This window comes from Trachemys scripta, chromosome 1 (genome assembly GCF_013100865.1).
Source record: "Trachemys scripta elegans isolate TJP31775 chromosome 1, CAS_Tse_1.0, whole genome shotgun sequence".
NCBI lineage: Eukaryota > Metazoa > Chordata > Testudines > Emydidae > Trachemys > Trachemys scripta.
In genome coordinates this window covers 91,609,035-91,677,942 of record NC_048298.1, presented here as the reverse complement: position 1 = coordinate 91,677,942, position 68,908 = coordinate 91,609,035, and the positions used below count along the sequence as shown (strand labels likewise).

The window sequence follows — 68,908 nt, the reverse complement described above, 5'->3', positions numbered from 1 at the left end:
AGGTAAACAGACTGGAAGGAATTCAGTCCTCAAACTTGTAGCAGGCTGACCACCCTAGGCTGGGGGGAGTGGATGTCTATGATATTATCAGATCTCAGAAGCATCAGACCTAATCAGTACTTGAACCATGACCCCCAACAAAAACTAGAGACTGTAGGAATGAGTGAGGAAGTGGTGCACTTCCTTCTGAGTCAGTTCAGAAACAATTCCCTAGCATAGTGTTAATGGGCACTGTGCTGCCATAGGTACCATCTTTCACATGAGACATAAAAGTGAATCGCTGACTATTTGTGGTCTTTAAGGAACCTCTGGCATTCTGCGAGAATAGGATTGTTACACTGCACCTGGCCAAATTCTAGCTTGTGGGAATGGTTAATAATATCCGACATGGAGGCTTCTCTCCAGATAAACCCCTTCTCCATTTGTATGTATTTTTTAATTTGCTCAGCGTTTGGAGATGTTTTCTCGGTCATTGGTGTACGGGAACCACAGCCAGCTGCCAGTGAAGCCTTTGTGAAATTTGCAGATGCCCATCGCAGCATCGAGAAATTTGGGATCCGCCTACTGAAAACTATCAAACCGGTAAAGAATCAAAGCACAGGAGAGGGGATTGGCATCAGCGTATAGGAGAAAGGGGGGAATGGTGGGAGAGGAGCCCAGAAATGGAGGAGTCTGTCTTTGAGGGTATGGTCTTAAAAATTGTGATGGGAAGAATTAGAAATAACACTGTAGAAACTTTCTTTAAAGGAACTGTCTAAACAGTTAAGACAGAGTAGCTGTTGTAAATGTATCTATAGTTTGCAGAGTTATTTGAACATGTTTGTGCAAACTTCCCCCTCTGGCCACCCGCCAACTAGACTGTCACACTTGCACGCACACTCTCCAGTATGCCTGTTCTCCTTTTGGAGGCTCCACATCTGTTGATAATATATTTACATCTACATAGTCCCTTCCATCCTTGAGCTCTCTGCTAAGACTGTCCACGAAAGGGAACAAATCGTACCATTCATGCTGGTGACTTCTGTGACATGGACACCTGCCTCGCTGTGAATGAGATTGAGGGTGCCCTAGCTCATAGCAGCAGGCCATCAAGTCCTTTTAGCTCCCTTTTAATGCTCCTTTTCCTCCTTAGCCCTGTAACTTTACTAACATGTTTTCTCTGAAGATGCTGACTGACCTGAACACATACCTGAACAAAGCCATTCCCGACACAAGACTGACCATCAAAAAATACCTGGATGTCAAGTTTGAGTACTTGGTGAGCTGTTCTCTCTCTCTTTTTTTTTTTCAATTAACATCTGGGAGAGATTGGGTTTCATAGAATCATAGCACATGGGCACAGAGAAGACCTATTCATTCACATGTACTCTATTTCCTGGTCAAGAGTATTCCATACCTTATCTTATCTAGCACTTTCTCCAGTCTCCAGGACCCAAGAAACATGCTTCAGCTACTTCCCTTGAGAGACTATTCTGTAACCTAATAGACCTCACAATTAAGATACATTTCCTGATATCCACATGACATATTGGTTCGTTAAATGTAACCTCCTTATTTGTAAGGGAGCTCCTACACAATTTACCATCTTGGAATCTCCTGAACGCTTCCTCTCTCTCCCCAGCATTAATACCCTTCAGATATTTGAGTTGGCCATTATTTAGCCAAGCTAGACAATCTTTCCTCTTAAATCAATCCTTCCAGCCCTTTAATCATTTCATCGCTTTCTTATTTATTCCTGGTGACTTTTTGCTATGGTAGTGCCCCAAACCATACACAGCACAGAGCTTTTTAGTAAACTGTAAGTTCTTTAGGGAGGGACAGAATCTTCCTGTATGTCTGTCCAGGGTTCAGGATGTTTTGGGTGCTACTGTAGTATAAATAACAAGCCCCTTCCCCTGCTTGCCTGCCTGCTTCCTAGGAGGGGTGTGCTTACCCTGCTTCCCCTTTCTCCAAACGGGGTTCATTCTCCTTCTGAGATATTGCATCTGGTCCATCTGGGCTTCTCCCAGTGTCCATGGCCACACCATTTGAGAAGGTCTTGAGAAGCAGGGACAACCCCCTACATGTCTGATTGCCTGGAAACTTGGTCACACAATACTTTGTGTGGTGATGTGTTGTTGTTGTTTTTTAACCCTTGGTGTTTTCTGTTCTTTAACCCTTCCTTTGTAGTCTTACTGCCTGAAAGTGAAGGAGATGGATGATGAGGAATACAGCTGCATTGTGAGTACAGATTTCAGGTTGTATTTCTATAGCATTTTGTCCTCCCTCACATGCAACCCACAGAAACACAGATGTGCCTGCATACAGCCATACATTAGCCCTGCTAATAATACATTAAAATTGTTAGTTTTCAAACCTGAAAGTCTTTGAATGCTATGCAGAAAATATAACTGATACCGTTTATGAAACACATCCCATCATCACAAATCATTGGGACCAGTCATCATCTCTATTGCATGCTCATTGGATTGTGTGTCCTACTCTTCTAGTAATACTAGTATGTGTTAAGGATTACTATACAGTGTTATCCTAATGGATTCCACTTGAGTATAATGTGCAGTTTATCTTAAGTCCTGTATTAGATAGTCTGGAACCCACAGGAATGCAAATGTCTTCGTTATTTACAATTGTAGTTGTTTAAGGAAAATTTCAGGAGAATCTCTCCTAGTGACAATGTACTTAAATATTTATAATTATAATTGGAAGACTTCCAAAAATCCAGTAAAATCCTCAAACTGGCATGGAAAATAATTCCTAGCATTGAATATAGCCTTGTGAATCTTCAAAGTGCTGTACAAATCTTAATCCTTACCAACAACTTATAAGGTAAATAAAGATGCCTTGTGTATGCCTCAGTTTCCCCAACTATACAAGGGGGGTGTGGACTTGTCCAAGGTCAGAGATGGACTCAGTATCAGAGCTGAGATTAGAACTCCGCATTCCTTGGTGCCCACTTCTTTGCTCAGAGGACCAGACAATGGTGCCTCCTTAGTAACTAGTAAAACTTGAGTAACCCAACACCTAATGATGATGATCTACATCCTGCTAAATGGGAGAAGAAAATCTCTCCCCCTGGGCCAGCAGGGTGCCATTGTTGGGCTTTGGCACACATGAATGAAGGGTACATTCCAGACCCACAGGCAGAAGCAAGTATGTGTGTAGGGAGGCAGCACGGTCTGCTGTCCCCTGTGCTGACAGACCCCATCGCTTTTCTCTCAAACATGTGCTGTTGGACAATTAGTAGTTCCACCCTTACTGACTTCCAGTGCCATGACTAGAGGTAGGCAACATACGGATGCCTGGATAGAGTTGCCCTCTACAGGGCTTTGGAGCTGTGTTCGGCTCCGCTCCAGCTCCAGGCAAAAACCTGCAGCTCCACTGCTCCGGAGCTGCTCTGTGCTCCAGCTCTGGGCTCCGCTCCAAAGCCCTGTCAAGGGTTTTATATATTTGAAAAGAAACCTTGCTGCTTGCTTGTGAGGCAACATGCAAGTGGTGAAGCTTGCAGGAAGGCAGCTGTCACAAACTGGCATAAGTTTACCTATCCCACCTGCATTTTCTCAAGCACCTGCTTGCATGTACAATAGTCTTGTTGGGTACTGGTGCCTCTCTCAATAACTCAGCTAAGAAATCCAGTACCAGCTGGCCATCTGTTCTCACCTTTCCAGGTTGAAAGGTACTATAAGTCCCATTCCCTTGTGTCATAGTAATGCTCATTTCTTCATCCCTGCTATTATGTGTTTGGCCTTTGAAGTGGCCGTTTTAACAGTAGATTTAGAGGCTCTGGGCTCCAGCTCGTAGCTTGCCTAGGACTAGCTCCGTGTTCCTAGTCATCAGTGGTTCCTGTGCTGTGTTTCAATGGTCCCAAGAAGGCTGCAGTAGGATCACATGGTGACCTGAGGTTCATGGGATCACATCAGTAAGCCTCTGGCACGGTGGACTTTTTGGGAGTCTTTAAAATGGTGTGGTGTTCTTGGCAGGCACTGGGCGAGCCCCTCTACAGGGTCAGCACTGGGAACTATGAGTATCGCTTAGTCCTACGCTGCCGCCAGGAGGCACGCACACGTTTTGCCAGGATGAGGAAGGATGTGCTGGAGAAGATTGAACTGCTGGACCAGAAACATGGTGAGTGTCACTGCCCTCCTTCATGGCCCCTATGGGCTTCATCCAGACAGGGGTTCTTTGCCTTTGTGGTCCCTCCTCATCTTAGCCCAGAAACCCTTGCTGCCAGCATCTCACTGACCTCATCCAGTCTGGGTCCCTTGTCCTCATGGATCCTTCTGTTAGAGTGCTTGGGAGACAGCTGTGCACAGAGCATGAATGTGCCTGCTGCATAGAAATATTTGGCTAATCTCAGGGAGGGAGGCTTGGTCACAGCCTTGGGGGTGAGGGGAGAGATATTCCTGTGGGTTCTGAAAACCCTGGGGAACAGATTAGTTGCAATTAGCTTGATGACATTCTGTGGTACACACACCCCTCAAATCCAGGGTAACGGGGTGTGGACATGGTGGTTGGTCACTGAAAAAGCAAGAGTGCATGTGAGAGGGAGAACACTATCTGCTATATTCCCCACTGACACACTCCCAACCCATCCCCTCTGCAGTGCAGGACATCGTGTTCCAGCTCCAGCGCTTTGTCTCCACCATGTCCAAGTACAATGATGACTGCTACGCCGTGCTCCGGGACGCAGATGTCTTTCCCATCGAAGTGGACCTAGCACGCACCACCCTGAGCTATGGTCAGAAGGACGTCTTCTCAGATGGGGCAGAGGAGGAAGAGGAAGCAGGAGAGCGAGAGGCCAGGAGGAAGGAGGAAGCAAATGGCGAAAAGCTTATTGATGATGCCTGAATATGCTGACACAGCGGGTGGGAAAGACATTAGAGACTGATAAAATCTGTTTCACATGGTGATTCGTCCTCAGTGATTTTCTGTATAAGCTCAGCCAGGGATTCCTCCTCTGCTTCGGATGGGGGCAGTTGGGATGACTTGGGCGCAAAGTCCGCACTCTTTCCAGCCTCCACTTTCTCCTTCCCTCCCTCTTTGCCTGGATGGCTTTCCCCAGTGTTCCATTGCCCAACTCAGAGGCTGAGGTAGGGGGTTACTGTGGGGAACCCTTTGAGGAATTCCCTCCCTGCACCATATGATTCCACCTGTGGAGGGGACCTTTCTGAGTGTGAAGAGCACATCCCTCCTCTTCTGCTGCCTGCGTCTGCTTAAAAAAAGCACCTCAAGAGGGATAACTATGGACAGCAAGAACAGCTCCTCCTGATCTGCCCTCACTAGATGGAAAAATGCTGAAGTCAGCAGGACCACTCGCTCCACTGCTGACTACCCTGGGACCAGAGGGTTTTGCCTCTCTACTCTCCCACTTCAAATGTTGTTTACAATTCTACTGCCCCTGCTGGCTCTAGGTAGGTGTGAGGATGCTAGAGGAATCTGCCCCCTCTCCACCTGCTTTGGCTACTGTTTCCTAGGGAAGAGAAGGAGAACCCAGGCAAGCTGAGGTGTAGAACTAGTGGTAGATGTAAACAGGGCATCAACCAACAAGGGACTGATGAAATCCTTTAAGGAAAGGGCTGCCTGGAGCCCTTCCCATGTGTAGCATCACCCTCCCCAAAGAAAGAGAAGGGAACTGGCCTTTATCAGAGAGGAACCATCTTCATCAGTACATGGGCAACAGGTGAACCTTCTACTAGTCAAAGAGAGGAGATTTGTGAAATTCACACTGGCTCAGGGGACTCTGGTCCATGTGTTTCCTCGGTCATTTCCCCTCTCACATTTTGCTCCTGGTTGGCCTTAACCAGATTTGCTCCTTGAGGATGCACAGCTTGTCATGTGCACCCCTCCCTGTGCATAGGTGCCAAGAGGTGTGATCATTATAAAACTGGGGAGGAGTTGCTACGGCCTTATATCAGAGAGTGTGTTGAACAACACACAGTCTTATGGGGAGGGGAAAACAGTGCCTGCAGATGGAGATTATTTTAGACACATGATGTAAGGAGCATGGAGTATTAAATCACCCACACCCACCCTACAGCTTGCCCTGTTGCTACATGACCATTCAGTTTCCCATTCTGTGCTGCCTTCGGGCCAGAAAGCCCAGCTGAAACTCATAGCTAAGGCTCCTCACCCCCAACACAAGGCAAGGGGAAAAGGAAAAAGTCAGGGGAAGTAAGGATTCCTCCCAACCCTCCTTCCCTTTCTCTCTCCTTATATGGCTTTCTGTTTGTGGCAGTGATCTGTTGGGGGTGAAGGTTTTGACTTCTCCCCACTCCCTAAGGATGACATGTACCAGCTGGCAGTGAGCAAGGCTATTAAGGGCATTAATTTATGATTTATATGTTTTTTACTTGTTTTGTTGCTGGACTCTGTTGTCATCTCCGTGGGTGCCTCAAGAAGGCCAGCTAGGGCTAGGCTGCTCTGAAAGACTTGAATGGACTTTAATATGCTGATGGATGCCTCTAATAAAGAAAAACATAACATTTCTATTTTCCTTCCCCTTTTCACTGGCTTTTTCGTGATCTGTTCGCTTCTCCTCATCTCTCTATTTTGGACCTGAGGTGGGACATGAAGGTTGTGCATAAGGCTATGTTCCTTTTGTCTTAAGGGGGATATTAACTCCTTGAACAGAATTATGGTGGCCATCACTGCACCTTGCTTTGCAGATGAAAAGTGTGATGTACATGCTCCATAAGGCTATACATGGGGTGTGCTATGGCTCAGCTTAGAGGGCAAATATAGCCTTGCAGAACACAGTAGTCTACCTCAATCCTGTCCCGCGGCATCCCTTGCTATTCCAGTGCTAGGTTCTAACCACAAACTCAGCTGCCACACCTCAAGCCTGAGCTGACAGTAAGTCCTGACCTTGTGAGCAGAGGCTGCCAGCTGTGTTTGACACAGAGGTAGCTTATAGGAATGGAAAATGTCAGTGATGGAGCTTGATGGAGCTCCAGCAAACCACATTTCACCAGCTCTGGCCACAGCCTCTCTCCCTAAGCTCTGAATTCTGACTGGCAGAGATCACCGGGCAGGCTGCTTAGCATCCCATTTGGAGTGTTATAGTGCAATACGATGGTACCAACTTTTCTTTTAAAAAGCACTCCTCATGCTTTGTCCTGCTGAGGGGTTTGGGAGTCCAGGCTGACACTGTTTGAATGGGAGTTGGACAAGAGCAACCACAGTAAGCGAACAACTGGAGGGACCAAATGTATATAGGAAAACTGTTGGAGAAGGAGTATCAAGTGCAGTCCAGGTCCTGAGCTATGGTAAGCCATGTTCAGTGCAACTTGGAAGGGGAAGTGGCAAAGGTGGCTCTATACCATCTTCATGGCCCCTGGGCAGGTGGGGGAAACTGGTCTGGTCCTGGATATCCTGGGATCTTGCTCCTCAGCAGCCCATATCCCCCTAGAGGTGCTCTAGCGATAACCTTTCCCTGGCTTGGCCCCTATGCTGAGGCCAGTGTGGAGTAGCTATTCCTTCTGCTGAGTTCCCATGACAAAAAAGGAATTCCCAGCTACTGCTTGGTGCTGCCTATGTTGGGAGACAGACTCTGACCACAAGGTTGTATAACTAGACTTCATGATACGAAACTGAATAAAGGAAAATGTTGCCTGGATAGTGGGAATCCTTTGCTACCAGTGAGGTCCATGTAGACTGGATTAGTTTCCCAGAAGATGTGGTGGAGGCTTCTTCTCTTGAGTCACTTAAAAGTGCAAGATTGAACAGAGCCACACAGAATATACTCTAAGGAATTAACTAATCTTGATGCTCCAACAATGGTCAGATTTGTTTGGGAGTTTAGATAAATTTTAATGTGAATACAATGCTAGTTGCAAGTTACAAGCTGAGCCTCTTACACAGACAGAGGGGGGTAGCTACAGTGCTCTTTGCCCCCCCCCCCCCCCCCCCATCTGTCTCACATCTTGGTTGCAAGCCCCCTGGCTCATTGAGGTCTTGTCTCTCCTTGAAAACTGTCCTTATTGCAGCAAATCAGTACTGCTTGCGTAGTAGCAGCTGGAGTGCAATCTTCTCTCTCTCCCCCACCAAATTCAGTTTAGCTGGGCTATCAGTTGGTAATGTCTGTGACCAATCCCTAGTTCATATTCAAGCCAGTGACCTGAAGTGAAATGCCTGTTCTGCAGCCCTTGAGATCCCTGCTGTACAGCCCTGTGGCTTCTGATCCCTTGGTGTTGTAATAGGGCCCTTGAGGTGTTGGCACGGGGTGTTTGAGGTAAAGTAATTCAGGAAACTGGAAGGAAGGGCTTTGGCTAGGAGTGTCATAGTAGACCCAGTTCTAAAGCGGATTAAGTGTGGTTTAAGTATGCGAGTGAAGGTTGTTCTTTTAGAATCCAGAAATCCATCTCTTAAGCCTGATTTACTACTTGCTCAAACCCTCTCATTCATTGCATCCTCTGGCTGCTGCTTGTTCTTCTGCCTGAACATTGATTCCTTTATATAAGGGGTTTTCTTTTAGTTAAAAAACACACATCCACCCCTCCCCCTTGTACCATTGCTGCCACAGGGATAATCCCTCGGGACATGGTGTGTTTTTTACCTGGGCTCTGGGAAGAGAAACTCTTCCTGCTCAGCGTTGTTCCCCCTCACATGTCATCTACTCTTGCCGTGCAGATTCAGCCTATGGGGAAGGGTCCTTGCTAGTATTCCTATCTGTAAAACTTTTTAGTGTCAGGGCAGTGTTAGCTAATGGCATTTAGTTTGACTGTTTCCTTGCTTGGTGCCCTTAACTAGATCTTTTCCCCCAGTTCCTCTTCCTTGCCCATGAAGCATCACAACCACTTCTTTTGGCCTGCCACCTCATCAGATAATTTCAAGCTGGGGTCAGAATGAAGTCCCTTCCCCTCACTTTTAGTATTGCCTAGGAAGGGGAAGGCTATACTTTTCTCTAAGGCATTGGTTGTGGTTGGAGGCAAGGTCAGAGAGATTATTGACATGAAGTATGGCAATTCCTGTAGCTGCCCTCTAGCTTTTTTTCCCCTACACCATCAGCTGCTTCCATGACAGCCTAAACCAACCTCCCTCCCGCCAAGTTCATAGTGTGGCCTCTTCTGCAGTCTATGAAGTGGGGTCTGTCCTGACAGCAGTAGCAGATTAGGAGAGGCATTGAAGACTGAGTAAATCAGATATGATCATAGAGAGCCCCTAACTCTGTCTTAGGGTGATAGTGTAGAGGGAAAAGTAAAGTTCTCTGGCTGCCTCTGCTGCTGTTTAAAAATATTTCCCAGGGACAGTTTGTAGGGGAGGCTGGTTTTCAGGGTCTTTGCGCCTGTGTTGAATACATCAGTGTATTTGCAGTATACCGTTACACAGACATTATATATATATAAAAATTCTGCTATTCGTGGAATCGGTCTCTTGTTCCTTGCAGCTCCCCCTTCTTCCCCAGCACACTCTCCCCTTCCAACCCATATTCCTTCCCCCATATACTTGTCTCCAAACCAGGCCAGTCACACACTTTAGCATTGTCTCTTAGTCCTGGCTTTTCACTTGCTAAAATCTCTCTCTCTCCACTGTCTGACCAGAGTTGCATTCACCTGGGACTGGCACTGCCCCCTCATCCGCAGGCTGCTCCACCCCATCTGCACTATGGTCCTCTGCTACGTGGTTCACCGCATCGCTGTCCATGACGACAGCAGTGTTGGTGCTGTGGGACAGGTGGTGGTTGTCACCAGCATGATCCTCCACTTCCTGCGCATCTGACTCTGCCTCTTCGGTATCACTGCCACCCCCTACCGAAGGGGTCTTCTCTGGCTGGGGTGTCTTCTTCCCCTGATTCAGGCAGCAGTAGGTGGCCATGGCCAGGAAGAGGGAGGAGAGTACAACTTCTGAGCCAGCCAGGTAGAAGATGATTGCGTAGTTCTTGAATGCATCCACCAAGCGTCCTGATAGTCAAATGAGAAATAATTAGTGTTAGACTATCAGTAAGTCTTTTCCAATGACATGGAAGTCGCTGAGATCAGCACCTCAATGAGCTCTCTGTGGCTGGGGAATAATTTCCTAAGGAAAGAGACTGAAGCCTTATTGGGATATTCAGAATTACACTTGCCAAAACCCTGGACAATATACAACAGAAAGCCATTCTGTGTTGGCTGAGAAAAACAGACAGGATGTGCTCCAAGAGGTGAGTCTGTGACACTGCTTGTAGCTACTAATTTGCCTTTGTTCTGTACGTGTTAAATAATCATGAGACCGTGCTGATGTGGTCTGACACTGCTCCAGTCCATCTTCCCATCATCATAGTATGACGACTCAGAAGAGGCAATGGAATCACATGCAATGCTGTGGCATAATGCTTGAAACCAATATTGGGGGAGCTTTGAATTGTCCCACAAGTTAGGGCTCATGGGATAACTCTGTGAAAGTCAGGATTGTCCTGTGTGTGTGGTGGGACCCTATATGTGACTCCAGGCTGGGTAAAGAGTAGGGAATAGTAGGGGGCAAATCTTAACACACAGCAAGCCCTGTCATCCCCTCGAACCTGCAGACCAAGTAGCGGCTAAGTAGGGTTATGCAAGCAAAGTGACACTTACTTTCTTCCCACTTTGGTTCTGCTCCCTTAAGTCAGATCAACTGCGTTTACCAAAAGACTCAAGCTTCCCCCACCATCAGGCCCTACAACTGCCAGGCATCATGGGCTAGATTCTGTTCTGCTTGGCATAGGCTGAACACATAAGCTTAGCCACTGTTCCATTCTGCCACGGTGACAGCTATTCCCTGGTTATCCTATTTTACAAACAAACTGCTCTCAACCTATAAAGATGGTCCCAACTTCATTGCTGCAGTACCCTAGGTCCCTCTCTCATCCCACTATTGTCCTTGTCCCTCTCCACCATTCTGTATTGACTTACCCAAATAACCGTAACCCTCTTCAAATCACGACTGGATGCCTTTCTGGAAGATGTGTTTGACTAAAGCATACGTTATTGGTCTCAGTGCAGGGGTAACTGGGTGAGGATCTCAGGCCAGCGTTATACAGGGGGTCAGATTAGACCTGTCCCTTCTGGCCTTAAATTCTGTGCATAAATGGAGAGGAGACAAAGCATCTCCCCCTCTCCAGGCAGTTCAGATCCCCTCGTGGTCTCTTCCTTCCCTTTTCTTTCTATTGCCATTTCTCCCATGTTCCTTCCTTGAAAGGAGCTGCTCCGGTGCTGCACACAATGTTCAATAAAGGCCTGTTTCTCCCCCCTTTGTGTTTTTGGCTGTCATATCACCAAGCTCTGGATACTGACAGGCCCACCAGCAATGCTGAGCTAATGTCCCCTTCCCCTGCCACCACAGCTGCTTCATTAAGCCCCATGAATCATTACCTCTGTCTCACAATCTATTTCAGAAATCTCCCTGAAGTGGGCCAGTGTCCACCTGCTTGGGCCTGCTACTCCCCGTGGGAAATAAGCGTGTTCCTGTTTGGATCAGAGAAGAGGAGCCAGGTACTGTTGTTGTTAGTGAGGGTTCTCACAGTGACCCAAATTAAGCCATAGGTCTGGTCCTTTCCTCCCCACAATCAGTGTAGGACTGGAAGGAACCACAAGAGGTCATCAAGTCCAGTCCCCTGCTCTGAGGCAGGACTAAGTATTATCTAGACCATCCCTGACAGGTGTTTGTCCAACCTGCTCTTAAAAACCTCCAGTGACAGAGATTCCACAGCCTCTCTAGGTAATTTGATCCAGTGCTTAACCTCCCTGACAGAAAGATTTTCCTAATGTCTAACCTAAACCTCCCTTGTTTTTGCCTTCAGAGGCTCTAGTGCAGTGGTTCCCAAACGACTCCTTTGGCATCTTACTAAGGGTCCCGGACCCCTATCATTTCTGGTGTGACTGGAACACCCCGGCCAGTGTGAGCTCTCACTCATGTGTGGTGTGTGAGAGGTCACGCTGTGCGGAGGATACCATCTGGAGAACAAAATGGTGTCCTCCATGCAGCAAAAATGCGGGAATGCTGTTCTGGCACATTCTGACCCTGTCTCAAGAGATGGATCCCCATGTAATCTACAGGGGCTGGGAACTCCACTTTGGGAGCCTCTGTGCTAGTGGAAGGTTTACTATGGACAAGAAGCTGGATAGGAGTCAGCAGTGTGCCCTTGTTGCCAAGAAGGCCAATGGCATATTGGGCTGCATTAGTAGGATCATTGCCAGCAGATCGAGGGAAGTTACTGTTCCCCTCTATTCGTTACTGGTGAGGCCACACCTCGAGTATTGCATCCAGTTTTGGTCCCCCACTACTGAAGGGATGAGGACAAATTGGAGAGAGTCCAGCAGGCAGCAGAGGCCAACAGAAATGATTAGGGGGCTAGGATACATGACTTACGAAGAGAGGCTGAGGGAACTGGGCTTATTTAGTCTGCAGAAGAGAAGAGTGAGGGGGGATTTGATAGCAGCCTTCAACTACCTGAAGAGGGGTTCCAAAGAGGATGGAGCTCGGCTGTTCTCAGTGGTGGCAGATGACAGAACAAGGATGCAATGGTCTTAAGTTGCAGTGTGGGAGGTCTAGCTTGGACAAGTGGACTGTAGCCCATGAAAGCTTATGCTCAAATTTGTTAGTTTCTAAGGTGCCACAAGTACTCCTGTACTATTTCACTAGGAGGGTGGTGAAGCACTGGAATGGGTTACCTAGGGAGGTGGTGGAATCTCCATCCTTACAGGTTTTTAAGGCCCAGCTTGACAAAGCCCTGGCTGGGATGATTTAGTTGGGAATTGGTCCTGCTTTGAGCAGGGGGTTGGACTAGATGACCTCCTGAGGTCCCTTCCAACCCTGCTATTCTATGATTCTATGGTTGGCACAGCATGGGGAGGAGCTCATTCATGCTGTGTTTCATGCACTGCCATGTCATGGCTGGAGATATGGGTTCAAATTTTGGCTTAAGGAAAGGAGCAGGGGGAGGGGGATGTCAGTCTGGGCCCTGGTAGGCATTTGCCTACAATACACCAGAGATGCCTCAGGGAATAAATTATTCATAAGTTTGCCCTGGTTTTCCTGTTTGCACGTTATCCACTAATAGACTTTGAGAAGGACTGATCACGTTCTTCAGACACTTTATGCAAGCTACTCCCTCCCAAGGGAACAACTATTCACTAGTAGTTACATATTATTGCCACTCCATAGGTGCTGGAACTAGGGGTGCTGCCGCACCCCCTGGCTTGAAGTGGTTTCCATCATATCCAGGGTTTAAGTTTGGTTCAATGGCTCTCAGCACCCCCACTATACAAATTGTTCTAGCACCCCTGCACCACTCCCTTATTGAAGGAAAGACTTTGAATCTTCTCTCTAAAAAAAGATTTGGAGATAGTCCTGTGCACAATTCTGGCAGGGATGTATTGCTACAAACATTCATGAGACTCGTGCTTTCTGCAAACAAAAATAGTCACGCTCATGAATATGCACAGCAACAAAGCAGAAGGGCTGTGAATACTAATGAGAAGCTGCTGGTTTTAGTCACGTTAATGTTCACAAATGGTTTTTGCCAGGCTTTAACAACAACATAACCTTCTCTTCTTACCCATGCAAAGCAATAGCAGGGGGTGCTGTTGGTCAGGATTAAGGGACGCTGGGGGTAGATCCCACTATAGGTAGCCCTAACTAAATGCTTGTAGCTGCTAATTTTTTATGAGCAAAACTACTAGAATTCACAAGAAGAATCTCTCAGCACACCGTTTATATCAGTTTTGTGGTGAACAGGGACAGCTTTAGGCCAATTCCACCAATTCCCCCGAATTGGGCCCCGCGCCTAAGAGGGTCCCACACCCAGTGGCAGGGCCACCCAGAGTGGGGGACAAGTGGCCGAGAATCCCTTCCCTGGCTAGAGGCGCCTTTTTAATTTTTACTCACCCGACGGTGCTCTGGGTCTTTGACGGCACTTTGGCGGCGGGTCCTTCACTCACTCCGGGTCTTTAGTGCTGCCGAAGACCTGGAGCGAGTGAAGGATCTGCCGCCAAAAACTAGGAGCGCGGCCCGGTGAGTACAAGCCCCACGTGTTTTTTTTACGTTTTTTTTTTTTTAGTCATCCCTGTTGGGGCCCCGTCAAAACTGTTGGAATCGGGCCCCGCACTTCCTAAAGCCCTGGTGATGAATTGGGTTGTACTCAGATTCTTCATTTCAGATTGTCTTTTTTTTATAGAGACAATTAAAATGAAAAACCAGCTCAGTGTTTTGTATACTTTGTGAAAAACTGATTAAAAAAAAAAAAAAAAAAAAAGAGAGAAGTGTGTATTACCCCCCCCACACACACACACACACATAATAAAGCAGGGGTACCTTTCCCTCCCACTTGTGCAAACAGAGGCAATGAAATAGTCCCTCATTCATTCCTCTCTAAAAATAGGGGTTGAACTGTTCAACTCCTTTCAGTTCTTCAGTTATCTGCTTAGATGTCCTCTCCCTCAAGGCATGAAAGAGGTGCAGCCTCATGAACCCTTCAGATGCCAGGTACTGATCCCACCCCACCCTGATATCTAGGATGCCATTGGATGACTACGGATACCATTCCGCCAGTCAAAAGTTAGAGCTAGAAATATGCAGTTAAAATGTCTGGATGCCTCCAAATTCTTGAGAGGACTTAACCATTAGTGTTACCCTGTTGGTCAAGAGTCCCAGTGTCAGGCCGGGAGGGCAGCTGGGTGACCGACAGCTCTCTCAAGCACAAACATACCTGCTGAGGGTGGCCCAATGAGCACAGCAATGGCTTCGATGAGCAGGACCAGCCCAATGGCACTGGAGAACTTCTGGGATCCAACAATGGCCATGAGCACCTCAAACTGCAATGCACCCACCATGCCGTAGGAGATGCCAAAGAAGATACAGAAGATGACCAGTGCCGTGTAGGTGTTAGCCCTGGCGCTGCAGATGTCTGTCAGGCCATTGAAGAGCATAGCAAAGCTGAATAAGTAGGCAACATGGGGACGCATCCACTTCATCCCGGCTAGCATCCCACAGGAAGGGCGGGCAAAGATGTCTATGAAGCCAATGATGGACAGCAGGAAGGCAGCTTCTGTGTCTGGCACTCCTATGTCTTTGGCATAGTTGACCAGCAATATGGGGGGCACAAAGAGACCCAAGACCATGATGAACTTAGCAATGGAGTAAATGACAAACCCCCGGTTGGAGAAGATAGAAAAATCCAATAGCTTCTTCCCTTTCCTAGACTGCTGCTGCTTCTTGGTTTTCTTTGATTTTTTGGCTCCATCAATGGTGCTTATGGCCTCCTCTGCCCTTTCCCCAATGGGCAACATCTCCTTGGCTTCATATTTGTCCTGAACTCTCTCCATCTTCCGCTTCATGCCTGCCTCGAGAGGCCTCATGACTGCTCCACAGGTGCAGCAATTGAGCAGCAAACCCCCCATGATGAGGAATCCTCCTCGCCAGCCAAACTTCTCAAGCAAGACCTGCCCCAGCGGAGAGAGGGCAGAGAGGAAGACAGGGCTCCCGGCTGCAGCAAGCCCATTGGCCAGAGGTCTACGTTTGTCAAAGTAGGTGCCCAGCATGATCAGGGAGGGCTGGAAGTTCAGAGCCATACCTAGACCTGTGGGCAGGGGTAGGGGAAGGAGGAGATGGAGAGAGTAACGGGTGTGAGACAACAGAGACAAGAGGACCACAACAAATGCAAACCTCTCAGAGATTCTGCATGCACACCTAGCCCAAAGACTCCATCATGTAGTTTAATTCTCTTCCCGAGTCTTAGACTCTCCCACGTGACTTACTGTATGAAACTCATACCAGAGGCAGGGCTAGGTCCCAAAGAGCTTACATTGCACTGGGACGCCCACTGCCACCTGCCTTTGGCTACCCCATTCTAACTGGCAGGCCTTCCCTGAGAGTCTGTATCAGGACTGCTCCACCATCACCTTACTTGGGCTATTACCCTTTAAACTCTTGATCAGTCCCACTGTGACCCCCACCTCAAGCTGCTCCATTGTCAGATTGCATCCAGAAGAGACAATATTAATGGACCAGCGGGTTTTTTTCTGTTATGATGGGTTCTTCTTCCTCCTAGTGCATGTGTCTCTTCCCACGCACTCCCTCAGAGCTCAGTGGTTTCCCCCCACCCCATGCCCCAATGACTCTGCCTCTGTATGAAGACGGCTGTGTGGAGTTCCCTCTCGAGCCCATCCAATCTTGCTAAATGAATTGATGAGCCAGACCCTTAAGGTGTTTCTCCCGCCAGCCACTGAGTTCTGAGCAGATCATCCTCACAGTGCTCTCAGCCTTTGCCAGCCAGAGAACAAGGGTCCTGGACACTGAGGTCCCTGGGCCAGCTCTGATTCCATCTATGCCACTCCAGATGGAGGCAGGCAGAAGGCTCAGTCACGGCCCGGACCCCTCCTCTTGCCTCCTCCAGCCTCAAGAGCCAGTGCCATAAAGCTGCTGCCATGGCAGGCTGTCCTCCCAACAGCCACGTCAGCTCCCTGAGCACATCCACAGTAAGGAGAAAACCCTCTTCCCTTAGCAACCAAACTGTTTCTCCAGAGCAAAGGGGGGGAAAAACCATGTCATGAAGCTGTGTGTTTCTCGCTCAGTCTCCACTTCTCTCCCATATGGCCATGTAATCCTTCCATGGACTTAGATCCCTTTATTTCTCCATCATCCCTGCCAGTGTTCCTCAACTCCTCACTCTGCCTGGTCTCCCTCAGGTAGCAGCTTGCCAGCCTGAACTGCATTTAAGCATGTGTCTTGCTCACACAGATCCAGTGGAAGCACAGATAGGGCCTCTCTATAAACACCCCCCCCATCTCTCCCTCCCCTCTCTGCCTTCACATATATACACATCTCCAGTCACCATGGTAGTTAGACATCATCTATGTCCCTTCTGTCTCTATCCCTGCCTATGTCATCCTCCCACCCCCAGCCCCAAGCTGCTGGGATCCGATGGGTGCACTCCCACAGCTGCAGCGCTCCCCCTCCGTAGGGCTCTCACCTGTCAGCATGCCAGCCGTCAGGTACAGCTCAATAATGTTGGTGGTGAAGGAGGCTAGGATCATACCGGAAGACGCCAGGAGCCCACCAACGAGCATCACAGGCCGGCACCCGAACTGGTTCACCATGATGCTGCTCACAGGCCCTGAATGGAAGCAGAGCAGCCAGTGAGAACCAGAGAAAACAAAGAGTTAGGGCAGCTACAACTGAGTGACTTCTCCACCCACCTGCAGCACGTGAATGCAGAATGCTGAGGCCAAAGGAAATCTCCCTCCCTCACCATCAGCTCTGCTCTGGAGGTAGAGAGTCAGCTCTAGAGTCCAGACAGAGTAGCCCTGTCTCCACACTGCCACAAGGCAGACCTGGCTTTGATTCCTTCTTTCCACGGGGCAAGAAGAGACTCGGTGTAACATGGAGACAGCTACACTTAGTTTCAGTGAGGGCAGCAAAAGGGAAGACAGGGACCCCCTCTGGCTGACCAAGGAATGGAGCTGATGAGCAGGCAAAGAGATCTTCAGGGTGCCCGCGGAGACATAGGGGATGTCTGAGGCATGGAGGATGTGGGGGCATAAATCAGCAACATTACATGCTCATCCCCCTTCTGGGAGGGGTGCTGGGGACAGAGGTCTCTGTCACCCTGCCCCAACTTCCCATTTGGTTTTAGTGCAGAGGAGGGTTGGGAAGCATAAAGAGACAGTTAAAGACCCAAAGGAGGCGTCCACTCTGTGCCGGGTATGGGTTTGAGCGGGGGAGGGCTAAGGTGGGGGGATTGTTGGAAGGGGGCCGGGCTCACGCTAGCATTCTCACCTGTGCCATACAGCATGGCCAGCATGATGGACGAGATCCAAGCTGTGTCGCTGTAGCCCACGTGGAAGTCGTGCATCAGCTCCTTGAAGTAGACGCTCACGGCCTTGGGAAAGGCGTAGGAGAAGCCGGTGATCACAAAGCAGCCCAGCAGCACTATCCAGCCCCAGCCACCATCTGGGGGCTTCACCGAAGCTGGCTGCTGGCCCTCCTCTGGGTCAGACCTCCCCATTTTCTAACTTGGGGGAGGGGACCCAAAGCCAAGCGGGGGTTGGGGGCGGGGGAGAGCGTGCAGTAGACACAGATCTCCAAGAGCTGCAGGAGGAGAAGAGCATATAGGACACATGGTTACAATGGCAGCTCCAGCCTTCCGCCCGGCGCTCTACCATTGCCTGTTGAAGTGTTTAAGTTCACTTGTGCCAGTATTTACTCCCGCCTGCTCTGACCTCTGCCCCCGCGTCACATGGAGCTGCAGCATGGGCTAGTGGCTAAGGCACTGAAGTGGGAGGCAGGAGACCTGGTGCTATTCCAAACTCTTTGCCACTGACCTGCTGGGTGACCTTGGGCATGTCCCCTCACCTCTCCTCTGTGCCTGGCTCCCCTCCCACTCGTTGGCTGCCTTGTCTAGTTAGGCTGGAAGCTCTTCAGGGTCTGTCTCTCAAGCTGTGTTTGCACAGTGCCTAGCACAACAGGGCTTTCGTTTGGGTTGGGGCCTAGACATGCTATATAACACCATGCATGCGCCCTGCAAGCACACTGCAGACAGTCCGCACCCCCCCCCCCTCACATGCACCCACTTTTTGAGCCGTCAAGGAGACAGATTTTTGAATACCCTAGAGCAGTAGGGTATTTGCATGCCAGAGAGATTAGGGCTCTGTACCTATATGGTGTGGCCAGAACAAAGGCAGGGAGAGTTGGGGGGAGAGGCGGGGGCTGTCTTGTGAGTTTCTCTCTAAAGCCTTAAGCTGGCCAAGAATTTTGCTCCCACTGGCCAGTCTGGGTTTGTTTTTCTCACTTCTGCAGTCTGTGCCGGGGCACCCATCGGCAATGCTGAGCACGGTGGACCCCGGGAGCACACAACACCAGCACAGGGAGGCCACAGCCTCTCTCCTGGTCACCCAATGTCTCTGCACGAACACACTCTGGCTATAACTGCTAACACAGCACTCTCTCACTCCGGGCCAGGGTGTGGCTAGCACATGGTATGACAGGTTCCAGGGAACAGGTGGATTTCCCCAGGCTTAACTCACAGCTTGCCATGCCGCTTTCCTCTCCTGCCAATGCAGGTTTCCCCTCCTCTCCCAAAACGCCTCTCCCCACTCCAGTGCCACTGGCTGCAGTACATTGAGCAGACAGTTCACTCTGTGATGTCTCCATTCCCTGCCTCAGCCAGTCCTGGGAAGTCCCAGCCTTCACTCTGATCTGGGAAGTGCCATGAGCCAAGGAGGTTCTCACTGACAAGGCACAGGATGGGGAAGCAAGAGATCTAAGCTCTATCCCCATCTCTGCTGCAGACTGTGTGTGTGACCTTGAGCTAGTCATCTCCCCTTTCTGTGCATAACAGAGAGAGTATCTTTCAGCCCCTTTGCCACAGGGGTGCTATGTGTGTTCATGTTTGTAAGGTGTTTGTAAGGTGCTTTGAGAGCCTCAAGTAGAAGTGCAGAATGATGTTATTCAGGGTAAACCACCTTCACTGGGCAAGAGTCCAGTTTGGAGAGTAGCCCCTTCTTCCCCAGCTTCAGCACAAGCCAACCTCAGTAGTTTCATGAGGTTGCTAACTCCACCCAAGAGGTGAGGGGCTGGTGTTTCACAACCAAATTGGTTATGGTGTAGGTTGTCAGCAAGTCAATATGGCACAACTAACAATAAAAATAGGGCTGGGTGTCTCCAATCACCACTTGAGCAAGGACTATGTAGCATCGCACCAGCCGAAATGGCGAGATTGCCTGTGGGCCTACAGTAAGGGACACTGCTATACCCACAATGCACTGTAAGGCTGATTTGCATGAGAAGGCGCCGTTGGCTTTGGGCCAATTGTCACTAATCAGGTTTCTGAGCCAGGCTCAGCACACACAGGTAGGCTCAGGACTGGTGACCCCAGATGCCCTCAGCAGACTCTCCCTTCTCCCACCAGACGGACCCTTGTTCCGGGAAAGCATGGTCAGTTGTCCTACCACAACACACTGCTATTGGCAAGAACCTTGGCACTGTTGAAGCGAAGCTGGAAAGGCTATTTCTGGCACCTCTCCCACAAGGCCTAGCCCAGTGCCCGCTAGTCAACAGTAGTTGGGAACCTGTCGCACAGGAAATGAATGGCCAGTGGGATCTTGCTATCAGCAGTCTCCCCTTCGGACGGTTCTAGCCAAATGCTCCTCATGCGCAGAATCAGCATGTGCTGTGAGCTTCCGAAAACAGGCAGGCAAGGGGCCAGCGAGCTCTGCCTGGTGTTCTAGCCCATTTATAGAGGGCTCCAGCTGTGCCCCACACACACCAACTCTAGCATTCTCTACCCGCAGCCAAGCAGCACTGAGAAACTCATTCCAGACATAAGACTTGGTGCTCATACAGCACCTTAAGTGTTCAAAGTGCTGCATGTACATTAGCCCATTAATATTCATCCCCATACACACACACACACACACACACACACACACACACACACACACACACACACACACACACGTGTTACAGATGGGAAAACTCAGGCACAGAGATGATAAATTACTCGCCCCAGGCCACCCAGTGAGCCAGCGGCAGAGTGAGGATTAGAACTCAGGAGCTGTGACTCCCCAGTGCTGTGTTTATTTATCTAGACCCTACTGCCAAAAAGAGTCTGAGCCTTACAAACCAAGTCTCCCTGACTCAGTGCAAATGAGTGACAGACAGCAGTAGGAAGGGGCTGTTGGAATGGCATTTCCACACCAAGTATTCACCGTCCGGAGTGAGGGTAAACCCAGATTCTACTGTCAACCACCAACAGTTCTAACCTTTTACTGCTCCAAATGATCACTTCAAACAGCGGCACCACGGCAGGTTGATTTAGCGACATCCCAGCCTCCGCTCCGCCCACAACCTGTCTCCAGCTTACCAGCAAGCAAATTACTATTGTATTATAGGGCATGTGCTCTAATGGAACAAAGATTCCCAGATCAGTCTTGGACCTGGACCACTGGCATCATCTGATGCATGCAGCTGTGTTGGAAGAGTGTCTGCTGCCAAACGCACGCACCCACGCAGACACACGGACACTTGCCCCAGATTGTTGCTGTTAATTCCCTCTGCCCATCCTTACATTTCTCAATCTTGTTGAAACCTCTGTTCTCCAGCACCATGATCAGGGGTTTACTGGGAAGCGGGGAGGCAGTGTTCATAAACAACACGTCTCCTCGCTCTAAGTGTTCAAATAGCTTCTAGGCAAGGGCATCGATTTGGCCCTCTGGCACACAACGCCTCATTTGCAAATCATGGTTTGAGGTGCCATTTACTCCAGGCTCTGAGACCGGTGTGGGGAGTGTAGGTTTCCCGCTCGGAAGTACACTGGCTGTTCTGATCATTGCTACGGGGGTTGTATGCACTGATGTGCGCTGTGTCTGGTCCTTGCACACCATTGCTCACTACTATTTTCTCCAGTGCCAGGGAGGTTTGTTTGGATATTTTAAATACTCAATTCCCAGTTTAAACACACACTACAGTAGATGGATCATTGGCAGGCAGAGACTTCGCCCCGAACGCTAACGCCCAACACATCACACCTGCAGTCTCAGGTGTCCCCATAACACCCATCACCTGTGTAGCTCAGTGCTGACGTCTCAGTTATGCCAGGGTGAGATTCACCACCAGTGCTAGAAAACCCACGGGTAAGGACAGTGCACTAATGGTGAGAGTCACACCCTCAGCCTTTGTGTGCGGGGTGGGCTACACCCCCGGGGCTAGCACTGAGAATCGCCCTCCACGCACAGCAGGATCCCGCCACTAGGGAGCTGTCCCAGACCCAACCTCTGAACAGAGTGGGATCCACAACTCGAGCACGCTGGCACTGGGAGTCAATGGGATCCACACACTAGTGCCAGCATTCTCCTCTAGCGTCCCAGCTCAGTGGGGTCCCTGCTCCGGGTGGTGGTGCCAGGGTTCACACTCCCAGCCTCCAAGAGCAGCGGATCCACGTCACAGAGGGAGAGAGGGTGCATGGAGAGAGCATCCAGATGAGAATTAGATAAAGCTTTCCCTGGCACAGGCTGACCTATTAATAGGCTATGCCCCGAGACCAGCATTAGCCTGAGCGGCAACCAGGAGAATATCCTGAACACCCCACTAACCTACCGAATGAATCAACGCTCGTCAAAGTACATCTGGATACAAACCTCACAGGACGGCGGCTGCCTGTTCTCCCTCCGAGTTCCAGGGGCTGATCCGCGTGGCGCTGCTTGGCTCCTGGAGGGGCACGTTAGCTTAGACGGTGTCTTTCGGGGTTAGCTCCATGACAGATGCCTGGCAGCAGCCTGCTCTCTTTTCCTGGACAGCAAAGTCCCTCCTTCAATCTGGATTGCAGAAAATCCTGCACGGCTTCCTGTCCTCTCCTGAACCACCTGCTGCTGGTGGGGTCATGCAGTGATCCCCAGCTGCTGCAGAGACACCCCCCCCAAGTCCTCTCCGCTGGGATTCCCTGGGCGCAGCACGGCTTGAGCCCCAAGGTGTTTACACTGTGGATCTGGGTCAGCAGCTGCTTATGTTTTAAAGTCGGCAAAGCATCAGAGGTGCTGATCTAGCAGAAACCACCTCTCCATTTTTAAGAAGCTTTCCCAGCCAATGGGAAGGAGCAGCCTGCATGCCTGGGCCAGAATGCCCCGGTAATCCCACGGCTCAGCACAGAGAGACGGCTGGGAGCCTGCCCAAAGATTCCTTATGGCTTCCCCTCTGCACTCACTTCCCTTTGCAGGGAGGCTCTTAACATTGGTCTCTTGGCTCATCAGGATGGAGCAGTCTAGGCAACAATGTCAAGGAGCTTTACAAAGCTGGCGCGTGAATGCGTGGGATGGGCTGAGGTGGGGCAGGGAAGGTGCAGTCCTGGAGCAGGGGGAGCAGAAGGATGGGGCAGGGGGTGCAGTGGTTAAGGAGGGGGATCGGGTGTGGTGACGGAGCAGGGGATGCAGGATGGGGGGGTGTTTGCAGTGAACACTGCAGGGACAGAGCAGGGCATTGTGGGGGGGTGGGGTGCAGTGCCAGGATCAGGGTGCAGTGCTGGAGTATGGAGGTGCTGCGGTGGAGACGGTGCAACGATGGAGCAAAGGAAACAGAGCAGAGAGTGGGCCATGCAGGGAATGCTCTGAAGTAGCAAGCAGGTGCTTGGATTCAATGCTGATGGGGGCCACATATGCTAGTAGATAGACAGACAGAAGAGGAACATGGAGGCCTTCCTGAACAGCCTCCTTACCACTTGCCTGGGGTAAATTCTCCTTTTAAGGAGTGTGGAAAATCTCATGAGTTATTCTCGTCTCCTCGTGGCATATGGCTGGAGGGCTGGTTTGGCCAGGGCTCCCTTTTGTTGCAGACTCCACAAAAAAGCCAAGTGAATGCAGGGCAGGGCTGGCCGTCTAGCACACTCCAAACAGAACTCACCCACAGCAGGCAGAGCCATTGGCATTAGGATGGTGGGGCCGTGCTGGGGAGATCGGTGCACGTAGAGCACCAGGAGGAATGTTACAGTCACCAACCATTACAAAAAGCAAAGCCCCCATGAGGGCCGGAGGGGGCGGGGGGGCAGAATTCAAGGCAGCCTCTGCAGCTGATTGGAGGGGGTGTGGGGCTGCTGGGGTGGGAGTAAGGGAGGGTTAAGCCACCATAATAAAACTAGAAGTCTGCTTTCCACCTGAAATCACCGCTGAAACCGGCAAGACTCATTCCAGGTGTGGCCAAAGGATTGAAGACATGCACACCCTGGTCCCCAGAAGCGAGAGGCCTGCGGTTTAATCCACTAAGCTTCTTAGCTTCCTTCCCCCTCCTCCGTCTCTAAATTCCTGCAGGGGGGCAGGGGGTAACAGAGCAGGGAGGGAGGGGAGCGGGAGGGGCTTTCGGGAGCTGCGAGGGGGGGGGCAAGTTTAATGTCTATTAATAAGGCTAATTGACTAAAGCAGCCGCAGCAGGTCTCTCCCCCGCCCCGGGAGAGCTCAAAACAACAATGCTGTGTTTGTGTGCAGGCCTCGTGAAGCACCAAGTGCGGGGAAGGACCCTCCCCCTCCCCCCTACACACCACAGTGACCCAGCCAGAGACGGGGAGGCCAAGCGTATTTTCATTAAAGCAGGTTTAAAAGGTGACTCTCAAACTCAACACCTGAGCAAGGGGCTGGCGCCACCGATTCTCCCAGGGGAACCAAACTCTGTGCAGGGGTAACGGGGGAAGTGAGGGGGGTGCCACATTCCAGTGCAGAGAGGTGGGTGGGGAGAGGGTTAGTGGGACCCCCCGTTCCTTCAGATCTAGATATCCCCCGGTGCTGATGGTCTGTACAGGTAGAGCTCACCCCTCCTCCCCCTCCCTGCCATTCTCTGGGTGGGCACCACTCACTCCACCCTCCTCAGTACTCTGACTGGCTTCTCTAGGAACCCCCACCACCCTGCTTCCCAGAGACCCCCAGGCCTTCTCTCAGCAGGACGGCGCCCTGCGCTCAGCTAGGGGAAGGGAACACAGAACTTTGCTGCCCCCTAGGGGCAGGAAATTACAGGTGCTCAGTGTGAGGTTAGGCGCTCACCCACCTCTTACTCTGCTCTTAAGGGCCTGCCCGCAAGAAAGGAGCAAAATGTCCAAGGTGAGTGGGCAAGGAGGATGTACAAGTTAAAAACACAGCTCTAACACAGCTGCAGGCCAGTCCCCCGTTCCCCCCCCCCCACACACACACACACTACAGCTTTCCTCTGGGCAGTGGCTTTCACAAGAACTCCGGCTCAAAACACGCCACAGCGTTCGGTGCTGCTGTGAAGCTGGATTCAAATGAAGGAAAGGAGACTTGAGTGAGGCTGCAGCACAGGAGAAGAGAGATTTTAAATGTGATGGAGAGTTGGTGAGGCCAAGCGAAGCAGGCAAGTGGCTCCAGGTAGCAAGAGCTTTGGAGACCTTTTCCACCGTTTTACCCAGCACCAAGGGGCCATAGCAAGGCTGAGGAGCAAACTCCTGGTCCCTTAGGCGGGTGGAGGCAGCAGACTCAGAGATTTGTCTAGGTGGTTTAGGCACTAGAGCCACACGTATTAGCAAGGCAGAGTATGTCTACACAGCCAGGTGGCTACTGCGCCTCAGGCTCTGATGCCGACCCAGCTTCCTAGGCTTCCACGCCAAGCCTGAAGGTCTACGCAGCTATTTCTAGAGCCGTAGTGCGAGCCCCACAAGCCCAGGTTCTGAGCCTGCCGTAGGCTGCCACTTACTGTGTAGACCTACCCAAGGCTAAGCTTTCCCAGGTCTTAGTTTCCCTGGTGCACACCTGCCCCTGGCATCCCCTCGGGGAGGCAGACAGGAAGGACGGTCAGAGGAACCAGGACACACGGGGAAGTTGTGTTTCCATTTTATTTTAAAAATATATTATTGTTATTATGTACAGAATCAAACACAAGGCTGCGCAGATGGGTTTCCCCTCCCATCTTAATCCAACCCTGGGGCTACCAAACAAAAGAGTGGAGGAGAGGGCACTGCGAACGGGCAGGCATCCTCCCCACAAAGCTCTTTGAAACTCAGTGGCCAGTTGCCCAAGGCCCTGGGGCGAGGAGCTGAGAGGAGAAGACCCCTGCCTTGCAGTTACTGTCTGATCCATCAGCAGGGACCTAACCCCAAACGTAGGTCAGGAATCTGCTCAGTGGCCAAATAACCATCACTGGCTTTACAACAGAGAGTAGGGGCTGGGTAGGGTTCTCCTTTTCCCCTGCCAATATCTCCCCATGCAGCGCAGGTGCACAGACCAATGAGAGATGGGCCCTCCTCCAGCTCCCAGTGCTTATGTATAAGCAACTCCCTGCCCATGCTACCAGCACCAGTATCCTGGGGACACCTTCCACTCAGCGTGACCAGCATCACACACGTCAATCCAAAGAGAACGCCAAAGAAAACTAGGGAATCTATTTACTGCTGGAGTGCGCCAGACACAGGGAGTAAGACTGAGGCGCGCCCTGAGAAGGCGCTTACCTAGTGCACTAACCCGAGATCACAGTGGCCCAGGAATGGGAAAGGACTATGTGTTTCTACCACCTGTGCTGCTGTCAACCCCCCAGAATCCGCTGCTCTCCACGGCCCCCTTCACCGGATGATGGGTGCCGACCGGTCGTTGGTGACGGTGGGGCGCAGCTTTACCGTGGCAAACGGGTTGGTGCCGCTGGAAGGAGAAAGGCAAGAGGAGAACTAAAGGCTCAGGAAAGGCTGTTTCAGCACCGCCCGGCCATAGGGCCCTGGCAGAGGCCCCGTCACAGAGAATGTTGTGGGGACAAGCTGCAGGGACAGTAGAAAGCTTCCCTGCTGAGAGCGGGAAACGGTCTCATTCGGATGGGGGCCACCAGGTGCAAGTTATCAATGCAGTTAATTATAATACATCTGCGTACTCTCTCCTGGTAACCCTCCTCCTCATGCCCCCTGACAGGGCCACTCCCCTTCCCTCCCTGCATGGAACTGCCTCCCCTCACCTCCTCCTGACAGGGCCATTCCCTCCCTCTCCCTGGGAGGGACCCTTCTCTTCACTCCCTCCTGGTAGAGCCACTCTCCAGCCTCTCCCTGGACAGGAACCCCTCCTCCACTCTGGTATGGCCATTCCCCCCTACCCTTGGCACCGTTCACAAGATGAGCAGTTAGCCAGTGAAGGAGGAGTTGTTGTGGGAGGAGGGGGGCGGTGGCAAGGGTTCAAATAAAAGAGAACAGGGAGGTGGCTTGGCCATGCGGCTCCTCCTCTCCCCCTGCCCTTTGGCTGGGGCAGCAAGAGCCCCCCCTGCTGTTTCAATCCACCTTGACCATTGGGCAGCGTTTCCCGAGAGTCGCCTCCTGCCCTGCCAGTCGCCCATCCCATCCCCCACTAGAGAGCTCGCCCCACTTTGTATTCTCTGAAAGGTTCAGAGGATGGAGATGGCGAAAGCCTGTCACATCTCCCTGGGGCTGGTGCAGCTGCAGCTTGCTCATTATGGTACATTTGCTAGTACCTGTCCAGAATAGTTTGTGTCCCCCTCCTGATGGGGCTTCCATACCGCTTCCCTTGGGAAACTAACTGACAGTCCAGCAGCTCTCACTGGCCTGACTTTCCTGTCCTAATTTGCTCTTAGTTACACCCTCCCTTTGGACCCTTCCAAATGGGCAATTCTGAGGGACCCGATTCATCATCTCCTCAACCTGGGAGCTCTTACTCTGGTTCCTCTAAGAGAGGCCAGAGAGGGGCCTGGGGGCCTTGCTAGAGACTGTTTTTACCCTCCTCTCATTCACTGTTCTATTATTTTAACAGCGATAGGAGTCAGTCGACAGGGCAGTAATTGTCACGCTCACCCTTCCTTCCTTTTTTGGAAGACTGGTACCACACTTGCTTTTCTCCAGGCACCTCCCCAGTTCTCCAGGACTTTCCAAACAATAAGATAAAACCACCAGTGATCCCAGACTTCACTTACCGGGGGAAGAGCTCTGGGGGCTGCTCCTGCACAGCTGACTTCTGCAACGAAACGAGACAAAGGGTCAAAAGCTGAGAGTAAGCACCTTGTGCAGGTTAGAGAGAGGCACAAAGAGAGGAGGAGGGAAAGACACACACACAAACACACACGCAGTGGGACTTTCAAAAGCACCTAAACAATTAAAGAGCCCAAGTCCCACTAATGGGATGATAGACTCCATATCCCATTCTCCAATGCCCATTAATTGGACTTGGGCTCCTAAATACCTTAGGTGCTTTTGAAAAATCCCACCAAAGCAAAATTGCAGAGAACAAATATCCCCCTTTCTGTGCAGGGGGAAGAAGGAATTTTGTCCCTCCCCCACCCCCAGGCTCCCAGGCCCCCCTCTCTCTCTCAGGGAGGAGGGTGCATTTCTGATCATGGGAGTTTAGGATCTGCAGAGCACAGCAAAGAGCAAACAAACAAAACTGGCACTAGAATTCACAGGCCAGCATGGCCAGAGATGCCCCCTCTGATCACAGGAGGGCCTGGGATACCAACTCCCGACCCTGCATGCTTCCTACAGCCTCATATATAGGGCTGTAACTAAATTCACAGCCGTGAAAAACGTGTCACGGACTGTGAAATCTGGTCTCCCCTCCGTGAAATCTGGTCTTTTATGTGCTTTTACCCTGTACTATACAGATGTCACAGGGGAGACCAGAGTTTCTCAAATTGGGGGTCCTGACATTGCCACTCTTACTTCTGTGCTGCCTTCGGAACTGGGCGGCCGGAGAGCAGCGGCTGTTGGCTGGAAGCCCAGCTCTGAAGGCAGCGCCCTGCCAACAGCAGCACAGAAGTAAGAGTGGCAACACCATAGCATGCCACCCTTCCCTCTGCGCTGCTGCCTTCAGAGCTGGGCGCCAGAGAATGGCGGCTGCTGACTGAGGGCCCAGCTCTGAAGGCAGCACCCTGTCAGCAGCAGCACAGAAGTAAGGGTGGCAATACCATACCAGGCCATTCTTACTTCTGCGCTGCTGCTGGTGGCGGCTCTGCCTTCAGAGCTGGGCTCCTGGTCAGCAGCCTCCACTCTCCAGCTGCCCAGCTCTGAAGGCAGTGCTACTGCCAGCAGCAGCAGAGAAGTAGGAGTCAGGAGCGGCGCCAGGGTTTTTGCCGCCCTAGGTGGCAGCGCTCCATCTCAGAGCATTCGGCGGCGGGAGTCCTTCTGTGCCGTGTCTTCGGGGTGCTTCGGCGGCGGGCCCTGGAGCGAGTGAAGGACCCGCCGCTGAAGCGCCCTGAAGACGCAGAATGGAAGGACCCCGCACTGCTGAATTGCCACCGAGGACGGCAAAATGCCGCCCCCCCCCAAATCCTGCCGCCCTAGGCGACCACCTAGGGTCGCCTAGTGGAAGCGCCGGCCCTGGTTGGAGTAGCAGTACCACCCCCACCCCCACCCAATAACTTGTGACCCCCACAACTCCTTTTTGGATCAGGACCCCTACAATTACAACACCTGACGTTTCAGACGTAAATAGCTGAAATCATGAAATTTACGATTTTTAAAATCCTATGACTGTGAAATTGACCAAAATGGACCATGAATTTGGTAGGCCCTACTCATATAACATACAGATACAGCTTTACACAAGATCCCAACATACACAGCCCCAAATTGCGCCTCTGGGCTGCCCTGGAGGGAGTAGGGACCAACCCTGGGAGGAAAGAAGAGTTCAGTTGCTACAGCCCATTTCATCCTGGTATCTGCCGAGCCTCCGAAGGGAGTGATAACTGGTGATGCTGGGGCTTGTGATGCAAATATCTGCCTCACTAGGTACTAGATTAAGACCCCAACTCATTTCACACAGCTCGCTCCACAGCCATCAGCTGGGAATGACTTTCATTGACTGCTGACCTACGGCTGGGTCAGAGCCAGAGGAGAAAAGCTCCCACTCCTCGATCCCCTGAGGTGTCCAGTTTCCCAGGCTGAGGCTGGATTGGAACCAGTGACTTTTAGGGGGTAGGTTACATGTCCCCATCCCAGTCCCCTGAGCCAGGCAGACTGGGGCTTCACCAGAACCACAGACCCAGAGGTGAAAAGCTACATATTCCATTTCTCAATCCCTTGAACCATCCAGATCCCTCCAGCCTGGGACTGGAACCAATCACCTAGAGAGGACAGACTCCGTATCCCATCCCCCAATCCCCTGTGGCATCCAAACACACTTCTGCCCTTCACCCTGCCTTCTTACCCCATTCTGGGTCCAAATTGGAACCTAAGAGCTCAAGTTAAAGCCTCTGTATTCTATTCCCCACCTTGCTGAGACCTGAATGCAGGCCCTCTGCTCCCAGGCTTTTATTCACCCTTCCCCATCCTCAGCTGCCTTTAGAAGAGGCACGCAAAAGAGCTATCCCTAGCCCTTTCAGGGAAAGAAGGATGGCATCTCTGTCAGCTGGTCCCCAGCCTAGCTCCATCACTCATGGTCCTACTTTTAGCAGAAAGAGCTGCTGCCCCGGAGCCACCAGAAATCAGGCTGGGATGTCATGGAGAAGAGGAGTAAACTGAAGGGCCCCTGCTGGGTAATAAAGGGAAAAAGTGAGAGGAGCACAGGGGCCAGGGCTCTCCCACGGGATCGGGCACGGAGTTTGCTAGGGATGGATGGACAGGAGCTGTGCTGAAGAGGACTTCATCCTGCAGGGAGGTTCAAAGGGATGGAGGGGAGCAGCTGTAAAGTAGCCCGTGCCCAGCAGAGTAGCTGAGATCAGCTAGGGTGGATTCATGGATGGCCAGGAGCAGCACTAAAGAGGCCCAGAAGCATGGGCGAGATGGATGAAAGCTGTGACGCAGTGAGGTCAGGATGACCCTTCCCTTCCTACTAAGCCTGGTTGGAGCGGGTGTGTATCATGGCATCACAGAAATGTAGGGCTGGAAGGGACCTTGAGGGGTCACCAAGTCCAGCTCCCTGCGCTGAGACACCGACTAAATCTAGACCATCCCTGACAGGTGTTTGTCCAGCCTGTTCTTAAAAACCTCCAGTGATGGAGATTCCACAACCACCCTAGGTAACCTGTTAACTATCCTCAATTAGAAAGGACATGAAAGCGAAGGTCAGTGTTGGTTGAGGGACACACCCTAGCCCACAGATCCCCTCTCACTGCCTTAGCTCAGGTTAGAATAGCCCTGTGCCCACTCACCTTGGAATCTGAAGAAGCGGCAGCGCTAGCCAAGCTGCTCCGGCGGCTGCCAGCACCAAGTGAGGCTGGAGAAGGGCTTGGTGCCTGAGGTAGGGCAGCACTGTGTCGGTAATTTCCTGCTGACGGGACACTGGGGCAATCCAGGCCATCCATGCTGTGACTGCTCCGCAGCGGGAAGGACCTGAGCAAGAGGGGAAAGGAGAGATTCCAAGAAGAAAAGGAAGAAGAAAAGGCCAGAATCCAGCTCTGGGGAAGAGTGCTCTGGAATCTCTCCATACAGCACATGTGGTCTGGGATCGTGTCCCCTGGAAATCCTTTCCAAGAGGTTGCCATAGGGCAGGGGTTCTCAAACTGGGGGTCGGGACCCCTCAGGAGGTTGCGAGGTTATTACATGGGGGGGGTCACGAGCTGTTAGCCTCCGCCCCAAACCCCGCTTTTCCTCCAGCATTTATAATGGTGTTAAATATATAAAATTGTGTGTTTAATTGATAAGGGGGGGGTCGCACTCAGAGGCTTGCTGTGTGAAAGGGGTCACCAGTACGAAAGTTTGAGAACCACTGACACAGGGAATATGTACCCCTAGGATTTACCTAACTAGAGATTTAAAGGCCCCTGGAAATATTGTGCCACAATGGGAGCAACGTGTCACAGTTTCATTGAGAAAAGCCACGTCCAAGAGTGCCAATGGCCCTCAGACAAGTTCTTGAGCATGCCCAAGAGCCATAGCCTTGATGGGCAGCTCCACGCAGGACATTGCGTCACCCAGGCACACGCTTGCGTGAATGACGTACGAACATGCACTTCAGCAGCTCCCATTACCTGGTGGGTGGTTCCTCCGGGTCTCTTACTCCCCTCAGGGGCTTTATGAAAGCTTCTGGGAACCAGCCGCTCCTAAGGCCCCGGAGACAGAGGGGACAATGAGCCTTTGCAGCAACATGTTTCTTAGCTTTCCGTTACCCGTGGTGGAGTCTGGCCAGGGCACTGGGGCGAACACGCTCATTGCATGGAGGGCCGTGATGGGATCTTAAAATGGCCACCAGTCACCGAGCCCTTTGCCTTGTGTCTGAGCTGAAAGAACAGCACTTCCAGCAGCACGTGGACCTCCCCTAGCACCAGGTCAGGGCCTTTGTTCAGGGACAACTTAGAGGAAAGAGCACCATTTACTAAGCCACCAGCACCTGGGTTTTCCTGGGAGAGCTCCCCCGGCACCGCTGGGAGTGGGCTCATATTGGACACTTTTTTGGACAGAGACAAGGCTGACCCCAGAAAGCAAGGACAGTTTTGGAGAATCCCCTGGGACTCTCTCCTGGAAACTCCCCTGCTCCAAAGGTAGACACAGCTGGGACTAATGAACCTCAAATAGAAAGGCAGCATCTGGGTAAGAACTATATGGCAAGCAGGCACCCCACAAATTCCAACCCACACCCTGCCCCACGTTGCCAGTAACCTATGCCCCATATCGGATACCAGGCCAGGGATGGCACCAGTTGTGCCTTTCGGTAACTGTCAAGCATTGTGCCATAGCAGTAGCTGCTGCCCGTGTCAGTGAGAAAGCCCTCGGCTAGACTGAGACTGGCATTGCTTTTTTAAGCAGGAAGGCTTGAGGGCAGGGCATTAACCCTTGGAGCCCAGCTCTTCACAGCTGGCTTCTGCCTTCGCCAAGATCCCCCCTCCAGCCCAGCACCACGGAGACAGGCTGAGCGCACTTACATGGATGATCCCTCTAGCTTGCCGTACAGCCAGCCGTTCTGCGCCTCTGGGATCAGCACCGTGATGACGTCCCCGAAGTTGAACCCTAGCAAGGTGCGGTTGGCGCCAGCAGAGTGGGGCATGATTGCCTGGACTCTCAACACACTGCCGCCTCCTCCTGCGTCTCCTCCTGCCCGCTCCCCGAAGGAGCTGGAGCGCGAGCGCTGGCCGGCGGAGAGCGAGCCTGCCAGGAGCAGCCAAGGCGTGAGGGGTTTCAGAGGGCTTCTTTCAACCTTAGACTCCCCCTGCAAGATCCCAGCCTGGCTGAGAGGGACCCACCGCTGATGGAGTGAGACGCCTCCATTGTCCATTCAGACCTGGGCTTCCCTATCCCACTCACACAGCTTCCCTAATGGAGCCCTGACCCTGCCTGTTTGGGTCCCTGTTCATTCACTCGTAGGCTTCACCCCCACCCTCCATGTACCCTGCCCTCTCGCCCTTACATAGAACAGGTGCCCAAGTGCACCCTGGAACAAATGCATTATGGGCAGCTTTGTCCCTCCCAAATCCAGCCTGTACCTGCTCACATAAGGTACAACTAGCCCCACACCACTGCCCCCATCTACCCAGTCTTACCAGCAGATGAAGTCTTCTGCAGGCCTCTCCTGGTTGGTTCTGGCTGAGGAGAGGGTCTAAGAAGTTCTGCAGGCTCCTGGAGGAAGGGGCTTGAATTACGTCCAGTCATGGCTGAGCCAAAATCTCCCAGAGGCCTCTGAGGCTGTTGGAAGGAAATGAAGGCGAGCGTGAGCACCACAGAGGAGATTCCTCTTCGACAGAAGCCTGGTCCCTAAAGGAGTGTATCCCTCCCCACCCCCAACACTCCTACACACACACAACCTCTCCCCGCCCGCCCCCCACACCTCGTCTTGGATAGCTAATGCCACCAAGGGAGGACAATCAGGTGAGGCCCTGGAGGTACAGATTAATGGGATACACATGGGATTGCCTCCCACCCCAAAAAAATAACAGACCCTGGGAAAAAGCTGGGCTGACCCTCTGTTCTGGGATCTCTGCCCTGGGAGAGGCCATCCCAGGCACCCCCCTGTTACTGGAGAGATCATTTGTTGGCATTTTTCTCACCATATCGAGGTGGCTGGGGGTCAGGCGGCCTGACGGATACCCCTGGCCATGGGAGGCACTGAGCAGGCTCGGGGAGTGTCTGCTGCTTGGATTGCGGCTGGCCTCCAATTGCTCCTTCCACTTTGGCACCTTGCTCTGGATGATGCCCCAGGCCTGGGGAGAGAGAGAGACGGGAGAGATCGGAGGAAAATGGGAGCAGACCAGCTGTGCAGGGGAAAGGGGGAATTAAAGATTGGGGATCCAAAACAAGCTACAACCTGTACCCAAGTGCACTGTCCTCATTGCCACCAGCAGGATGAGGCAGGTGAGACACCCTGGCCACTCTACGAGCCCCTCAATGCTGATTGGCAGAGGGCCAACTGTTCTGTAACTCCCATCAGGCCTGACACACTCACTACCCCTAACTCATTGCCATCACCGTATTTATCTGTGACGAGTGTTGTGTGAAGCATCAGCTGAAAGCTGGTGACACACCGGTCACGAATATCATCGAGTGATGGGCGGTATGTAAAGAGCTATGTACGTGTGTCAGAAACATGTTCTGGGGGCAGGCCTCATAAACATGTTTGTCCTAGACAAAGGAATGTTGATTTGCCTGCTTGCCTGGGTCTGTGATGTCAATTGAGCATGATGATGCCAGAGACAATTTGTCTCTGAGGTAAACACCAGTTATCAGGAGGATGAGGAAAGAGCTTCTCATCGGCATGCTGCAGGATACCACAGTCTGAACCCCAGCGGGTAGTCCTAACTCTTAAGAAAAAGAAAATGAACGTTGAGGGGTATAAAGAGAAGCAAAAGGGCCCCTTATGAACCATCACTTAGTGGACAAAGATGCAGTGCTCTCTGTATCTTCAAACGGTGGATCCCCCACCATGTGGGTAGGTGATGCGGAAAAGCTGCTTTAGGTAAGAAATTTTTCTGAGTCAAGGACTGTAAGGTACACATCCCCACATAGAATCATTGAAACGTAGGACTGGAAGGGACCTCAAGAGGTCTTCCAGTCCAGTCCCTTGCACTCAGGGCAGGACAAAGTAGCTATGGCTATGTTCCTCCCCCCAACCTCAGGTCATACCCCCTCCTTACCCTGCTGTAGACCTGGAGGAAGGTGCTGGAGAGCAACTGGTGCTTTTCAGCCAGGAAGCGGTAGCGACGCTTCTCCTCCAGCTCTGCAGCCCTCTGGCTCTCAGACACAAATGCCTGCATTTCCGATTGCAAGCGCCTCACGTTCTCCTGGGTGGACAAGAGGAGAAGGGATTGATGTCAATGCAGCACCCTGGGTCTGCACAGAGCAGTATTTGGGGGAATAAACCCAGGGTTTCCCTCAGCTGGCTGGGTCATCAGCCTTTATAACCCCTTTGCTATGCTGAAGCAGCACACAACATTTATAGGGATCTGGCCCCTAATCTTATTTTAGTCTTTCCACACAGTTTGCCTCAGAAACATCCTGCAGGAGGGAGTTCCACAGATTAACAGTACCCTGTGTGGAAAAGTATGTCTCCTATGTGTGTGTCAACTTGCTGCCTTTTGCAATCCAGGGAACACCCCCTTGTGTTCTTACTATGGGAGAGACAAGCTATAAACTATCTTGGGCTCTGGAGGCATCATCAGCATCAGCTTGCAATGACCACTCTCCTCATTCCAGACTCTCCCGCGTCTCAGGGCCATCCTTGCCTCCACTTCATTTCCCACCTTCATTTCCCAGACGTTTTTGTCTCGAGTCCTCTCCATCCTCCACAGCTCCGACATGCACTTCTCCAGGTTGGCAGCCCTGTGCCGGTACTCCAGTTCATACCGCTGATGGCTGTCCTGCCGGGAGCACAGAAGGAGACCAGAGACTATAAGGAACGTTTTCTAAAGCACAGAGGGGACTTAGGAGCCTAAATCTCATTGAAAGTCAATGGGCCTAAATCCCTTTTGAAAATGGGACTTAGGAGCCCAATGAATCCTAGCTACCACAAAGGAGAGCTGGCCAAGTCAGCCCATGAGGACATGGCAGCTAGGCAGAAGGAAAGTCTCTTTTTCTCCAGTTGCCGAGAGACCCTTCCCAACCCCTGCTCCAGGGAAAGCCTGGAATATCCTTGGAAACGCCTCAGGGATGAAACAATGATATAACCAGCAAGAGGGTGAAAGCCTGAGCTGCGCTAAGGGACTCAAAGGAGGGAGGGGCGCAGCGAGGGTGTGGGGAGAGAAGTCCAGCACCCTGCTTAGGGGTTGGGGAGAGGGAAGCCTGCAAAGAGCTCAGGAGGGACAGGGAAGGGCTGCGGCTCACGTTGATGAACTGCATGTCCAGCTTGGTGTTTTTCTCCATGTGCTGCAGCAGGTCTCCGTGGAACGTCTGAGCCTAGACGAGGCAGAGAAGTCGTTAGAAACCGCCCCTAGCAGTTGGTATTACTGGGCACTGCTGACAGCTGGGAGGCGAGGGGACCCGAAACGGGAAATTAGGGAGTGCCCAGGAGAACCCCCACCCCAGTCCTGACTCCTGATGGACACGCTTGGCCAGGCATCTGCAGACAGAGCCGATACTGCTTTTCCTCCCACCCTTTGTCTTGTCTAATCAGACGGAAAGCTCTCTGGGGCGAAGGCTGTCTCTCCATGTCGGTTGGGACCTCTAGACACTGCTGTCATATCAATAACAACCGCACAGCCGGGCAAGGGTTAACATCCTCATTTTTCACTAGTCCTCCCCTTCTCTACCCCCACCCCCAACAGCACAACCGGGGGCGGGGGAGAGATGGAAATATTGGCACGTCAGAACTGGATGCTGCTTAGATTACATCCCCCTCCTAGGGTTGCCAGGTGTCCGGTTTACGACCGGCACGCCCGGTTGAAAAGGGACCCTGGCAGCTCTGGTCAGCACCGCTGACCGGGCTGTTAAAAGTCTGGTCGGCAGCGCAGGGGGGCTAAGGCAGGCTCCCTACCTGCTGTGGCTCCATGCGGCTCCCGGAAGCAGCGGCATTTCTCCCATCCAGCTCCTGTGCGCTGGCTCTGCAGCTCCCATTGTCTGGGAACCACAGCTAATGGGAACGGCACTTGTGGACAGGGCAGCACGCAGAGCTGCCTGGCTGCACCTCCACATAGGAGCTGGATAGGGGACATGATGCTGTTTCCGGGAGCTGCTTGAGGTAAGTGCCACCCAGAGCCTGCACCTGATCCCCTCCCGTGTCCCAACTCCCTGTCCCAGCCCTGATCCTCCTCCTGCCCCCCAAACCTCTCATCCACAACCCCAACCCAGAGCCCACACTCCCAGCCGAAGCCTGCACCCCCTCCCACACCCCAACCCCGTGCCCCAGCCTGGAGCTCACTTCCGTCCTCCAAACCCCTCAATCCCAGTCCAGAAAACCCTCCTGCACCCCAAACACCTCATCCCCAGCCCCACCTCAGAGTCTTCACCCTCAGCCAGAGCCCTCACCCACCCTCACACCCCAACCCCCTGCCCCAACCCCAGCCCTGATCACCGTCACACCCTCCAAACCCCTCGGTCCCAGCCTGGAGCCCCCTCCTACACCTCAAATCCCTCATACCCGGCCTCACACCCTCAGCCAGAGCCCTCACACCCCCACCCCGCACCCAACCCCCTGCCCCAGCCTGGTGAAAATGAGCGAGTGAGGGTGGGGACAGTGAGCGACGGGGGGGGGGGGGGGGAGGAGGGGAGAGGCGCTCAGAAAAGGGGCAGGGCCTCAAAGGAGGGGCAGGGCAAGAGTGTTCAGTTTTGTGCATGTAGAAAGTTGGCAACCCTAACCCCTCCCCCAGTTCTGCTCACCACAAACTGGGAGCAACCCACCCCAAACTCTTGGTATGGAAACAACAGATGGCATCTAGCCACTGCAGCTCCATAAAACACAGCTCCATTAGGCCAGCATACAGCTAAGGGCTGCTCCCAGTACAGATGGGCCACGGCAAGATACTCACCACTACTTCCAGGTCAGAGTTCATATGCCTGTGGGTGTCAGACATCTGCATCAAAATTTGACCTTCAAGAAAAGAGATCAAAGTATCATAGTTAGACCTTCCTCCTTGCGTGTATCATTCTCTCCCAGAGAGTTAAAACAAAGGGGTCATTAGCACTAATCACCACTGTTACATGACCGGCACAGCGTTATCTTGGTGCAAAAGTCCAACTACTATCGCTATGCATTAGCTGTCTGCTGGGGCTGGGTCCAAGGTGTGAGGAGAGGGTTTCAGCCAATCCGCTTCATTCTATAACAGCTGCTCAATCCCTTTCTATAATTTCACTGATTACCATCAGAATATGCACGTTATAACCAGTGGCTTAGCGCACCATGGGAAACTGTGGTACCAGCTCCCGGTCTTCCAGTCTCTTGCATAGTGGAGTTAGCAAGGGGTTGGAAGGCTGGGATATGTGCCCCAGGGCAAGCCGTTGTGTACTTCACAGCAAGTCACATCGACTGTCTGCCCCAAGGACCCTGGATTCTGCACGACACTGCGGCAGCAGGCCAAAAATTTGGTGACAGCTTTATCTACATTAAATATCCCGTTTGCAAAGAATGCAGAATTAAATACGCCTGTGCACTTAGTGGCGCTCGCCACTATGTGGCTTATTTTGATATTACATTCCATTTCGTTTACATTGTCCCCATGTTTCTGTTTGAGATGTGCCACAGATTTTTGTATGAATAAGTTGCAGTGGATGGGGGTAGTGAGAGTGACAGGCTGCTGAGTAGGAAGCGACTGGAGATCTGAGGAAGGCCTGGGAGGCAGTTGGGGACTGGGAGATAAGCACGTTAGCTGGATCTTTTTCCTAACATGATCAGCAGTGAAATAGTTAAATTGCCATTTTTAGGTTTCAGAGCTAACCCACATAGGTGAATGGGGGCTGCCTCCTGTCTCTCTGAGTTCTCGCTTCAGGCTGGCTGCAGACTCATGAAGGCAGCACAGCGTCCGTTATGGTTGGTTCATATATTCAGAGTTTCCCTCACCGCCGTGACGACCCGGAACATCGTTTGTGTGAAATGAAAACCGGGACGCTTGGATCAGAATTCTGCAGCCAGGGCTGGATTCTGTGGCAAAGCCCCTGGCTGTACGATCCCCAGGGCTCCATGCTCTGCTCTATCATGTACAGCAGGAGGCCTGGGCTTCCGTCTCTGAAGCGGGTGGGACACGGGGAGGCTGGGCCTAGTGCCCTGCGGGGGTTAGTGCTCTGCAAAGCCACGTACAAAGCCTGGCTTTCAGGCCTTGGGATCAGTGGGGGTTGGAAGTGCTGCACAGACCAGGCCTAGCGCATCTGGGGATTAGCGACGGACGTTGTCATGCAGGAGACGCAGGCTCCTTTCCCAGTGCGGTCCTTCATTCCTCATGCCTCTTGGTGCGATGGGAGCACTGGGGCAGAGAAGGGATGGGCTGGGCTGGAGAGAAGGTCAACATTTCAAATTGACCCACCTCCCAGAGACAGTCAGTAGGAGAAACTTACCCAGCATTTGCGAGGTGGAGCTCTGCAGGGCTTGCTCCCCAATCTTCTGTATTGCCTTGAAATAGACTTCAGCCGCCTCAGACAGTGCTGCAGAAACACAAGGAGAGAGGGCAGCTGGATTAAAGCTTCCCTAAATAACCGTGTTCCATCTTTGCCCTCTGCCCCTTTTCTTCAACTCTTCCCTTCTTTGCCACCTCCCATCCTCATCAACTATTCTCCTGCCTACCCACAAGCTCAGAACAGCCCCAGGAGCACAGACTGACGTTCCCCACCTGCCAATCGAGGGTGATGCCCATGGACACAATCCAAGCTGTCCCCCAACTAAGCACAGGCGGGAGTCGAGACAGCACTCACCATGGAAAGCACGTAAGTAGTTATTGCCCAGGTAGACCAGGTTCTCCAGGGCAGGGTTAAACTGCTCCAAGATGCTCTATCATCCATCCAAGTTGGGGAGAGGGGTGAAAGAACACAACAGGTTAATGCGATCCTGCTCCATACCCCGGGGCCTGGGATGAGGCCTGTGCCCTCCCTTATGTGATTCATCCGACAGAGCTGTGGCCTACCCATCCTACCAGTCTCTGGTTTCAGGCTCAGGCACCCTTCTCACTAGGGAGGTCCCGTTCTTGCATCTTCTCTTCCAGCAGAAAGTAAACATCAGAGTGAGGTGATCAGATCACCCTTCCCTCTGAACTTCCCCAAGTGCTACTACCCGCATCCAGAACCTAGTAGGTTTCTTTCCACCCTCAGGGGTGGGCATCACTTCCTGGCAACCATGTCATGAGCATCAGGGCCCCATAGGTCGATAGAGTCAAGGCATGGTGCAGTCTTAGCCCAGCCTCGTATGTCTATTTACTGTATTAACTGAAGGTGGGCAGTGTGCACAGCACCCCTTATTACACACCATACAGGGGCAGCAGTCTGGAAATTCGGACGTGGGATCTAAGCACTGCACAAAATTAAGGAGATGAGCCCAGCACAGAAAGGAAGCGCCCTCACTTGCACACTCCAGCCCAGCTGGGCATGGTTGTGCGCAGGATTCTTTTAGAAAGAGCTCCGATCCAGGCTGCGTCTTTACCAAAAAGGTGCATTGTATAATTTGATCTGTACATCGGAGACCAGTCAGATCGGTCTGGTCACTCAGACAAGGAGCTGCACAGCCACTAATCTACCCTAAACTTGCGGTCAGAGAAACTAGTGTCTGGGCATGTTTGATTCGCCTGAGAGTTTTAACACTTTTCTACATTCACTGGAACTCTCTGCTGTTGAAAGGGTTTTTTTCTTCCCCCAAAATTCACTATAAGATGCCAATTATAAGCAGGTCTCATGCTGTATGAGCACGGGCAGATGTACACCTGTAACTAGAAAAACACCTGTAACAATGTTCATTCACGGAGAGACACCGTAATTGGCCTGGACACACAGCGGCACTCACTAATCCTTGGTGTCTCTTCAGACATACACAGATTTTCACACCAGTCATGCAGAGCACACACAGGGGAGCTCTCTGGCCAATTTCTATCACATGCCTCCCCTGGACACCTTCAATACAGGTGCCCCCCCCCAGAATATAGGTGTTAGAGACAGGCCTTTCCTATTAGGTAACACGTAATTCACCCCTCCATTGCCAAGGCAGAATGACTCCCCACAGTGTATTCTCCAGGGCTTTGATCAGTCTAGCTTTACAGGTTCCAAGCAATGGGGCTTCCACCATTTCCCTGGGAGAACATTCCACAGTCCAGCAGATCCTCACTGTCCGGAAAGGATTCCTAAGATCAGCCAAAATGCTGCTCAGTTTCAGCTTGTTTCTTTCCTGCTTTACCCTCTTGGCTCCCTCCCTCCCTCCTTTCTGGGACAGCCCCCCCAGATGAGCCTCTCTCGCTCTCCCATAGCAGCGATTCACTGGGAAAGGTGCTCTGCCTTAATACACCAGAATGCCCAGAGGTTAGCCCCAGCACTGCCGGGTTCTGCGCTGAATTACACCACGCACCCCTTCGGCCATCACTCTGTTCTCACACCAGACCAGGATTCATACAGCCTTGGAACTACACCACTTTACACCAGCTGAGGATGTGGCCCACAGATTTTCAAAGCAAATTAAATAAATTAATTAATCTTAATTTAATCTCCCCCCTAGAACACTCCGTTTTTCTCTTGTGCTTTTAAATCCTTTATGAAGGATCCCCCAACCCCATGCGTCTCTCACCAATTGGGAACAGCCCTTTCACTCCACAGCCGGCAGGGAGGTAACAGCTCACCTTGTAGATGGAGATTGTGGATCTGTAGGACTGCTCCATCTCACCAGCCTTTTGCAGGGAGGTGAGGGGTTCCCAGAGATCGAGAAGTTGGTGGGGAGAGGACGAGTTGTCCTCAAAACTCTCCCGAGAATCCAATTGCAAGGACCTAGATGGGTTGAGACACTCTCTACCTGGCACAGCAGGACACCAGGAAGAAACATGTCCAGTGTGAAGGGATGAGAACGCCACCAGGAGGTTTAATAATTCACCAGTCAGGATGCTAGAACTTGATCCTTGAATGTAACCAGACACCGAGGAGAGAGGAACCCTGTGACAGCCATGAGGGTCATGTGACCTTCTCCTTTAATTATTTATTGTAGGTTTCAGTATACAGCTCGCCCCCCCCATACCATCATGTGGTGGTCCAGCCATCTTCATTGTGCCTCACCACTGTGACACAGGTGCCAATGGGGAAAGGGTTCACTGTTCTTTACAACCACCTCCTGTCTCAGACCTTACAAACTCACTACACTCAATACACCACTTTCATGGTTATTATCCACAAAGGGTAGCATGTGAGGTCTCCACTGAAAGCTTGTAACTTATCGATACTCATAATCATTCTGAGATGTGTGTACGAGGGACGTTTAAGGAAGAATGTAGCTATACAGAAAATCACGCCCTTATGGCCTTGGAGTGAAAGTGAATCACCAGGAAATGATGTGTCTCAGTGATGGCCCATTCAAGTGGGAGGAAGTTGTCACCCTGTATTGCTCAGTTGTCCCCCTTTGCACCAACCCAGAAAAGTCAATGAAAAACCAGCAAAGTATAAACACTGAAACCACTTGGCATTGGCAGTGGAAAGGATGGCAGGACAGCGCGGGAATCGCCCTGTCTGTGAATAAGGACAAAAGACTGATTGAGGATATCACAGGGTGGAGAGAGACACTCTGCACCCATTCACTGAGGAGGTACCTTGATGAGCGGGGGTGCTTTGTGAAAGACGGGATCCTAGCTCCTTGGGGGCAGCAAATGCCTGAACTTTGGGCTGAGAATCTACTTGACTAGACGGGGAAGGTAACTATGAATAAGTGTAGGCCCTACTTCACATTTCATGATTTTGTTTTGTATGGAGCCATTTGTTTCCATCACAAACTTGTTTCTATTGAATCTCTATTTGTTCTTAAATAAATGTCCTCTTGTTTTACTATAATTGAACACGAGTGGTGTGTTATAGGGGAGCAGTGAGCTAAGGTAAAACTGCTAAACTGGGGTACACTCTTCCCTTGGGAATGGAGAGCCTGAGATTTCTGGGGGTATCCAGTGATAAGGGTCTGGACACCACAGGAGGACACTTTGAAGGCTAGAGGCTGGGGTGCCTTCATAGTCAACCTGCAGGGCAAAGGCAGGGCCCATACAGCCCAGAGGAGAGCGCCTGAGTGGCTGACAGGCTGGTTGTGTTAGGAAACTAACACCCAGCTGGCACAGGCAAAGACTCCCTGCATTGGAGGCTGCTGCCAACAGGCCTGTGTGCCCCAGGAAGAGTCACAATCACATCCCTTCCCAACTCTTAGGGAAACAGAATTTGCTCAACCTGCACCACCAAGCCCCACTAGTGGGCTTCTTTTAACTCCCTCATGCATGCAACCTGGTCTGGTTGGCATCCCTACTCCAGGACACCACACTTCTGCCCACAACATATCAAATAGACCCCAGGCCCAGCACAGCTCTCAGAGGTGGAGAAGCCCCTCTCTTTACAGGTGCTAATATTTTGGATGAGATGTAGCAGAATTAATACCCTGATGCCTCACGATCATTATATTCCAATGCACTTCGGTGTATCTTCTCTTCTCCTGACCTAGTTCCAACTGGGTCGTTACAGCCTGCTGGCCCAAAACACCCGGACAGCTATGTGATGTTGCTGTGCATTGTTAAACAGCCATTACATTCCACCCAAGAAGAGGCTGCACTTCACTTGTGACTGATCCCTTCATACAGATAGAGGGGCAGGATTCTGCTCATATACACATTGGTGTAAATAAAGCGTGACTTCACTGCAATCAGTGGAATTACACTGGTGTAAGTGGGATTAGAATCAGACCCAAAGCCCTTTGGGATCTTGCAGGATAGAAGACACTACAGAAATACAAAGCTTATGAGGATCAAATGGACTTCAAACCTCCCTTTATTTCACACCTTCTAAGTCTCACACCGAACCCTCTCTTTGCAACACCGCCACAACTGGTTAGTTTGTTTTGCAAGGCAAAAATGTTGTGAGATTTAAAAAACAGAGCGCAAGAACGTGGGAAATAACCCGACGAACCGTGAACTCCAAACAGTTCCTACAAGCAAATAAATTCACCTCTATCAAAAGCTAAACAAGACGCAGAACCAATGAGTGCCTTTTAAGAGCGCATTGGAATTCCCAACACAGGAGGAAGAGCTGGGGAGGGGGAGAATGGAATAGCGGAAATCCATCAAATCCCAAGGGTCAGATTCCTCAGTGGGAAATGATCAGAGAACACAGCATTTAAATCATAGTTATCTTTTTATTCTGTGTTATCAGCCAATAAATGGCCCCCAATAAATTTGGTTTAATCTTTGTTCCATGGCTGAAGCAAGAATTTTGCTCCTCATCACGTGACCCCTGGAAGGGAAGGGAGGGGAGGGGTTTCCACTTCTCAGCCCATGAGTGAGGACTATCAGCACAGGCCAGGCAGCAGGAAACATTCATCTGAAACCCGGAAGTCTCATCCCCTTCCCCTCAGGTCTGCTCACATCACCTTAGTGACCAGAAGCTGTTGGGAACTGGGAGGGACACTGGAAGGAGAGATGGGAGGAGCCACTGAGTGGGGAAAAAAGGGCACTGAAGCAATAGAAAGGGAAAGGAGAGCAGTCACAGGCTATAACAGATCAAGGGAAGATCTTCCCTCATCCCAAGGCTGATAATGGATCACAAAAGAACAATCACAATACTTTGGATGCAAAACTACGGCAGGGACTTTACCCTCTTCCTGGCCCCTTCTCCGCCCAGACCCCACCCACCCACGCAAGAGTGGATAAACTAGTTCTCAAAAGTTTGTCTTTGCATCACTTTCAATGTGCTATACAGGGTGGGAAGGGCCAGTACCACAGATATTCTAGGGGAAGGGAGATCTGTTCCCAAGGTTACCTTACAGAAGGTCTGCTCAGGAGGTGGGAAGCAGTGTGAGGTCTGCCCTTGCTCTGTCAGATAGATTCAGGGCAGGGTGATTTAGGGAACACGCCCATACCTGGGGGAGTACCAGAGACTGCACTCTGAGGACAGGGGACTCAGGCCTCCATACCAGTTGTAAATTCCCAGCTGCCACCACGTGTGTGGGGAAGGTACGGGGGGGGGGGGGGGTACTGCTTCATATTTAATATCTCTGATCCCTGAATTCTTCTCACCAACGTCTCAGTCTGACGGCAAGGACAACCCCTAGTCCAGCCCTTCTACAAAGGCTGTTGCTCCTTGCCCGCTTCCTAAGTCACTACTGTCGGGATTGGGCACTGGTGCCTTCGAGTCTTCCAGAGAATCATCGGGTGAGGAGCTCCTGCACCAGCTGCTTGAACTGCTCCTGCTGTTGGCAGATGTAGAGCTGAGTATCCCAGAGTGCATTCACTAGGATCGCATCATTCACCTCATCCAGCATCACGTCAGAGTGCAGCGGTGGGCTGAACCTGCGGATATCGAGATGTCACCAGGTGGGACTGGGGAAGACAGAGGGGCAACAACACAAGGGACAGGCAGGGATGGGGACACAAGCATCAAATGCTGCACCACATGATGCCTGGGGATGGGGACACATGCCACACTCAGGTCTTGAGAGAGGGGGAAAACAACGTGAAGAGAGACAACCAAACAGATGGCCCAGCACTGAGAGAGAGGAAGGGCACCAGCCAAGAAAAGCTCATACCGGAAATAGCGCGTGTCTGTCATCTCACACCAAGCCCTGGCACGGTCCACGGCCGGGCCATCCGCATCAGTGCACTGCAGGGGGAAAGATGCCCACTCTTAGGTCACTGAAATCAACCTAAATGCTTGTATCCCTCTGCTTGTAAAGTCAGGCTCCCTTGGCACTGAGTCCCACTGTACAGGCCTCCGAGGGAGAGAAAACTACATTTTGGAAACTTACCCACCAAATGATGTAGGGGAGCTTTTCTACCGGCCCTGCTGCAGCTCCCCATGGGGCTGAGCTCACTCTTCTAATCCTTTTGGTGTCCCAGGCCTCCACGGTTTTGTGTGCAGACAAAAGTGCAAAAAGGGGCTTTGGCGGTGATTCTAGTTTGGGGCTCTGGGTTCTGAGCCATGAAATCTCTCAGATTCTGTTTATATCCTGGCTTCTGCTCCAGGAACACAATGCCAGCAGGGGTTGCATTCACTACGAGCCCTATGAGTTATGCTGGGGCAGCTTTCAAATGAGACCTGAAATGCAGAGCTCATGGCAAATACAAACTCCACAGAGGTTTTCTGGTCTGTAGGTATAAGGCTGAGAAGAGCCAAGGAGGGGTCAAAGTTAAGGTTATTGTGAACAAAAATATTCCAGGGTTCTTTTTGTTGAGAGAGAGAGAGTGTGTGTGTGTGAGTGGTATATCCAATCTTCTCTCTACTATCATAGTTTTTATTTAGGAATTTCTTTAATTTGTTTATGTTGCTGAATGATCATGATGGCAATACAGAAGATTTTTCTAAAAGCAAAATACCCCGTTTTTCAGGGCTTCATTTTTAAACCAGACCTCCAATTCTGCACCTGGAATTTTGCACCCATAAGTAAATTGCACCCATTTTTACATGCACAAAATTATGCAGCCTAATTTGAAAATTAGGTCCTCTGTGTCCGATCACTTGGAGAGGCTAACCTGGTCAACCACAAACTTTCTACACACAACATCACCTCTGCCAAGAGACTATACATATAAAATTTCTGGCAGAAAGCAGCTTGTTTGACAAGGTAATGGTGGCTAGTGTCAAAAAATCAGGTTTATAAAGTATCAGAGGGGTAGCCGTGTTAGTCTGAATCTGTAAAAAGTGACAGAGGGTCCTGTGGCACCTTTAAGACTAACAGAAGTATTGGGAGCATAAGCTTTCGTGGGTAAGAACCTCACTTCTTCCGAAATACTTCTGTTAGTCTTAAAGGTGCCACAGGACCCTCTGTAGGTTTATAAAGGAGTGTTTTATACTCTCAGCTATGGTGTTATTAACACAGCTCCATAACCCATCACACAAACGCTCCTCAGGATTAACTGACAGACTGTGTTTGATACTTACACCACTCTGCCCCCTGCTGGTTATCCTGCCTTCTCATTCGCTCCCAGAGATTATCCACCTAATCCCTTTGCAAATCTACATGTATTTGAAGGATACAAGTGCCAAATAGGAAGAAGAATTCTTTAGGCTGGGCCACCTCAGACCATCTCACCCTAACATTCTGGCTTTCCTGTGACCCCCTCAATGCCAACTGACAGAGGACCACCCATACTGTAACTCCCATAAGGCCTGACATACTCATTGCCCCAGCACACTGTCATAATATGTATGTAAAAGGTGTCATGGAAGGTATCATATGTCAACTGGTGACAAGCAGGTCCCGAAAGTCACCACATGATGTATGTACGGGGTGTAAAAGAGTTATAGACACGTCCTGGAAATATTATCTTGAAATGTGTTTGGGCGGCAGTGTATAAACTCAGCCTGCCTTAGAGACCGGAATATGCATTTACCCACGTGACAAGCTTGGATACAGGCAGAGGACAATGCAAGTATCTTTACATATAAGCTAAACAAAGCCATCAAGCTAAACAAGTGAGGAGAAGATCATTTAACAATCACGGTGGGGGACAGAAACCCCAGGAAGCCTTCCTGGCTCTCAAGGCAGAGACAATAGACTTTGGGTAATATAAGGGGAGCAAAGAGACCTTTTTAGTGATCCATCTCTGAGGGGATCTAAGGTACAGCACCCTTCAAGGCTGTAAAAGTTGGGTCCCATAGTGTGGAGGGCTGGGGATGCTGGTAACTTGATGTGAGAAAGAAAATGGCGCAGGCAAAGATTGCAACTTGCGTGGGGTTTTTTTTGTTTGGAACCACCCATCTCTTTCTTTTGCTTTGTATCTGTTCTTTGTTAATAAATCTCTTCTTGTTCTATTAAAAAACCATCTCAGCGCTGTGTGGATTAAAGAGAAGTGTGAGTCTTCAGCTAATCGAACAGGCTGATGTGTGCTCTGTCCCCATGGAAGGAGCGAATTTAGTAATGTCCGAGAGTGTCCAGTGAGAGGGGCCAGACGCTGCAGGGAGATGGCTCTGGGGAACTCGGGTTCACTGATTGTTACCTGCAAGGCAAGGCTTTGACTGATGGAGTTTAGATGAGTTTGCTGGTCAGGCTGGTGTATCAGGGAACTGACGCACACAGGGCTGTGCAGCAGCAAAGCGCTCGCTCTTGCTAAGGCAGAGGGTAACACAGTGGCTCACAGTTCTGGGTATCACGGGCACGGCGTGACAAGTCACATGTCACTATTCAACCCACTTTCTAAAGCATGAGAGGTTTTTGCTGCAGCAATTTGGACTCTCCAAAGTTTAGAGAAGGAGGGATTTAAGGAGGCTCTAAGAGGAGGAATGACGGCAGCTGGGATAGGAAGTGATTGTAGACATCTTGCTAGGGAGTAAGACCCTTGTTATTGAGCTCCGTAGGTTGGGGAGTGGTTCATGGAGCTCTCTGAATAAATGTCACAGGTGATCCCCACATCCTCGCTGGAATTTAAAGGGTAATAGCCTAAGTCCCCACTGAGCATCTTTTCTTTTTTAAAATAGTACGATTTAGCATCAGAAACCACCTCAGGTGTCCCCCCCCTGCACCACTCCACAGCTTCATCCCATCCACCCCACCCCCCATTACTCACACAATCCACCACCATCTTGCCCAGCTCTTTAGCCCCAAAGACTGTCTTGGCCAGCTCCCAAGGGTTGGAGGGGCGGAAGACATCCACGGAGCTCACCGGGACCTGCGGAGGCCTCCCCGTCCCAAGGGAGACCACCACTCCCAATTTCCGCACCTGCTGGCTCTGCCCCTTTGGAGGATGGAGAAACCAATTTTTGTTAGCATGAATCCACAGTATTACCCCCTAAAAATACACAAACAGGATGGGGGGGGGGGATTCCTAAGTTGCTGTCCCCATTTCATTGCCCAGATCCTTGAGCTGATAATACTGGGGACCTGTATGGATCAAGAGATTGAGGATTACATAAAATCACTCCACATTCCCCACCCCTCCTGCACAATAACTTAGACACATGCCTCGCCCATCCTGAACCAGAACCCTCTCCATTCCACCCCCCCCTAAGTCTTCACTGCCAATCCAGCCCCATGTCAGAAGTGACTGACAGTCATCAGCCTCTGTTGAACGTCCTATGTGGAAATAACTGGGGGGGAATCTTGGCTTTGTGCCTAGAGCACAGCCGTCAGCATCACACAAAAAGCCATCGCCACATTGGCATGAACTGGCCCTATCTGTTGCTTCCTCAGAGAGGCTAAGAACTGAAAGAGCCACAGACAGAATGAGCTGATCCTCCGACAACAGCCAGGTTGGAGCACTGTGCTGGGGAGATCCGGGGAGCTTGCAGTGCCGTTGTTTAGGATGCACTACCTGGTTGGTGGCTAAATACAGGGCTCTGATCTCAGAGAGCCACCAGTTACAGCCCCCTTCCCAGGGAGGAGTCATTTACAAACTAAACCCCACTGTAACGTCATGTCGGAGAAATCCTCTGGGTAGTAATTAAAGCCCTAGGATTTACCCTCACCTTCTGGCTTAGGGACTTGTTGTACTCATGGATCTCGGTCATGGCATCCAGGGTGGGGTTATTGGCCAGCAGCCCGCCATCCAAAAAACGCCCGATTGGTCGGAAGTACGTTGGGGCGGCACCACTGCAGCGGGCAGCCCGCCACACAAGCTGGTCTGTGAAAACATGAGACAGCGCATAGGACTGACTGACTTTTTGCGTCACCACGGACAGACAGACACACTGCTGAATGGTGAGGCAAGACAGAGTAGATTTCGGGGGGAGGAGAAAAGATCTGTAATTCCAGAGACCCCCTCCACCAGTTAGTTCTGCCCTCTTTCTTCATAACACTGTGGGCTTTGCCTGGATTCACTGGAGAATCATTGCTTGTGTAAATGACGGCCCTGCAATATCCTCCCACCCATCTCCCCCTCCCACCACCATTCAAGCCTCCTTTAAAGATACTGGTCCAAATTCATCCCTGCTGGGACTCCATTGAAGCCAGCAGGGTTACGTCGGGGATGAATTTGCCCATTGTATGTAATAGATCCATTCACTAGCCCAGGAGGGATGGAGATGTCCCTTTGGAACCCATCCCCATAGACAGAGGCAACGCATAACTGGGGGGGGGGGGGAAGGGGGCACAATTTAAAGGTTCTGGCGAGGGCAGGCACGTGACCACCCCACGCATCACCTCTGGATCTACAAGCTGTTTCTAAATGGACAGCAGGGCAAGCCCCACTGCTGTGCAAGGGGAGCAGTTTCCCCTGGGCAGAGCCCTGCTATAGGAGCGGGAGAGTAGCCCCTGCCCTGGGAACAGGTCTGGAGCGTTTGTCACAGGGCAGTCTGCAAAGCAGGCATGGGGAAGCGCTGGGACGCCAGAGGCAAGGAAGGAGAAACAGCCCCATGTAGTGTGTGTGTGGGGGGGGGCTCAGCCCACAGCCACACGCCCTGCTGCTTCCTCCCTCCTTGCGCTGCACAGACATATGGTGAGTGTCGCCACCAGGGGGAGTCTTTGCCTCCTCCCTGCTGGGTGTCCCCGTGAGAGGCAGTCTAGGCCTTGCCCACCCCCACTGCCCTGTGGGGCAGAGTCTGCAGCAGCCCCTCTGGATGTTGCTAAATGGAAGGCAGAAATCTGGGGGGGGGGCACATGACCCTGCCTGCCCCCACCCCCACGCATCGCCTCCGTACATAGATGCAGGAAGGTGTGTCCTCCTGACCCCTTTCCAAAAATCTGGTGGCTCTTCTGCACCACTCTTTTCCCGCTGAGCCAGGGAGAGTGGCTGCTGAATTTGCAGAGTGGCAGAACATATCCCCAGGTGGCTAGGCCAGCACGCTACAGCTTATTGCAGCAGGAAAGCAGGAACAGTCAAGGCAGGACAGGTGAGAGGGGACACTAAGAAACTTCCACTAGGACCAAGCTCTAAGGATTGTTAAAGTAGAGAATAACCCACTGCCGGGACATACCATTCTGCTCTTATGATGGGTAATCCACTATTGGGATGTACCATTCTTCACAGAGAGAGGGGAGATGGGGCAAGAATCTCTCTCTCTCTCTGATAAGGTCCTCTTCTCTGCCAGTCACTTGGACCAGTAGACTCTGGTGCGTGGAAGCATTTACCTTCTGGTTTGGTCAGTGGTCTGAAGGGGTCTGTTGTCTTGACATCAGGCTTGTTTTTCGTCGCTGGCGCCTTGTAATTCCGGAAGAGGTGGAGCTCAGCAGGTTGCCGGTCACACAGGGTCCCTGTTACTATGACCCTGTGGGAAATGAAATGAGAAACAAAGATTACTGTTGAAACAAATTTGGTTAGGCATCATCAGCCTCTGAATCAACCTCCGCTTCCTGATCTGGTCCATGGCCTGGCTGAACGCTTCACCACGGAGCCTGCCAAAAGGAGGGGAGTGAACAATCTCAGCAAGTGCAGCCGCAGCTGTGACCCACTTGGGTTTCTGGACGTCTGTCATTTTGGTGTGCTCTCCAAATTCCCTCTTCAGGAACTCATCCAGGGGCTCCGACTCGTATGGCCGTGACCCTCGGAACACCTCATTCTTCATGCGGAAGTACAGGCAGCGCATGTAGTCCACCGGCTTCCCTGAGACACAGAACGGCATTAGCTGTAACCAGCAGTGGGAGGCAGACGGAAAAGCAGAACCAGCCAGACCCAGGGGATCAGAGCTCAAATTCCCCAGGGTCAGGGAAGATCTGGCAACATCACACACAGCCTCTGCAGTGTCTACCTGGAGCGGGAGGCATGTGCCTAATCCTCTGCAGTAGGCTATCGGAAAGCCTCTGAGGGAGGAGGGCAAGTTCAGAGCGGACTCCTCAGGATTCTCCAGACAATAACAAAGAGCTAATGAACCTGGTCATAGACCCTTGGTGGGAAGAAGACCAAGTTGCCAAAACACTGCCTGTTTGCTGTGTGACTTCCCAAATTCCAAACAGCAGGTCAGACCATTTCCCAGGAGGAGCAAACACTGATCAGAGTTCTGGCGTTTGTTTGTTAATAAATCCCATTTCCCTTTCAGCTGGTAGCAACCTCCCAGAGCGATGGGCTCACAGAGCTGCAGCCCCCACCTTTCCTGCCTGCCCTGCTCTCCACACACCGAGGAACCATTCTGACCCAGGCTTAGCAATGGCAGTGCCTGTGGGTCGGTGCTGCCACCCCAGTCGTCCCTTACCATGTACAATAGCCAGTGCCAGGATCCCTCCTGTGCTGGTCCCTGCGATCCAGTCAAAGAGCTCCCTGATTGGCCGGCCAGCAGCCTTCTCAATAGCAATGAGAAGCTGGATGAGCACCAGGCCCCGGATGCCCCCTCCATCCAGACACAGGAGGCGATCGTACCTAGAGAGGGACCAGGAGAACAGGAAGATGGGGGCTAGGTTATGCATTAGAACATACGTATGCTCCGCGCAGCAGACAGGATTGACGTTCCTCTATAAACTGGCCTCCACTCAAGCACCCTGAACCCCCACCCTGAACCCCCACCCTCTCTCCCAGTACCTCCCTGCAGCCCCTCAAGTGTCCCAGCTCTCCTCCCAATTGCTAAACCCTCCTGCAACCCCAAAAGCACCCAACTGATTTCTCAGTTGTCAAACCATCCTCAAACACCCTCTTTTCCCTTTCAGGTTCCAAAGCAGCCATCCACCACTATGAGCAGCTCCCAGACCTCACCTATCGCCAGTTTCCTGAACACTATTTTCAGATACCATCCACTGGGAAATCAGGGGGAGTTGCCCAGGCTAAACAAGGTCTTTCCACAAGGTGTGGGATATTGGATTTGAGATCCGCAGCCTCACACAGACAAAAGAAACTACACTGTGGAGAGCCGCCTTCCTGTCTCCAGATGTAGCACGGTCTTATATCCCCAAAGAACACATCACTGCTCTGTCAACATTGTGAACGATTTCATGGCTGATCATTTTAGCAGAAACACCCAGCTAACGTGCCTTTCCCACAAACTCAAATATCTCTCAGGCACTAAAATCTCCATCTATCCCAGCCACCAAAACCCCTACGTTTCCCCTGAAACATCCTCCACAATGCAGTTACATGTTGCCATGACAAACAAGAGACAGCAGCACCTTGGTAGCGAAAGGATTGATCTCCAGATGGTGTAAACTGGTGTCACCCCACCCACTTCAATGATCAGCAGTTATGTGTTGTTAGGGGCAACAGTGCATTCTTGTAGGACACAGGATGTCATCCCCTTCAATGGACCTATGCTGATTTACACCAGCTGAGGACCTGGCCTTTTACATTTAGATGCATTGTAAAATAGAGGGAATTTAATATTCAAATGAATTACACTGGGGGCCCAGCATCTTAATCCCATTCCTATTTAATTCAACATTCCCTCCCCCTCACACTCTTACCAGAAGCTACCACACAATTCCCAATCTGCTGCCCCAGCGTGCCATGGAAACCAGGGGCCTTGCTACAGAATTTAGGGCCAGCTCAATGCCAGAGTCCTCGAGCCTTGGCGATACCAGATCTACGCACATCTCATAAGAACCAGGAGGAGGAAAAGGCCTTCAGCCCCTCAAGAATGACAGGGACCTGCTCCTTTCCTCTGGCCTCTGACAGGCCTGGGCATGCAGTGTAACTTCTCCCGATGCCCTGAGTTATGGCTCCCAAGTTGGGCAGGGCTCTGGTATAACCCATCCTCTTGGTGGGAGCTATTTCCCTTGAAGACGGGGATTCATTGATGAAGTCCTTCCTGCTGGGTGTGTTTTAGTACAGGTTTTGGAACAAATGGGTATAGCTCCCAAGCCTTCCATTGCCCTTCCACAGCTGTGACTGTCGCCAGCCATTCAGATTCCTTCTCACCAGTACAGCTTGTTTTAATACAATATCCTTTCGAAGCAACAAAGCATAAGCAGGACTGGCCACCCTTTTGATTTGCTGAGGACAGTTTCCTTATTTCCCTCCTCCGCCCAGGACCCTGCTACTTGCTCTCCAATCCTGGTCCCCCAACACTCCCCCTGCACTTCATGCCATCTTTGTGCATCCCCTTCCTACCCCACACAAGATGGATGCATCACGATGCTGCCAAACTGGTGCAGCAATTGACGCAGAGCTTTGCAGCCATAAAGTCAATGTGACGGGCTGGGCTAAAGCCTGCACTAGCTGCTCAACAGCATTAAATGGGTGATGGTGGGGGCAGAAGTGGCAGATTTTAATCGCCCAGGTTGGGTTTCATTAGGGGTGTAGACCAATGCGTGACTCTGGGCACTAGCAGGGGGAGAGGGGTCACACATGGGCGTGCCGCGCATGGGACTTTAGTCAATGATAATGAGAGCAGAGAACCTAACACACACATGCGCCCCTGCATGGAACTCTGGATTGTTCCAGGAATGAGGGTGCCACGCATTACGGGGGGAGGAAAAAGTCACTCCCCCCTGTCCCTGTATTCGAGCCGTGCAGTTGTCTCATGAGCTCCGCTCCTCGCTTACGTTCTCTTTGCATCACTGGCAGAGTCCACGACATCCGGCGTCTTCAGCAAGTGGCCAAGTGCTGTGGAAATATGGATGATGCTCTCATAACCTAGAGAGGCACAGACAGACAGTGGGAGAGAGACACACACATTTAGTGTCGTAGAGGGAGGAGAGGAATATGCATGAACAGGGCCTTCGCTTCACCTGGGGTGCGAATATTTCCTCTGGGGTCTCCTGCATCCCTAGAGCTCCCCCACTGCCCTCTAATCTTCTACCCTATCCCTCTAGTTCCCTTTCCCACCCTTCTGTCCCTTATCTCAAAGAGCTCAATGGCGGAAAAGATCTTTCGTGTCTGTCCCTTCCCTGCCAGCGCAGACCTGCTCCCTGCAGTACAATCTAAAGTGCTTCAATGTCCCAAACAATGAGGCTTCCACCACTTCCCTTGAGAGATTCTCTCACTTACACAGACCTCACCATCAGGAAATACTTCATAACAGCCAGCCAAAGTTTTACTGTTTTATCCAAGCGACATCTCCCTGCTATTTAGGCCCTTCTAGCACTCCTGAGGGACAGATACTTGTCACATTGCCTCAAGTCATTATTTAGCAAAGTTATACGGTTAGTAGGTTCTCTGTTGCAACAAGCCAAGTCCTTACTCATCGCCCCGCCTTCTCTGTCCTGTCCCCCGGTAGCTGGTTACTGACACGGATACATTCCACCCCTCCAACAAAGGCCTCGCACCGTCTTATAGCAAAACTAAGAACTTCAAGTTCCCACCCCATCAAACAAGTTCTTTGCCCCTCCTCCCTTGAGCAGACAAGTCACTGCATGCAGTGCCACCAATTCACCCCTTCCTTAGACTCCATGCCAAATAGGCTCAGAAATCAAATCCCGGAGAGCAGGCAGCCAGAGAGCTTTCAAATAAAGATGCAGAGGAGCAGATGGACCACCAGAGTAAGACAGAGAGAAGACAGGTCCCAGCAGCCGCAGGAAATGAGAAAGAAACCTAGATTTAATCCTGGGAGATAACCAGACATGGAGGTCTAGGAGCCTCCCCATTACCCATCTGCAGCTGTATCCCAGGCCACAACCTGGGAGGGGACGGGGGAGCAATATGGCCCAGATGAGGTGCCAGCCTGTGAAACCAAACGGAAAACAGGGGAGGAGAAAAAAATACATTATTGCCAGCGGCTAGGAGGAAGCAGTGAATCTCAGCACTGGATGAGGTTTCTCAGCACACACTCAGGTCCCTGATAAAAACAGCCCTGTTCTGTCAATATATCAGAAGACTAATCCTGGAAAGACACACCCAGACCTCCACCACTCCTGAGAGAAGAGAGGAATTCAGCCCTGGATTTCCCTCCTCGTACTACTCCTGGAGGTACAGGCACACTTGCTGGGGCGAGATTAATCCATTTTCTCTAGAGACACCATACAGGAATGGTGCTAAGCTTGGAGTGAGAATCCAGGGTGGCCATTTCTTCAGAACAACAGAATTACAGGTACGTAATTCCTCCTTTTTTGTCCTTCTAACACACCCATTGCTCCATCCTACCAATGAGACCCTATCACTGGCTTAGAGAGAAGCCCCTTTGCTGGGGTGAGAAGGGAATTCATCTTCCACATTCATCTATCCCAAGGCCTCAGCCTTTCCCTCCACTAGTTTTCAGCCTTCAGGATCTGGGCCCCAGACACTCCGATGTCTCATTCCTCCCCACCTCTCCCCCACAGCCAGGATGCCCCATCACCAACAAAGACTGGAAAACTCAAGACAAATTTCAGCTGAGCTTTCTTTTCTGCCTCTCCAGCTGGATGGAGGTGGGTGTCACAGCATATGGGGACAGACATAGGTCCCAGATTTATTTCAAGGGTGTGTGGCCAGTCACCCAAAAATACTCCTCTTTGGGCTGGTGCACTACAGGGATGTATCCAAGAATCCAAACAGACCTATAGAGTTTTACTGGGGAAAATAAGAGAAGGGTAGACCTGATCCTGGGAAGAACGGGAGCAGGCTGACAGCTACTAAAGGCAATGAGAGCTGGGAGAGGGGATGGAGCCACAAAAGTGCGGGACAATCCAGAGAGAAGCTCTCAGAGAAGACTGTGAAGAGAGAGAAGGAGAGAGTGAGAGACAGGGCCAGGGAGGGCTTTACCTAAACTGTGGCCGTTGTTCCGTGGGAGCGGTGGTCTTTCCGGGGAGGTGGACAGCGGTGGTGATGCTGCGGATGCCATGTGGGGGGATTCGGGGCTAGGTGGGTGGCAGCGTTCCGTCCCTACCGTTTGCAGCAGGCCTAAGAGCACCTTCCGGTTAGGACCTTGTGAGGTGGGGGAGTCGCACATATTAAAAAGAAAATCAATACACAGATCACAGGGTCATTCCATACACCCCAGCAAGCCAGTCCTGTGTGTACAGTAACTGAGGGATGGGAAGCGAGGTAGGGATCATACTTTGTGCATCCTTCCACAACCAGACTTTAGGGCTTGTGCTTTGTTGGGATCCCTCACTCTGCATTTTACAGCTGCTTTATGGGGTAGACGCTGCACACTCAGTGTGCTCCAGGACGGGGGGACTGCACCTTGGTGGTTCAGCTGCCCTGCCTCTCCCCATCGTGCCCCTGCAGCATCTGATAGCATGGCTTGGAGAGGGGCAGTATCAGGCTTTCCACTTCTACCTCCTGCTCCCTTCTTCCCCTCTTCTGCGCGCAGCTCACCTTTGCTAGTCCTGGCAGCCACCAGCCCTGGGGTCTCTCCAAACTCATTGGGGATCTCAACATCTGCTCCAAACACAATGAGGGCCTTGATCGTCTCCAGGTGGTCTTGCTGTAAGAGGGAAGAAATCTCTTGTCATAGGCAACACTCCCGTCATCCGCCTGCCACCGCCTACTTTGCTGGGCCCTGTTGCTCTCATCCTTGGGTGCTCCTGCTAATTAAGAGCATCCTGATGAATTCATCTCCTTCACATCACTTGAGGGCCAGAGCCTGTGATGTTCCTGGTGTGGGCACCAGGACAGCTGGACCGATTGAACCCAGCTAGAAGCATGGAGGAGAGTAGTTGTGCATACTAACCCCTCTCTCATAAAAAAGAACGGTGGGGGGCCTGCTCCATGGTGTTCTTTTCATGTCCTGGCCTGGAAGAAAAAGTCTCCATCAAATCCCCTTGGAAGTGCAGAACCTGCAGCCTGGGAGAAACTCACCTTCATGGCCAGGTGCAACGGGGTGTTGCCATCCTGCCCCTTGGCATTAGCGAGAGCCCCATGCGTCAGCAGCACCATGGCACTATCAAAGCGCCCCCGCTTGACCATGATGTGCAAAGCCATGTCTGCCGTCTTGCTGACAGAATTCACGTCACAGCCAAACTCAATCAGCAGCCGGGTCATCTGTGTCCCAAAGCCATAGGGAGAGAGGGAGAGAAGGCAACAAGGAAGCGTGATAGCTTCAGAGCAACAGCGTGGGTGGGCAAACTACCCTGTTCTTCCTTAGGCAGAACATGCCAGGCAGTGAGTGCTGGAGCAGCTGACGATAGCAATGGGGAGAAGAAACAAAGACTAGTGTAGACAAGGCCTAACAGTTAAGTGTCAGCTACAAAGCCCTGGGCATCTGTATTGCGACAAGGAGGATCTTGTGAGGTTTCTCTAACACTTGATACCAAAACAGCTCTTCACTTTAATGGCATGCTTCTGAGTGTCTCGCTTGTGTCTTACAACGAAACACAGAAATGGGGCCTAGCAGAGCCAGAGCTAAATGAAAAACGTGATCCCATTTGGGCTAAAATCTTTGGCACATTTGAGGGAAGATTCTGTGCAGATTTTGCCAAAATCCCCCTGTTCATTTCCACTGTCACACCTTATGAGCTAGGCAGTTTCAAGCCTGTTCAGTACTTGACTGGGAGACATCCAAAGAGAACCCAGATGCTGGAGAAAGGAGTGCTGGCAATTCAACAAGAGGCACTCTCCTCTCTAAACTAGGCCTGAATCAGTGCCCTGGTATGGCATCAGGGGGGTGTTATGCCAGCTCCCCTGGTATTTTTCACAAGAATTCGGGGTATTAGTCCTCGTGGGCAGGCCAATTTCATCTCTGGGTGATTATAACGTGTCTAGCTAAAATTCCCCTTCAGTGAGAAGTTATTCTTCTGTTTCCTGCCTTAGAAACTGCTATATAATGTTGATGGCACAGAATGGCTGCCATGTTCCACCCCAGAGGTGACCTTGTTGCAGAGGCAGCACTAGTACTCCATCAGAAAGAGAGCGAAGGAGAGAAAGCTGGCAGTCCAATAACCATGGGTACCCAGTACCAGGATCTGCCCACTTCACTGTGAGGGTCCACAGCTCTCTCCCCCCACAGTGGATAGCACTGATTCTCTCAACCAGCACCGTGGGAAGCGGCCTGGGGAAAGAAGCTGCTCTACCTGGGAATCTGAGACCAGCGACTGTCTTTTGGGTGGCCTGCTGGGTTACTGTGCTGTAAATGGAGTCACACATGCAGCAACATGCAGGAAGGTGAATGTTTCCAGCTGGGGGAATTAATGGGGGGAGGAGGGGAGCAGAATTTCAAATGAGAAGAAGTGGTCCAGTGTGACTGCGTGGCGTGCTGGTATGCCTGTCAATTTGCCTCTCTGCCTGGCATCAGCTCTGCTTACCTCAGCGTTTTTGGCCCAGTGGAGCACAGCTGCTCCATAGCGGGGGTCCTTGAACTGAACTTGATTGACATCCACTTCAAGAAGGGCCCGCACACACCTTCGGGAGGAAATGAGATGGAGGCATGGAAAGGGAACGGTCACGAATGGGGACAAAGACCCCAGCCTGCCAACAACATGCAGATGTCGGCACATCCTTGAGAGCCCACGCTGGGGAACTGTGGGTTAACAGCCCTCTCTCCCTCCACCCCACCTGGGAGGCTCTGTGACCTGGGCAGGCCCCTGAACAGCAAAGCATCCAGTGCTCCCTGCTCTTAGACAGAGGAGGGGCTAAGAGTCAACGTGCTACTAGGGCCACACTAGCAGAGAGGATAGCAGGCACCGGGAGAAGATACCTGGAATCCAGGCCGTTGGATTACGCCCTGCTAGCGAGGCAAATGGACACTGGGAGGGAACAGAGCATTAGTGCTAGCGGGTGACATTCTGGGGCTGGCCCATCCTCAAAGGCAAACCCACAATGGTAGTCGGCACACAGGATCTGAGCATGTGGTGTCTTAAGAGTGCCTATTCTCAGAGAGGCAAGTGAGCACTAGGAAGGGGCATGCTAGCCAGGCATCAACCACGGAGTTCCATTCCAAGCAAGGCGAACGGGTACTAGGTGGAGTCTCAGCCAGCGAGCACTATCCTGCTGTCACTCCTATCCCAGCAAGATAGGCAAGCACTGGGAAAGGGGAGGCGAGTCTATGCCAGTCAGTGATACCCTGACATTGTTCTCAGCAGGGTGAGCAGGCACCCAGGGAGGAGCACATGGGCTCCAAGCCTGTAGGTGGGGCCCTTCACCTGTCTTGTTGGAAACGGAGCGCTGGAACACTTACCCCTTCTGGGAGTACTTCACGGCAGTGTGAATGGGGTAGCCCAGTGTCCCCATGACGTTGCACTTGGCATGGCATTTCAGTAGAGCGAGAACCACATCCTCTTTGCCCAGCTGGCAGGCTAGGTGCAGAGGCGTCTGCCCCTGATTGCTCAGGTGGTTCAAGCCAACAGACGGCTTTTTGCCCAGGAGCTGAAAAGACATTGAACAGCAAAATCTCTCTCTCTCCAGGCTCTGAGGACTGCTCCTGGGGACAGTATTTGACTCATCATAAATGGCATAGCTTGTCCCCATCCCCTACCCTAAGGTCACCCCACAAGTCCATCCTGGTGGTTATTTAAACTCTCCTTGTTTGTCCAACTGGGAAGTCTATTACTCCACCTTGCGCTCTCCCCTTTGGCTCAAGCTTAGGTTAGAGCCTGAATCCAGATCCTGCTTAAAGTATAAACAAAATAGAAATGTTTTCAAGACTTTGGTTTTGGAAATGTCAAACAAAACAGTGTTGCCGGTTTGTTTGTTAAACTGAAACCTCCTTCCCACCTCCCACCCCCACCCACACTCTGCAGGAAACCCAAACCCACCAGAGAGGCAGAAAGTGAATCTGCACAGTTTAATTTCCCTGTTCTTGCTGATGCAAAGGGTAAACAGCGTCCTGGGGGAGGTCAATCCAGTTTCAAATCTCAGGGCAAACCCATTAAGCTGCTATTATAGTAACATGGAGAGGCTGCCCCGTTAAATCAGGATTGTTTTTAGGGTCCCTTAAAAGGTCCAACACCCTAGATGTGGCGAGGCCTCCTCATCCCACCTTCCTGGTCACAAGTCAAGAAAACCCCCACGGTCTGTCCCAAAACTCTCTCGGACTCCTCCAAAGTCCAAGACCAACATCTAGAAAACTACCCAATCCAAAAGCCAAGAAGTAGGAGAAACGGTGAAGTGCTGCAAGCTGTCTGGCTATGGCCATAGAAATACCAGCACTGAAGCACCTTCTCTCACCCCACACAGATCACCAATGACCTGCCATAGAAAGAGAAAGCCAGGAGGAAGAAAACTCAAGTGGTGCTGGTCAGATCAGACCAGATGCGATCAAATATAGCCAGACTTGGCCCTGAGGAATTTCTACAAACCTAGATCAAGGCTGTGAAGGAGGCAGAGCTCCTCCCTCTCCTCTGTGACAGAGGCAGCAAAGTCAAGCCCAGCAGAACATTTCTGGACTGCAAATTGCACTGAGAACTCAGTCTGCCCCCACTCGACTCCAGAACCTCTTCTCGCAAAGAATCAGCCTCTTTTCCCAAAACCCACCTCAAAGTAACTACAGACCAGAAACACACACAGCTCCATCCAAGGGTTTGGCCACCTATCACTCTGAGCCCTGCTCTTCCTGCATGGTATAACAATAGAGAACAGCCAGAAAAAAAGGTCCCCAATGCCACCTGTCAGTGTCCTGTCTCCTTCTCCATCAAGATTCAGGCCCGGGCACAATGCAGAGACAGCACTTGTCTATGGACAGCAGGCAGTCATCCCACAGAGCAACAACAGAAGCACATCTGTAGCCCTCAAGTCTATACTCAGACCAAATCCAGAGGGTAGCTATGGGCACCACCAAAACCTCAGAACCAAAATCCTTTATCTTAGCCTGTATAAACACATTGTACTCACTAACCCTTCAGATCAGCAGGAAGGAACCACATTGACTCAGTCCATAAGGGTCTAGATTGTCAAGCCAGTCTGGCCAACATACCATAGTAATTAAACAAGGACCCAGAGGAATCGTGATTTGGTCAGACTCTGTCCACAAACAGCTCCGACTGTCATGTCACCTGAATCAAGGAGAGGCAGGTTTAAGGACGAACTCTGCAGACTCTGAAGAATGAGGGGAATTGGTCAAGCTAGCCTTTGACCCTCAGCCACCATGAAAGGCCATGAGAAACTTGGTTTGGTCTTCCCTTTCTTGCTTCCATGGCGCCTATAGCAAGGGAACTCTTGGCCTAAGGCCAGAAGTAGATGCAAATAAATATAGTCTTTTTTGATGTACTCATTTTGCACCTCATCCTGTTTTACTCCTGTCCCAGAGCACTCTGGGCTTCAGAGTTCAGTCCTGGAGAACTCGGCAGTCACACAAACAGCAAAGTCCCTGAAGTGGGGGGGAGGGCTGAGATCAAGCCAAAGATTTGCACCTTCCTGTCCTCCTGCAGCAGCAGAACTATCCGGTTTTTTCTCCTCCAAGTGTGGAAAGCCTTGATTCTATCTCCTCCAGACGTAGAGCACTGGGTTCCTTTCTTCCCCCTCCACCCCGCAGTAGGAAGAGTACCCAGCAGCCAGCTGTAAAACCCGCTGCTTCCCCCTCACCTTTATGATCTCAGGGTTACTCCCTCGGACAGCATAGTGAAAGACCGTCTCCCCATTTTTGTCGGTGACATCCAGCCGGGCATGGCACTCCACCAGCTCACACAGACACTCCATGTTTCCCTTCCGGCAGGCGAGCTGCAGTGGGGTACAGCCATCCTCGCACTCTGTGCTGTTCACACAGCTGCAACACAAGAGAGTAAACAGGAGGGTCCCTGCCCTGAGAGAGGACATTCAGTACAATGCCCTCCCAGAGGTTTGCATCAGATTCCCTAAATTACTGTGTTAGAACTAACTGTTTCATGTACTTGGTGTTTATGAAAGCAAGGGGCTGACAGCCCATGGAAGAGCATGGGGAAGTGCTGTGCAAGATTCCTCCACTCACATCCCTGCCATCTAGTGCCTCCTGCTATTCCAGTACTGGAACCACCAAACAGCACTGCTAACATTCCTTGCTCCTGATGTGCAGCATCCTCTGCTAGATTGTACCCAATGACCAAGAGGAGAAAGCTCCTGCATTAACCCCTCAGTCCCTGAGCTATCCAATTCCTAATTCCCCTTGCCCACACTGAATGTTTCCCCAGATCAATGCTGAAAGGGACTGGGGCATCTAGGCCAAAGTGATTTCCAGCACTTTATTATCCAGAAAGACAATTCCTCTCCCTTCTTGTTGCTTATGTAACATGCCTGCACAGTGTACCGCAACCCCCTCTAGTGGCTGGTCCACAGAGATTATATAACAGCCTTACTACTGCTACAGGCTAGTAGATTTACTCCTTCAGCTCAAATGCAGGAGGTTGGTGCTGAAGGTAATGAGCTCAAAGCCCGCTAGCAACTCCCATGGTGAGTGTTAGATTTATACCCTTCAATAATGGGCGAGCAGCAGGTTTAAAACAAACAAACGGAAGTATTTCTTCACACAACGCAGAGTCAACCTGTGGAACTCTTTGCCAGAGGATGTTGTGAAGGCCAAGACTAGAACAGAGTTCAAAAAAGAACTAGATAAGTTCATGGAGGATAGGTCCATCAATAGCTATTAGCCAGGATGGGCAGGGATGGTGTCCCTAGCCTCTGTTTGCCAGAAGCTGGGAATGGGCGACAGGCAATGGATCACTTGATAAACCTGTTCTATTAATTCCCTCTGGGGCACCTGGCATTGGCCACTGTTGGAAGACAGGATACTAGTCTAGATGGACCTTTGGTCTGACCCAGTGTGGCTGTTCTTATGTAAGCAGTTATCACACCCATCATTTGACCAAGCTAGGTATTTAGGCCACTATCTGCCAATGGAAGTTGCAGGAGCCAAGCTCTTCCAACAAGCAGCCTACTTTTATTTATTTAGGGGCTGGAATATGGATTTAGGTGCTTGATCTTGAAAGCATGGGCCTGAAGTGCACTCCTGCCCTGAGCTAACTCCTAGTGATACTCCTTCAAGAGAGCTCCTCAGCCCTTGCCTTAGGATGCGATTGTGTCGGAAACTCCCCGGAAGCTCTGTCTCCACTGCCACATGCGCCAGGGACCAATGGGGGTGGTTACGGAAACAGTCGCTCAGTTGCTGGAGGACCTCCAGCTGCAGGGGTTGTGGTGAGCTCTCGTAGAAGGGGCGCAGCTGCCTGGCATACTGCTCAAAGCGCTCAACGGCTTCCGTCTCATTGTCTAACTGGAAGAGCCTGGAGAAGAATAAAGGGAATGAGAATGCAGCCCAACTCCCCTCGATAGAGGCCAAAAGCCAACCCTCCTAGCACCAGGGAGGCACATTGATTGTCCACACCCTAGTGCTAGGCATTTCTCCTCCCTCTTGCATTCACTCTTAAGGACTCCTCACCCAGTTGGGCATCCTGTCCCCAGCGACAGCACCTTCAGCCAGAAAGACGTTTCCATTCCCCATGCTGCCACTCTCCCTGTTCTCAGAAAATCTCCACTCTGGCTCCAAAACATAACCAGAAGAGGAAAAGGTCGTCTGTCACTCACCGAAAGGCGACCAGATGACTCTGGGAGTTCACCAGCAAGCAGTCCCAGGAGCGAGCGTTTTTGTTCTTGTACAGGATCACCCTGTCGTCCTCTCTCAGGCGTGTGAGAGCCACATACTCTGCCAGGTGCACCTCCTTCACCCGGTAAGGGTTTGAAAACAGGTTGCTGACACTGTTGATGGTGTTTACAATTCGGCCAAAAAACTGCATCTTTAGGGGAAGTCAACTGTCCGCTTCCCCTCACCCTGGAAAAAATCAGAGTCCAAATTCAGCCTAGGTCAGTACCTTCCCCCACTGCTCATATCTGGCAAAGCCACGAGAGTTCCATTCAGTGACTTTAACCCCCAGCTTCCCAGTCCCTACCCCCAACACATTGCCTCAATACAAGTCCATTGACTCTTCATATATTCCATGAGACAAGATATGCCATCCCTATCCTCCCTCAGAAAGGTGTGCAATGCGGAGTGAAGGGTGAAGAGTTGGTCCCCACATATCAGCTGAACAGATTTCTAGCAGGCACTGCCTGGCCCTGAAATTTCAGCCTCAGTCAGGGTCAGAGTCCCATTGTGTTGGGTGCTGTACTATGAGATGGGCCTTGTCCCAAAGAGGTTACCATCTACACAGACAAGGAGTGGGAGAGAAAGGCCAAGCCTAATACCTCAATTTTACAGATGGGGAACTGAGCTGCAGACAAGTTAAAGTGACTTGCCCAAGGTCACACAGGGTGTCTGTGGCAGAGCCAGGAATCAAATCCAGATCTCCTGAGTCCCAATCCAGTGCCTTAGACATAATACAACCATAAAAGGAGTTGAAGCTCTTAGTTAAGTCCTCAGCCACCCCTTGCAAACTACGGCCATGATTTTGCCTTATTCACATTACCTCACCGACATCACTTCTGTCGCCTCCCTCAACCTCCATACTAAGACCCCAATCCTGCAAACATACTGACTTAACTTTACTACCAGTGGGACTACTCATGGCAGTAAAGCCTAAATATGCCATTTTTAACTTGGACCACATGGAGTGGTACGAAACAGACGTTTGGAGTATAAAATTAGTGTTGTGTGGAAGTAGATGGCGATGGGCGTGGCCTAGATTTGAAGTTGACTGTTATGTTGAAGTGTGTCCTGTTGTATGATTGTTAATGGAGAGAATTATTTGTTTTTTTAAGGGCAAACTGTTTGTACAGCGTTCATCATTTTGGGAAGTTACTGTCTAACATCTGTAGTAGACTTAATTTAGGTGATGAAATGAAGAAGTCTGTCTGCTAATGTGTTGTAACAGCTGCTCGTGTATGGAGTTACAAGTTGCATATTTTGTGCAGAGGAGGAAGTTGGAAGAGGCAAATACATCATATTGAGGGTTGAGGCAGAGGAGAGAAGGTGAAATCATGGCTGTAGGTCAGATGAGATGGCTGAAGACTTCACTAGGCATTTGCTGGCTTTTGGTTATATGGTTATAATATTTATGGAAGTCACTTGAACAACCTTAACTGTTTTTTAAGGAAGTTGCCAGGTTTTTAAAGTCTACATGAACGCGGATAGTCATACAGACAGCTGTCCACCTTGATACATCCCCTTCCAGAGCCCTCATGCCCACGCACTGTCCTGAGTTAGTTGGCCTGGTGGCCCCCACAGCTGCAGTCCACCATAGCCATGTTCCCCATTCTCTCCATGCATGGCCCAGCTACTCTCCATACTATACATAGCCTTGCTCCTCTGCCCACAGCCCTGACTATAAAACATCCTTGGTCCCCACCAAGCTCCCCACTCTTCCACCACATGCCGCTTTGAAATATTGGTATGTATTGACACAGACACATAGTGTCGGTTAAATCTTTAATTTAAATCTCTGAAGAAGGGAGGAGAGAGAGTCAGTATGGATCTACGAAGACAGTACATTACATGGACAAAAGTTTCTTCTGTAAGTAAACTTAGGTCAGGTCTACATTACAGATCTATATCTAATGACTTCGCTCAGGGATGCGAAAAATCCACAGCCCTGAGCGATACTATACCAACCTAACCCCCGTGTAGACAGAGCTGTATCAGTGGGAGAGTTTGTCCTGCCAACATAGCTACTATCTCTCAGGGAGATGGATTAACGCCACCAAGATAAGCTCTCCCATCGGTACAAGAGCGTCTTCACTAAAGCACTGCAGCTGCACTGCTGTAGATGAAGACAAGGCCTTATTTTTTTCCTCTACGGATCCTGCTTCCTCACACATCCACTTGAAGAGAACTGAGGTGTGCTCCTTACTGAAGAGAGACTGAACCACTCCTCTCCTGTGTGCAGCATTCAATCTGATCACAAATCAGTATATAGTGCTTAGAAGAGGTCTGAGTCAGGCTCTAGGTAGCAGCCTTCCAGCTCAACGGTCTGCATGTGAGGAATAGATGCTGCAGTCGCTGCTAGACTCCAGCAGAAGGGGTGTTAAGTCCTTCTGGTACAGAAGGAATTCAGCAAGGACATAGCCGGAGAACTGAATCTGGTCTGCTTAGATCAGCTCTAAACTGAAAGGAATGGCCAGCCACCCACCCACCCTCAATCTTGAGGATTTCCTAAAAGACTTTGCCCTGACAATGAAACAATGGCCTCTCTTCACATCCACTGTGTGCAGCCAAGCTAAACCCAGAAGGTCACAGGGTTTAGGAAGAATATTGGCTTAGAAACTACCTGATTTAAATAAAAAAAAAAATCAGACCACCACACAAGAGTTTGGGAGGCTGGTTTAGGACTACTTCATCCTTCTGAAAATTTGTATAAGGATGACATCAAAGCCTGCAGTTCTGTAACTTTCTTCACACACGTTATAGCCATAAAATGATAGATGCAAGAAAAATCAGTTTCGGTGAGGCTCTAAAGGACCTGAGGAGGATAGAGTTCAATCCCATGAATTTTCAAGTTATGATCTGAACATGCAGATTCATCAGCTCTTTAATATACTGTTCCCTAAAGGATGACAAGGGACCGAGATGGGTCACACCGGCATGTGGAAAGCAGAGACAACAGCCAAGTGAATTTTGTTTACATCCCAGGAGAACCTTAAATCAATCCAGGACAAAACCAATTCTAAAATAACTGGCAAAGGGACAAGATTGGAGCTTCACAGGCCCCTTCTTCTCAAACAAAAAGCATCCTGGATCAGAGGACGCCTTATCTCTCTTGCATTATACAGACTGTGGCTATCCACCGTGTGATTTGTCAGGGAAGGGATCCCTGAACCCTGACATCTTCCTCCATCTTCCAAAGCAGAGAGAGCTGAATGGTCAGAAAAAATCCAAATCTAAAAGCAAGAAAAAAGACCAGCTAGTTTCTACTATGTATATAATTTAGACTAAAAACATCTTAGCCCCAATACAAATGCCAGCTCAGGGAGAAGACTGGGTCCCAGAACCTCGCAGGCTGGCAGAAAGAACAGCTGAAGGGAGTGATGGAGGATTTTATACCCTTGGTTGGAAAATGTCCAAAGCAGGTGGAATTGACAGAGTGCTTACAGCGGGGGTAGCCCATCTACACTAGGGTTCCTAATGTTGCTAATACACATGGAGCTGAACTGGTGTTAGCAATGAAGGGACATATTTAAAAACTTCCTTAGTGTAGGCAGGGCCCCCAGATCTCTGCTGTAACCATTAGACAATGGTCATCCCTTTCCAGCAAGAGGGGGAAGTTATCCAGGTGAGTTCAGCTCCTATGCACATAACTTTTTGGGGAAACCTAACAGCCTAAAAACAGAATCTACAAAACAAATAGCAGGACAAGGGAAATTTAACACAGCATTTCACCACACTCCCAAAAGAAATCTCAAACAAACCCCAACCACTTCCAAGTTGGTGAAAAACAAGAGATAGAGGGGGAGCAGAAGAATTTCTCCTAGTCAGAGATCTCTTTTTTGTATTCAATTCTTGAAAAGAGGAAAAATGCTGATTGGAGAGAAGGAAACAGAGCATAAGCACAAGATAGACCACCTTATGCAGGTTGTTTATCTTTTATCCCCACCCATCCAAAGAAAAGTATCAGGGGGTAGCCGTGTTAGTCTGTATCTACAAAAACAACAAAGAGTCTGGTGGCACCTTAAAGACTAACAGATTATTTGGGCATAAGCTTTCGTGAGTAAAAACCTCACTTCTTCGGATGCATCCGAAGAAGTGAGGTTTTTACTCACGAAAGCTTATGCCCAAATAATCTGTTAGTCTTTAAGGTGCCACCAGACTCTTTGTTGTTTTCATCCAAAGAAAAGATATAGGAAATGAACTATATGCAAAAAGAGGAACAGAAAACCAGTTCAACACACTCACACACACCAGAGAGGAAAGCAAACAAACATGAAGCTGTGGCTCTTTTGTTCCTTTACTAACAGCTGACTTCCCTCTAGTCTGTCATTCATTTCCAGGAAGGGCATGTGGGGTTTTCGCTGTGCCCCAAAGACACCCACTGGCCTCGCTGCAGTTTGATCTCTTGTGTCGAGTCCCTGCACTGCACCTGCGCCATCCTTCCAGCTGAGGCTGGAAATTCCCCCTTCGCAGGGCCACTCGGCCCCACGCCTGCCCTGGCCAGAGCAGGGACAGCGCTTCATTCCCCTCCGCCAGGCAGGGAAGGAGGCAGCCCCACATGGGGCGCGCAGGGATCCAAGCAGGGAGCTGTGGCGTCGTGCCACGTGCTGGGGTGGGGAGCCGCCCGCCTGGCAGTGCCAGCCCAGGGGAACCAGCGCCAGGGGGCAGGCCCGGGGGGTGCAGTGGGAACGGGGCGGCGCTGAGCCCAGCTCCCTGCACGGCACCCCCGCCCCCGGCAGGGTTAGGCGGGCGCGCGCCCCCACCCGCGGAACCGACGGACCTCGAGCCCGGACCTCCCGCGTGCTCGGGCTGCTGCTGCTGCCGCCGCCACCGCCCAGCCCACTGCACCTCGGGCCCCCACAATCCTTAGCGGGAAGCCCAGGCCCGTGCCCCTCCCCCAGACTCGCTTATCGCCCGAGTCACTTACCCACCGCTCACTGCTACCCGCCCGTCAGTCGTCACCAAAAAGGACTGCAACGTCACGTGATCCCCTCTTCGCCAACCACAGCGCTCGCTCCTCACGCTCCCGCCCCGCCCCGCCCCCTGGCCAATCACAGGCGCCATCCGATCTGGGCGGGGGAGGGGGCAGGAGCTGGGGCCCGGATGACTTTTGTTTTTGAACGCCCTGTCCATAGTAGGGTAGGTCCGCCGGCGGCCATGTTTGAGCGGGGCGGAAGTAAAGGCAAAGACTGATGGTAGCGTGACAGGCATCTTTGTGAGGAGCAGAGGACTTCCTCACACCCACCCCCCCTTAAAGAGACAGTGACCTGAAAACGTTCCCCCATTTCCAGTGAGCCGTCATGACTCTCCCGT

The 68,908-nt window shown here is 51.2% G+C and overlaps 4 protein-coding genes across 10 annotated transcripts in view; 1 reads left to right on the top strand and 3 right to left on the bottom strand.

Moving 5' to 3' along the window:
- The window catches only part of PICK1 (protein interacting with PRKCA 1), a 12,685-nt gene extending 7,778 nt beyond the window's left edge, over positions 1 to 4,907 (top strand). Inside the window, exons 8-13 of one of the 2 annotated variants that reach the window (XM_034776753.1) lie at positions 1 to 2; positions 449 to 582; positions 1,166 to 1,258; positions 2,170 to 2,220; positions 3,978 to 4,122; positions 4,601 to 4,907. The exon at positions 1 to 2 is cut by the window's left edge and continues 61 nt beyond it. In XM_034776753.1, the coding sequence (XP_034632644.1) occupies positions 1 to 2; positions 449 to 582; positions 1,166 to 1,258; positions 2,170 to 2,220; positions 3,978 to 4,122; positions 4,601 to 4,845 (670 nt within the window). In that variant the 3' untranslated portion in view covers positions 4,846 to 4,907. The remainder of the gene's footprint in view (positions 3 to 448; positions 583 to 1,165; positions 1,259 to 2,169; positions 2,221 to 3,977; positions 4,123 to 4,600) is intronic. The other variant, XM_034776761.1, reaches the window with a different exon arrangement.
- A 3,010-nt stretch (positions 4,908 to 7,917) lies between these two features.
- Positions 7,918 to 18,012, bottom strand: SLC16A8 (solute carrier family 16 member 8). The gene is made up of 4 exons (XM_034776744.1): positions 17,725 to 18,012; positions 16,919 to 17,062; positions 14,657 to 15,526; positions 7,918 to 9,896 (listed from the first exon to the last, which is right to left on the bottom strand). The coding sequence occupies exons 1-4, from the start codon at positions 17,951 to 17,953 to the stop codon at positions 9,505 to 9,507; spliced, it is 1,635 nt and encodes a 544-aa protein (XP_034632635.1). The 5' UTR covers positions 17,954 to 18,012; the 3' UTR covers positions 7,918 to 9,504.
- Positions 18,013 to 25,256: 7,244 nt separating this feature from the next.
- On the bottom strand, positions 25,257 to 43,153 carry BAIAP2L2 (BAR/IMD domain containing adaptor protein 2 like 2). Its single transcript, XM_034776733.1, has 14 exons — positions 41,020 to 43,153; positions 39,119 to 39,194; positions 38,765 to 38,851; positions 37,246 to 37,307; positions 35,606 to 35,677; positions 35,026 to 35,142; positions 34,420 to 34,566; positions 33,337 to 33,489; positions 32,833 to 32,974; positions 32,218 to 32,440; positions 31,327 to 31,398; positions 30,508 to 30,688; positions 27,337 to 27,377; positions 25,257 to 26,069 (listed from the first exon to the last, which is right to left on the bottom strand). Exons 1-14 carry the CDS (start codon positions 41,056 to 41,058, stop codon positions 25,994 to 25,996), a joined length of 1,488 nt encoding a protein of 495 aa, XP_034632624.1. The 5' UTR covers positions 41,059 to 43,153; the 3' UTR covers positions 25,257 to 25,993.
- Positions 43,154 to 43,527: 374 nt separating this feature from the next.
- Positions 43,528 to 68,606, bottom strand: PLA2G6 (phospholipase A2 group VI). 6 transcript variants are annotated; one of them, XM_034776688.1, is made up of 18 exons: positions 68,523 to 68,606; positions 66,219 to 66,828; positions 63,544 to 63,787; positions 63,027 to 63,242; positions 61,576 to 61,756; positions 59,234 to 59,421; positions 58,362 to 58,458; positions 56,920 to 57,102; positions 56,437 to 56,545; positions 55,879 to 56,040; positions 53,745 to 53,835; positions 51,470 to 51,633; positions 50,733 to 50,883; positions 50,412 to 50,548; positions 48,812 to 48,966; positions 47,914 to 48,081; positions 44,937 to 45,010; positions 43,528 to 44,700 (listed from the first exon to the last, which is right to left on the bottom strand). In XM_034776688.1, exons 3-18 carry the CDS (start codon positions 63,750 to 63,752, stop codon positions 44,556 to 44,558), a joined length of 2,430 nt encoding a protein of 809 aa, XP_034632579.1. In that variant the 5' UTR covers positions 63,753 to 63,787; positions 66,219 to 66,828; positions 68,523 to 68,606; the 3' UTR covers positions 43,528 to 44,555. The 6 variants fall into 6 exon arrangements, with proteins under 6 accessions (XP_034632579.1, XP_034632570.1, XP_034632594.1 ...); XM_034776679.1 differs by having other exon boundaries at positions 66,736 to 66,828; XM_034776703.1 differs by having other exon boundaries at positions 47,914 to 48,075; positions 66,736 to 66,828.
- Positions 68,607 to 68,908: the final 302 nt, after the last annotated feature.

Bases quoted from the DNA above. Each gene is read 5' to 3' on its own strand.
- BAIAP2L2 (XM_034776733.1), bottom strand. From the start codon at position 41,058: ATGGAGCAGTCCTACAGATCCACAATCTCCATCTACAAG. The intron at 31,399-32,217 runs GTAAGTGCGCTC...CCGGGGCCTTAG, and splicing joins AAGCTAGAGGGATCATCCAT to GAGCGGCTGGTTCCCAGAAG. The intron at 26,070-27,336 runs GTAAGTGAAGTC...TTCTCCTTCCAG, and splicing joins CCCCCAGAGCTCTTCCCCCG to CGGCACCAACCCGTTTGCCA.
- SLC16A8 (XM_034776744.1), bottom strand. From the start codon at position 17,953: ATGGGGAGGTCTGACCCAGAGGAGGGCCAGCAGCCAGCTTCGGTGAAG. The intron at 17,063-17,724 runs GTGAGAATGCTA...GCTTCCATTCAG, and splicing joins GGCCATGCTGTATGGCACAG to GGCCTGTGAGCAGCATCATG. The intron at 15,527-16,918 runs GTGAGAGCCCTA...CCCTGCCCACAG, and splicing joins GACGGCTGGCATGCTGACAG to GTCTAGGTATGGCTCTGAAC.
- PLA2G6 (XM_034776688.1), bottom strand. From the start codon at position 63,752: ATGCAGTTTTTTGGCCGAATTGTAAACACCATCAACAGTGTCAGCAAC. The intron at 57,103-58,361 runs GTAAGCAGAGCT...TTTGGGACACAG, and splicing joins ACTGGGCCAAAAACGCTGAG to ATGACCCGGCTGCTGATTGA. The intron at 53,836-55,878 runs GTAAAGCCCTCC...GTGCCTCTCTAG, and splicing joins GAACAACGGCCACAGTTTAG to GTTATGAGAGCATCATCCAT.